Source organism: Carcharhinus amblyrhynchos, unplaced genomic scaffold (assembly GCF_965287045.1).
Source record: "Carcharhinus amblyrhynchos unplaced genomic scaffold, sCarAmb.v2.hapA scaffold_79, whole genome shotgun sequence".
NCBI lineage: Eukaryota > Metazoa > Chordata > Chondrichthyes > Carcharhiniformes > Carcharhinidae > Carcharhinus > Carcharhinus amblyrhynchos.
Genome location: NW_027649819.1, coordinates 257,837 through 329,191, shown reverse-complemented (window position 1 = coordinate 329,191; position 71,355 = coordinate 257,837). Strand labels below are relative to the sequence as shown.

The window sequence follows — 71,355 nt, the reverse complement described above, 5'->3', positions numbered from 1 at the left end:
TTGGATGATCCACTGATTCCCAAATCCCTGAAAATACAAAGGAAACCTCCAATGTTTTTCAATTTTGGAAATCCCTTTGAGTCTGTGAGTTGTGAAGATTTCTGCAGCGTGAGGAATGGAATATTAATGCATGATTGTAAGAGCAGGAAGGTTCCGTTCGAGCTGGACAAAATTTTGGTGAGGCCACCGCTGGAGGACAGTGTGCAGTTCCGGTCAAATCACTACAGTGAGGATTTCATTCCACTGGAGAGGGTGCAGTGTCCATTTACCAGAGATCAGATCGTTGCCTGGGGTGGAGAATTTGAGCTATGAGAGAGTCCATGTAGACAACAACCACTGTCCTATTTTCATCAACCATCTTCGTCAGTTCCATGTGAGACACGACCTCCCCTTTACAAAACCATGTTGTTGCTCACTAATACGTCCACTCATTTCCAAGTGGGAAAATATCCTGTCTCGAAGAATCCTCTCCAATAATTTCCCGACCATTGATGTAAGGCTCACCGGCCTGCCATTACCTTGATTGTTGGTGTTATCCTTCTTAAACAAAGGAACAACATAGGCGATTCTCCAATCATCTGGGACCTCCTCTGTAGCTAGTCAGAATACAAAGATTTCTCTCAAGGCTCCAACAATTTCCTCCCTTGTCTCTCTCAGTATTTGGGGTATATCCCATCAGACCTATCTTGTCGACCTTAGTAGTTCTCAAGGGCACCAATACCTTCTCCGTTTTGATCTCAACATGACTCGAACCACCTGCACATCCTTCCCCAGACTCATCATCATACACGTCGTTTCCGGTCAACACTGACGCAAAATAATCATTTAATACTTCGCCCATTTACTCTAGCTCCACGCATAGATTCTCTCCCTTGCCCTTGAGTGGGCCAACCCTCTCCCTGGCTACCCTCTTGCTCGTTAAGTACGTATAAACAGCCCTGGGATTTTCCTTAATCCTGCTGGCCAGTGTATTTTCGTGACCACTTTTAGTCTATTGTTTCATTATATTTTTCATCTTCCTCATCAGATTAAGGAGCGGCACTCCAAAAGCTCGTGTTACCAAATAAATCTGTTGGACGTTAACCTGGTGTCATAATGCTACTTAATGTGCCTACCCCAGTCCAACGTCGGCAATTCCACGTCTGTCTGTGAGATCATGGAATTAATACTGTATCTGTCATCCATGATCTGCATACAGATTTGCTCCTCTATCTCTTTCTCACCACACTTCCCTTTTTCCTTCTCCATCACTTCTGTTCACATTGTATTGAATCATAATTGCCGGTTGTTCTATGTGACTGATGGAGTCACTCTGTCCGTGGTACTGTTGGGGACTCAATGTGTATTTGCCAGTTAGTGGGAGCTGAGAGTGACTGCGGGGTTCATTCCCTCCCTGCGATGCTCTGCCATTTTGGGATTAATGTTGTAACTGTCCTTCTCGGCCTCTATATGAGGGGACTGGGTTTACTTTTACCTATCAGTCTCTGCAACTGCCTGTGGGATTCATCCTCTAATTGTCAGTCTCTGGCTGTGTAAATCAATGTGTACTCTTTAAATATCAGGGAAGGCAGAAAATTACAGCACAGGAGCAGCCCTTCAGCCCTCTGAGCCTCCGCCGACCATGCTGCCCATGTGAACTAAAACCTCCTTTCAGTCTGTGGCACTGAGCCTGCTTTCTGCTCAATGGGCCGAGTGTTGGCGAGTGGAATTAGTTGGGCAGGCCAGGGCATTTCATGCATCACTGTAGATTCGATGGGCCAAAGGGCCTCTTCGACACTCTCCTATTCTCTGATACATGGCCTTACAACCCAAGCTTGGAAAATTATGTATTCATAGATAATGTATTTTGGGTGGGTGTCAGTATAAACTGCAAAAATTTGGTTCATGTCTTAAAACTCACAGTCTGTTTTCCCCGCATGGAATTGTTGATATTTCAAACAGTTTGTCTGAATTTGTTGTGAACGCTGAAAATGCAGTGACTTTTAGAACACTTCATAGAATCATAGAAACCCTACAGTGCAGAAAGAGGCCATTTGGCCCATCGAGTCTGCACCGACCACAATTCCACCCAAGCCCTACCCCCTTATACCTGCCTATTTGCCCCCAATCCCACGAACCGATAACTCTCAGGACATTTCGAGGCAATTTCAGCATTGATTCCCGTGCCGCCCAATATAATTCACTTTTGAGAGAAAAGGTAAACTGGCCCGTACGGGGATCGAACCCGCGACCTTGGCGTTATTAGCACCACGCTCTAACCAGCTGAGCTAACCGGCCGTGAGTAAGTTTGTGGCCACCGATAGTTATCGGGACCGCACGGTAGCATAATGGTTCGCACTGTTGCTTCACAGCTCCAGGGACTTGGGTTCAATTGCAGACTCAGCTCATTGTCTGTATGGAGCTTGCACATTCTCCTCGTGTCTGCATTCAGATCAAACCGCATGTTCCTTTTTTTGAAATTTTGAAGGAAAGGAGGGTGTCTTGAAGTCTGAACATGCTGGGCAATTTCAGCTGGTCTCTCTCCACAGATGATGTCAGGCCTGCTGAGTTTTTCCAACATTTTCATTTGTTGTTCCAGATTCCAGCATCGGCAGTATTTTGAACAAAGAACAAAGAACAACACAGCCCAGGAAACAGCCCCTTCGGCCCAACGAGCCCACGCCGCCATCTTAACAATGTGTTTTTCCTCCTCCACCCTTGACCCGTGTCTCTGCTTCTGGTACCCCCATTGGAAACCAGATTAAGGGGAGAATAATTTAGGGGCAATTTGTGACACCAATCAGCCTAAGAGCACATCTTTGGTGTGTGGGAGGAAACCTGAGCACCCGGAGGAAACCCACGCAACCACAGGGAGAATGCGCAAACTCCCACGACACAGGTCCAAATCCATGTATCTGCACAGCTAGCAGTGATAGTCACTGAGCTGTTGTGGTGCCCATCTGCTGGTCCAATTTTAAGCATACACAAACGACGCGAAGCACTCGGCCACTCTCGAAACATCCAAGAGCAGCCCATGCACAACCCTCCGTGCGTATGCCCCTCGTTCGACAACAAGGTGGACCGACGCACCTGCGGAGTAAAAGAGAAAGAAGTAAACAGACCAGTACTGGGATCGAACCCGCGAACTTGGCATCATTAGCATCACGCGAACCGGCCACAGGTGAGATATCGGCCACAGGCTATTAGTGGGCCAGCACGGTAGCATAATGGTTCGTACTGCTGCTTCACAGCTCCAGGGACCTGGGTTCAATTGGAGGAGTTTGCACATTCTCCTCGTGTCTGCGTGGGTTTCCTCCGGATGCTCCGGTTTCCTCCCACTGTCCAAAGATATGTGGGTTAGGTCGATTGGCCATGCTAAAATTGCCCCTTTGTGCCCTGAGATGCGAAGACTAGAGGGATTAGCGGGTAAAAAATGTAGGGATATTGGGGTAGGACCTGGGTATGATTGTGGTCCGTGCAGACTCGATGGGCTGAAGGGCCTCTTTCTGCACTGTAGGGTTAAAGAAAAACACTTGTCAGAAACATAGTGTGATTTCTATGTGTGTGTTGCCTCATGTTGTTGTTGCTGTTCTTGTTTTTTTTTCAGACTGTGACTGTGTTTTCACTGCCTGGCAATGGAGATAATTAAATAAATGTCTCACGATCGAATTGAATGGTAGAACAGAGTCAACGTGCCATGTGCAATGTCTGTTCTTAATTGCTGTGTTCTGGTGACTGGAAGAGACGGATCGATGGATACTGAGGGAAATATGGTTGGAAATTGCAATGGCAATGGAGGCAATTTCTAACCCAGCTCGTTATATGGGTGGCGCCAAATGAGTGGAGAATTGCAAACGGTAAAGACACCTCTTCAGAAATGGCTGTAAGAATCAGTCCAATCAGTTTCATTGTTGGGCCGAAGGGCCTGTTTCCTGTGCTGTGTTGTTCTTTGTTGTTCAATGTGTAATATTCTCCAAATAATAACTGGAGGGAAAAAATAACACCCACCTGTGCTAATGCACAATGATTCAGGAAAATCCCTAAGTAATCCCATAGTTAATGAACTTGATCGAGATCTTCATGACGGGAATGGAAAAAGTGAGGATTCAAATCCCAGTCCTGACATTGTTTAGGGGAGGCAGTGACATTGGACAAGTAATCCAGAGATTCTGGGTAATGCTGGGAAGCTGGGTTCAAAACCCAAAAGGACAGATGGTGAAATTTTAATTCAAGACAATCCTGGAACTAATTGTCCATTTTTATAAAACCCCATGCGGTTTACTAATGTCCTTTAGGGACCGAAATCTGCAGGAGGAGGGTATTTGAATCAGCAAGTCCAGAGGTAACAAAAGCATGGATGAGGGTTTCAGGTACAGTTGAGATCAGGTATTATCAACAATGTGTGAAGTTACACAGCTGGAAACAGGTGGCCTTGGTGCAGGAACAGATGTGTGGTCAGAATCTCATTTCCAGGTGTAATGATGTGCCAAGGTTATATGGGTTTGTTTCGGCCTCGACAGTGACCAGGGAGAGTGATGGACTCATTGACTGGGAATGGAATTTATGGTGGGACCTTTGGCCTTCCAGATGTTTCATGGGGAATTATCTGCTTATCCAGTACAAGCTGCTGGATAAGCAATCTAATAATTTAATAAGAGGGATTGGTTCTGAGAGCTGACGGTGAGCTGGAACTGGGTATTATCAGCTTACGTGTGAAAACTAACACTGCTCTTCAGATAATGTCACCGAAAGGTGAGGTCTAGAAATAGGAGGGAGCCAAGGTTAGATCCTTCAAGGGTTCGGGAGGTAACAACACAGGAGGGAGAAGAGTAACCATTGCGGGTGATATTGTGCCACTGACCGGAAAGGTAAGAATAGAACGAGGCGAGTGCAGCCTTCCCCAGCTGGATAAGCATAGGACATAGAACATCACAGCGCAGTGCAGGTCCTTCGGCCCTCGATGTTGCGCCGACCAGTGGAACCAATCTAATGACCCTCCAACCTCAACTATTCCAATATTCTCCATATGCCTATCCACTGACCATTTGAACGCCCTTAAAGTTGGTGAGTCCACAACTGCTGCAGGCAGGGCATTCCACGCCCTTACTACCCTCTGAGTAAAGAACCTACCTCTGACATCCGTCCTATAATTACCACCCCTCAATTTAAAGCTATGTCCCCTCGTGTTAGCCGTCACCATCCGAGGAAAAAGGCTTTCACTGTCCACCCTATCTAATCCTCTGATTGTCTTGTATGCCTCAATTAGGTCACCTCGTAACCTTCTTCTCTCTAATGAAAATAAACTCAAGTCCCTCAGCCTTTCCTCATAAGACCTTCCCACCATACCACGCAACATCCTGGTAAACCTCCTCTGCACCCTTTCCAATGCTTCCACATCTTTCTTATAATGCGGCGACCAGAACTGTACGCAATACTCCAAGTGCGGCCGCACCAGAGTTTTGTACAGTTGTAACATGACCTCACAGCTCCGAAAATCATTCCCTCTACCAATAAAAGCTAACATACCGTACATCTTCTTAACAACCTTATCAACCTGCGTGCCAACTTTCAGGGATCTATGCACATGTACCCCGAGATCTCTCTGCTCGTCGACAAAACCAAGAGTCCTTCCATTAGCCCTATATTCTGTACTCCTGTTACTCTAACCAAAGTGAATCACCTCACACTTTTCCGCTTTGGTCTTCTACACTTTGCTCAATCTGTTCTTCACAACAATCCTTGAACTGATGTGATGGGAATTTCTTTCGCTGAGAGAAGCTACAATCCCAACATTGAACATCCTGTTGAATATTCAGGGTCTAAGACAAAGAGGATCGCATTTCCCCCTGAATCTGCTGTGTTTTTCTTCAATGTTCCATTCTCATGACAGTCTGAAAGGATAGCTAGTTAACAGAAGTTTATTCGGTGAACTGTTACCTCCATGACGGCTCGTTGGTCTAGTGGTATGATTCTCGCTTCGGGAGTTCCACTGTATGAATTAGTGAGAGGTCCCGGGTTCAAATCCCGGACGAGCCCTCAGTTGGTGGTAGTTTTGGTTCCAAATGTTGGTGTTTGCAAAAAGAAACACGTTGCGTTTTAGATGGCGGGATGTACATGTCTCGAGATCAAGTTTGAAATCCAGCAACACATCCCGACAATTTTCTCAATGCTGCAAACCAAATGTTTTCAAGAATGTTCACCCACAGAACCAGACTGTAAACTTATCCCAATGAATCAATCGGGGCTGTCCATAGTTTCTCGCGTCAGGGATTCTTGCATCGTTGTATTTTGGTCAGAAAGAAATTGCAGTCTGAATAGCATTCTAGTCAAACTTTTCTGCACTCTTTCTAGTTTAATAATATCCTTTCTATAATAGGGTGACCAGAACTGTACACAGGATGGTGAGGTGAGTGATCATAATAAATCAGACGGTGCCCTGTGTCTTTTTTTATCAATGGTTTACAAAAGAACAGAAACTATGTTAAACCTGAATTCAAATTGGGTTCAGTTTCAAATGGATATTGGTTCCATTTTCTGCAGAGCAAATTATAAGAACATTATATAAGATTTCAGAAGGTGGCAGAAATGTTTCACCAGAATAGTTCAGTTGATGAAAAATTTTATTTATTGAGAATGGTTTGACACACTGCGACTGATCGACTTGGAGAAGAGAAGGTTCTGAGGAAATTTCGCAAAAATATGCAAATCCTCATGGGTCTGGTCAGATGATTGATAGAAATTTGTTCACATTGTTGGCAGGATCGAGAAGCAGAGGGCAGATATTACAAAGAGCAAAGAACAACACAGCACGGGAAACAGGCCCTTCCGCCCAACGAGCCTGCGCCGCCATTTTAACATTATGAGTCCCCTCTCCACCCATGACCCTTGTATTGGAGGTAATCGCCAAAAGAAGCAACAGCAGCATAAAGGAAATGCTGCCAAAGAGAGGGGTCACGGCAGGTTCACTTGAATTCGATTATTATTCCAAAAAGAAAATATGCAGGTTAATACGCAATGATATATTTTTTGTATTCATTCATGGGCGTCACTAGCTGGCCAGCATTTATTGCCCAACCATAATTGCCCGAGTGCAGTTGAGAGTCAACCACATTGCTCTTGCTCTGAAGTCACACGTTGGCCAAACCGGAAATGATGCCAAATTTCGTTCCACCAAGGGCTTTGGTGAACCAGATGGTTCTGCCGGTAATTGACAATGGATGAAAGCATAAATAGATTCTTCATTCCTGATATTTTGTATCGAATTCAAATTCCACCAGCTGCCGTGTTGGGATTCGAGCGCGGGTCCCCAGAGACCCGTCCTTTGAGGGCAGCTTAGAGTCAACCACATTGCGGTTGATCCGGAATAACATATCGGCCAGACCGGGTAAGAATTCTGTCGATTAAAAAATTCAGTTAATTAGAAATTTTTTTACGACAATCGATTCAAGGGCATTAACTCCAGGCATTTTTATTGATGTTGAATTTCAGCATCTGCCGTGGCGGTGGTTGTGTGGGGATGCATGTGAGTGTGTGTGTAAGAGTCATTTTCAGTCTCTGTGGATTAATCCCTTCTTTTCCCTCACAAACACTATGATCCCCTCGCACTTATGAACTCTACTTGAAAAACACTTGTACCCCTGTGACCCTGGGAGTGGTGGGGTGGGGGGGGGGGGCAGTAGTGGGTGGGTGATGTTTGAAGCCAATGCCTCAGGATGCTGAGTGTGAAACAGTCGATTTTAAAGAATGCGTGTCGGAAACTGAAGAGTGAACTTGTCTGTGAGAAGATCACAGAAAAGCTGTGTCTGGAGCTGGGCCCGAGAGACAAGTTTTGGGTTGTCAGTAAATGGAGTCCTGTAATGAAGACACAAAATCAGAAAGAGGAAATGCTGGAAATATTCAGCAGCTCCGAAAGCAGCTGTGGAGAGATATTCCTGTCGCCAGGATGTAACTCTCCAATTGGATACTTCACGTAGCTCAGGTCTGACACTCTCAACACCTTCCTGTAAGGAACAGGTAGGGCGGGAATTGGGTCTTTGTTGATTCGAGCAAACAGAGCAATGCAGCAATGAGAAACTCCTCACCCCCCGGCGGCTTGGGGAAGGATGGGACTCAGATACAGGCCTCTGGCTGGGGTTCAAAAATGGAAGAAAAACACATCGAGTTTTTATTGTTATGACACTGAAGATGGAATTCAAATCGACTTGTGCAGATTCAGGGCTTCGCTCGGGTAGTCAGGGTGGCCGAGCGGTCTAAGGCGCTGCGTTTAGGTCGCAGTCTCTTCTGGAGGCGTGGGTTTAAATCCCTCTCCTGACATTAATTACTTTCTTTTCCCTTCGCCAGACACCATCCACACCCGCGAAATATCTCCCCCGGAATGACAATGGTTTCAGTGGCTCAGGAACAGCGACCTCCGGCAAGTTCCATTCCGAGACACATCCCATCCTGTCTCTGAAATATATCACCGTTTCTGCGGCTGGCTGACAATCCGGGAACTCCTTCCCGAAAAGCAATGTATCAGTACAGACACCACATGGACTGCAGTGGCTCAGGAATGAATTCCCTGAAAAAAAATTCTCGAACAATAATTAATTTTGGGCAACAAATGTTTTCCGGGCCAGCGACACATAGGAATTCTTTCTCGGGTGCGTCTGTCTGTATTCAGACTGTGTTTTGCATTATCTGCCGTTCAATAAGAATTGGGATCTTTCTGATTCTATCAGTTAAACTGTGCCTGTAGAAATCAACTTCCGGAATTAAAACACAGTTTCAAAATTCATTCTGTATCCGACAATCTTTGGAAATGCAACTGACTTTCTACATCCCCTTACTTGAAATCTGCGATTAATTTTCTTCATTCGTTGCTGGGATGTGGGTGTCGCTGGCTGGGCCCGCAATTATTGTCCATCCTAAATTGTCCTTGAAGTGAGCGGATGACAGGTCACCTCAGAGGGCAGCTTCGAGTCACCAAAGTTGCTGTGTGTTGAGGGCCCCATGTCGGTCCAGACGAGGTAAAACATCACTCCTTACAGGACATTAGTGAACCAGTTGTGTTATTTTAAGACGCTCCATTCATGGTCATTATACTTTTAATTCCAGATTTTTTTTATTGATGAGACATTTCACCATTTGCCGTGATGGTGGTGGCTGTGTGTGTGTGTGTGTGTATGTGTGCGTGTGTGTGTGTGTGTGTGTGTGTGTGAGAGAGAGAGAGAGGGAGACAGAGAGAGAGAGAGATTCTCACATAATCAGTCTCTTTGTGAGTGTGGATTAACCTTTTATATGCCCTCACAAACACTGTAATCTTCTTGCTTTTGTCAATTCCTAAGAAGTACTTGTACCTCTGAGGCCCTGGTGGGCGGTTGAGGGGGTGAGGTTTGAAGGCGATGCCGCAGGGTGCTGAGTGTGAGACCAGCCGATTTTAAAGTATGTGTGTAGGAAAGTGAAGAGTGAACTTGTCCGTTTGAAGATCACAGAAAAGCTGTGTCTGGAGCTGGGCCCGAGAGACAAGTTTTGGGTTGTCAGTAAATGAACTCCTGTAATGAAGACACAAAATCAGAAAGAGGAAATGCTGGAAATATTCAGCAGCTCCGAAAGCAGCTGTGGAGAGATATTCCTGTCGCCAGGATGGAACTCTCCAATTGGATACTTCACGTTGCTCAGATCTGACACTCTCAACACCTTCCTGTAAGGAACAGGAAGGGCGGGAATTGGGTCTTTGTTGATTTGAGCAAACAGAGCAATGCAGCAATGAGAAGCTCCTCACCCCCCGGCGGCTTGGGGAAGGATGGGACTCAGATACAGGCCTCTGGCTGGGGTTCAAAAATGGGGGAAAAACGCATCAGGTTTGAAATGTAAATGCTCCAAAAATGGAATTCAATTCGATTTGTGCACAGATTTTGCACTTTGTCTAATGTAGTCAGGGTAATCGATATGTCAAAGGTGCTGTGTTCAGGTCTCACTCTTCTCTAGAGGCCTAGGTTCAAATCCCACTTCGGCCGCTGATTTTTTTTTTCCTTCGCGAGGCACCATCCAAACCCAAGAAATCTCTCAGCACAAGGGCAGCAGAGACAGAGAAACAACCACCACCTGTAAGTTCCACTCGGAGACACACATCATCCTGACTTGGAAACATATCACCGTTCCCATGGCTGGCTCACAATCCTGGAACTCACTCCCTAACAGCAGTCTATGTGTACATACACCACATGGACTGCAGTGTCTCCAGAATGAATTCATTGCCAATTACTCAAAGAAAATTAATTTGGACAATAAATGCTTCCCGGGCCAGTGACACACATACCCCGTATGAATAAAGTATTTTCTTTTTTAAATCACTTCGTGTGACAGAAGGAGAACAGCTGCCTTCAGAGCAGAAAACTGTGTGTGTGAATCACATCTCTATTTTTACACCAAATGTGTATCTGAAAACAGTTAGTGGACCCAGTTCACGTTAAACCGTTAAATATTTAGTTGGGTAGTTCACAGGTACGTTCCAATCCTGGCAGTATCTCCTTTTTCACAAATTCCACCAGATCTGGAATGTATTTCCAGCATTCCGCTGAACCCATTGCGTAGTCGGGCCGGGCTCTGTGGCTTAGTTGGTTAAAGCGCCTGCCTAGTGAGCAGAATAATCCTGTGTTCAAGTCCTAGCGGAGCCTTGATTCTTTTCCAATGATATTTGCAATTGTGCCAGTCACAAAACCTATTTTTCCTTGTCAGTTTTGTCTTTCCCTTCACAGTGGATAATCTCCAACGATGGAAACATTTCGGAACTCCCCACAAATATCTCGGCTATTTGTTGAGATGATCCGGGTATTTTCATCATCTTGCAGTAAAAAATCATTAAATATACTCAGTGTTCTACCAACACAGGTTTCCATTATTTTCTCAGGGAATTCCGAACACAGTCAAATGGCCTGAGAAACACACAATCCCGACAGTGCTGAAGGAGACCATTCCGCCCATCGAGTCTGTACTGACCCTCCGACAGAGAATTGCACATAGGATCTATCCCCGCAGTGCCACACACCCACTCCCCTAATCTTCTGATATAAATACCTTGGGGACGAAGGGACAATCTAACATGGCCAAATCCATTCAACCTGCTCATCTTTGGAATGTGGGAGGAAATCGAATCACCTTGTTTCCTGAGATCATTTGTCTGGGTGAATTCAACTTGAACAGAACTACAGACGTTTGGTACCATCCAGGACAGAGCATCCCGCTTCATTCGCTTCCCATGTATTAAAATTCACTCCCTCCACTACCGACACACAATGGCAGCAGTGTGCACCATCGACACGATGCACTGCAGCAACTCCGTCAAGCTCCTTTGCCAGCACCTTCCAAACCCACGACCACAAGGACCGAGAAGGACAAGCGCAGCAGAAACATCAGAATAACATTAAAAAAGAGACAAGGCTCCGCTGGGATTTGAAGCCAGGGTCGCCTGTTTACTAGGCAGGCGCTTTAACCAACTAAGCCACAGAGCCAGTCACGGCTCTGTGGCTTATTTATCTTCCAAAAGAAATGAAACATCTAATTGAGAAAAAGATGTCACTATTTCTCACCCAACCAGCCAACGTTGTGTCAAACTTTAAGAAAGGTTTGTGATTTCTTCTCGAGTCAGTGGTTTCCCTGGGAGCCGGGTTAACAGAAACAGCATGGAGAGATGGCAGAGCAGGAAATGCCGGTGCTGAAGGTGAATCACATCAATGAAGCAGCGACTGGTTTGTGACTAACTTGATCCATAATCCGATTGTGGTGGGACTCAAACTCATAACCTTTAAGTGACTGAATTACCATCATTTGGAAGTCCAACGCGCCACAGAAACACATGCTAAAATTTTGCTTTACTTGTCCTTAGGTGGATTTTTGACAATGTGGGAACTATTGATAAATTCAGTAATCTCCTAGTTAAAAGGTTAAGGACTGTTAAGAGGGATTTCATTGATTGCAAGTCATGTTGCGACACGTGATGTCTGTTAAAACAGTTGTGGAAATACAGACCTTTTCGTTCTCTATACAGGAAATCTGTCCATCACAGAATGATGCTCCCTCTCTCTCTTCCTCACTTCCCTGTACAGCTTGAAGTCTCATCTCGCAAGCCTGATCGTTGGGAGATACATTCTACTCTATGGGCCACGGGGCTGATCAGAAGCTGTTCCCTATTCCAGTTAAACACCTGCACAGAACACAACGCAAAGCTGGAAGCTGGAAATCTGACAAAAAAAAACAAAAAATGCTGGAAATGCTCAGCAACATCTAATTAACGGAGATTTGTGTAAAACCAGCTCCTGAAGCACAGCACAGCTGCACAGTTTAAAGTTTCCTTTCATCCACAATGGATGCTCCATTCTATGATTTTGAACAATTCAAATTGAGAATGTGCATTGTTTTTCGAGTCGCCACAGCCTGGAAACCACTTCAGGCATTGATGTCACCCTTTGAATTTTAAATTTGTAAATCCATTCTCTATCTTTTTAAAGCTACTGTTGAAACTGTATCCAACACACACTCAGTTCTTTGTGAAAGACAAGGAGAATTGAAGATATATTTGTATAATTTTCCTTTGACTAAATTTGTACAGAAGCAGAAAGGCGGGAATCACACTCAGCTCTTCATGAAACTCACCCGCTAAACATTGAAAGGTGGCAGTGTTTATTCAAGGGATGATTCTTGAACATAGAACATAAAACAGTACAGGCCCTTCGGCCCTCAATGTTGTGCCGAGTTATGTTCAAACCCAAGATCAAGCTATCCCACTCCCTATCATTCTGGAGTGCTCCATGTGCCTATCAATAACCGCTTGAAAGTTCCTAAAGTGTCCGACTCCACTATCACAGCAGCAGTGTATTCCACACCCCAACCACTCTCTGAGTGAAGAATCTACCTCGGACGTCCCTCCTATATCTCCCATCATCAACCTCATAGTTCTGCCCCAAGGGAAAAAAATCTCGGCTTGTGTATCTTTGCAACATTTACAGCTTGTGAGTAAATGACATTTCAGCCACTTGTTACTCATTCAGATGTGAACGAGTAACGAGAAGCGGAAGAAAATAACTGCACCCTGGACGGAAATGTCAAATCATTTTGAAGGAGCCGCCATGTAATTCTTTTTGCTGTTGCTAAAAGCGTACTAGCAGAGAATGGTTTCGATCCATTCTGGGTTACGGGCCCAGAACGCTTCCGCTGCGCCACTCTGCTACTCCAACAGTGTGCTTTCATTTATTATTAATGGAGAATAGAAATGTTGGAACAGTATGCAATCTGGGCAATACAATTGAGCAAGGTGAAACACGATGGGGACTGGGCAGGATAATCCTACCATGGGCAGTGCACTAAGTGAAGATGCGACATTGACTGAGTTGTCAGATGGAGCAGGGAATCCTTGCAGAAGATGTTAAGGAAAGTTGGAGTGCCAAATGTTTAATGATCACTGTACAAGTAGACGGTGAAATGCAGACTTCGGGCTGGATATGGTGTGCCGCAGGGCTCGGTACTAGGACCTCTTCTATTTGTGGTATATATTAATGACTTGGAAGAGGGGGTAGGTGGTGTGATCAGCAAATTTGCTGATGACACTAAGATGGTTGGATTGGCGGGTACTGAGGAGCAGTGCCTGGCAATGCAACAGGACATAGACAGGCTGGTAGATTGGGCAGATAGATGGCAAATGGAATTTAATCCGGAGAAATGCGAGGTGATGCACTTTGGCCGGAATAATGTGGAGGGGAGTTATACGATAAAAGGTAGAACTATCCGGAGTATAGATACGCAGAGAGACCTGGGGGTGCAAGTGCACAAGTCCTTGAAGGTGTCGGCGCAGGTGCAGAATGTGATGAGGAAAGCGTATGGTATGTTAGCCTTCATAGGAAGAGGTATAGAATATAAGAGTAGGAGTCTGATGTTGCAGTTGTATAGAACGTTGGTTAGGCCTCACTTGGAGTACTGCGTCCAGTTCTGGTCGCCGTACTACCGGAAGGATGTAGAGATCCTGGAGAGAGTGCAGAGGAGATTTACCAGGATGCTGCCTGGTATGGAAGGGCTGTCTTACGAGGAAAGATTGAATGAACTTGGGCTGTTTTCCCTTGAGAGACGTCGGCTGAGGGGGGATCTAATAGAGGTTTATAAGATTATGAAGGGGATAGATAGAGTAAATGGTGGTAAGCTTTTTCCGCTATTAGAAATGGATAGAACGAGGGGTCACGGGCTTAGGGTGAGGGGGGCTAGGTATAGGACAAATATTAGAGGGCAGTTTCTCACGCAAAGTGGGTGTGGAATGCACTGCCGAGTAAGGTGGTGGAAGCAGGCACGCTAGGGTTGTTTAAGAGTCACTTAGACAGCCACATGAACGGGCTACATATAGGGGGATATAGTAGGCCTTACTAAACACTGTAGGCTTGGGAATATGTTTTGCCTCAGGGATGTTAGTCTTTGCCTGTTTAATAATGAATTTTTTGTCTCCACAGGCATTTAAGTCCAGCAAGGGGCATGCATGCGGCAGGTTGTAGTGGGCTGCTCTTGGACGTTGCTTCAGGAGTTGCCTATTGTTTCATGTCGTTAGTGTGCTTAAACTGGACCATCTCGAGGGCAACATGACAGCTCAGAGACTATCTCTGTTACTGTGCGGACACATGGATTTGGGCCTGTGTCTGTGGGAGTTTGCACGTTCTCCCCGTGGTTGCGTGGGTTTCCTCCGGGTGCTCCGGTTTCCTCCCACATCCCCAAAGATGTGCTTTTAGGCTGATTGATTGGGTACTAAATTGTCCCTAAATTGGACCTCCCTGATCCTCGCACATTAGGCGTAGACTAAAATCATGAATAGGTCACTGAGACAGTGGGACGGCGGCGCGGGCTCGTTGGGCCGAAGGGCCTGTTTCCCATGCTGTATTGTTCTTTGTTCTTTGTTCTTTGATATTCATGAGTTCTGAGATGGGTGAAGAGACTGTGGCATCTCAGCGTAGTAAAGGTGCAATGGGGATTAGGAAGGGTAAAGGTGTACGCTTTATTTTGTATCGTCTCTCCTCGACCTTCGGACCAAAATGTCTCACTTCACACTTCCTTACATTAATTAAGTTGCATCTGTCACGTGTCTGTCCATTCCACCAGACTGTCTCCATCTTCTTGAAGATTATCAATATCCTTCTTATTAAAGTTCAGAATATTTTCAAGTTTTGCACCACTGGCTAATTTTGAGATTGAAACCTGTGCACCCAGATATAGGTCAGTAATATATAATCAAGAAAAGTAAGTTTCTCTCTATACATCATTCCCAATCAGAAGTAAGTAAAACTTTGTGTAATGTGTGTTTTAATAGGCCTGTACTAATAATTAAACTGTTATATAATGAAATTCTAACTGTGCCAAGCAACAATGATTCAAAATATCACTTAGTTCTAAATGAAATCCCCAACGTCACTAATACTTGAAGTTAAAACGCATAGCCATGCTGATTTATCGGTGTTTAAATGATGAATACAGAGGAAAGCAGAGTCCTGGTGGATTTCGAATTGATATGGCCCACACATTTAGTATTTCGAAATTTCTCCGTCCCAGCTTCAATATAATGTGAACATTGCCTCTCTGTTTTGCCTCTCCCTGATATCTAAACTTTCGTCTATCGGCGTGTGCTGACATCTACTGGCCGCAATAGAGAACTGCAGCAGAGCGGAAGAAAATTCACATTAACTCTCGCTGCTGCAGAGACAGATCAACAGGAATTAATGACTGGAATCAGCATCAAATCCCATGGAGAATTCAATATTAATGTACTTTCCCATGTCGTCAATATAAATTGGAATGTGATCTGACCTGCAGCAGTTGAGTCGATGTATCGGTGTACTAAAGAGAATTCTAGTTAATAAGACGACAGAGAATGAATTTCAGAGATAAGCAGATGCTGTTACATTCAACATTTTGAGTAGAGGGTCGTGTGGAATCATGTACTAATTAAAACAAAATGCCCGTTTCAATTAGGTATCTTCCGGGTAGAATGCGTGCAGATTAGCGTAGGGAAAATTGTGCAAAAGATGTTCTTTCAGGAAGTTGTTGCAGACTCGATGGGCCAAATGGCTTCCTTCTGCAACGCAGAGATTCTGTGCAGAAACATTGTCTCCACTTATGAAGCCAAAGATCCAATCCGCTTTCCGAACGACATGTTCAAAATGTCATCTCACTGTCAAAGGTCTCTCTGAACCTCAGGCCCCTCTGAGCTTGCACCCCGTTTGGAACTGGGCCATTGAGATTCTGTTGCATCTCCCCATCTCGTCCGTCAAAATGCAGCACTGTTTCTGAATGTGGAATTAATAATGTGTCTCTGCTGCAATATCAGTGAGAGTTAGATGAATATATCAAGAGTCGCAGATGACACAGAGATGGGTGGAAGAGCAAAGCGTGCAGAGAACGCTGAAAGTCTACAAAGGGACATTGAATGGGCGAGGGTCTGGCAGATGGAGTACAATGTTGTAAATGTGATGTCATCCATTTTGGTAGGTATAACAGCAAAATGGACTATTATTTGAATGGGAAAAATTGCAGCATTCTGCTCTGCAGAGGGAGCTGGGTATCCTTGTGCAGGAATCTCAAGGAGTTGGTTTGCAGGTGCTGTGGAGTACTGTGTACAGTTTTGGTCCCCTTACTTGAGAAAGGATGAATTTGCATTGGAGGGGTACAGAGGAGATTCATTAGGCTGATTCCGGAGATGAGAGAGTTGGCATATTAGGAGAAACTGAGTAGAATGGAGCTACACTCATTGGCATTCAGAAGAATGAGGGGAGATCTTATCGGACTATGTAAAATTATGAAGGAAATAGATAAGGTAGAAGCAGGGTAATTATTTCCACTGGCGGGTGAAACTAGAACTGGTGGGGTGGGGGGGGCGCGTGGGGGGTGGTGGGGGTTGGGGGTGGTGCGGGATAGCCTCAAACTAAGGGGAAGCGGATTTAGAACTCAGTTGAGGAGGAACTTCTTCACACAAAGTGTTCTGAATCAGAGGAATTCTTTGCCCAGTGAAGCGGTTGAGGCTACCTCATTAAATGTTTTTAAGGCAAGGATAGATCAATTTTTGAACAATAAAGGAATTAAAGGCTATGGTGAGCGGGCGGGTAAGTGGAGCTGAGTCCACGAAAAGATCAGCCATGATGGGTTTGAATGGCGGAGCAGGCTCGAGGGGGCAGATGGCCTACTCCTGCTCCTTGTTCTTATGTTCTTATGAGAGCTGAGACTGCAGCTTCTGTTTCTCCAAAAGAATCTCTCTGGATAAAGCCGGAATTTACAAGGATTTCTGTCACTGAGGCATTGTCTGGCGGTCTGTGTCTCACTGCTCTAACTCACTCTATCCCTCCACCCCCTCTCACCAACTCTATATGAAGGTGGGATCTTGTTGTTTAGTGACTGAGTGCACACAGTCTGTACCTACATCTGATCAAATAGAATTCAGCTTGTGAACAATATCATCGTTTCAACCAGCTCTGGGTTAACCCAGGCACAGCTCTGATTGGCTGCAGCCCCCTGAATCTGGAAAACCGACACTGTGAGCATCGCCGGCCTCAGAGGCTTTCACAGTTACTGAGCTGGGAAACTCCAACTCATCCCCGAGAATCCACATCACAGAGCGTGAGGAGAGGAAAACCTGTCCTGGGAGCTGTCAATCTGAGACACAGTTTGACCTGTCAATGTGCAGATGTGAAGCTGCTCCTTCCATTCCCAATCTGCTATAACCAGGAGTTCCTAACGCCCAATAATGACCAGCTTGCAGCAATGTGTTTGAATGAACACGATGTCATATCATCCAAGCAGCATTTTGAAATGATCATTCAGTGTATTCTGATGAAATTTATTTCTTATGTTCTGTGTGTCATTCCATAAGAATCTTCCCCTGAAATGAGACCTTGTTTTGTCCTTGCGCTCCTGATGCTGTTTTTTTTTTCAATCTGCTCACATTGTGATTTCCCTTGTGGAACCAGAGAAAGGGAACAGCACTGAATCATTCGGCTTATCTTGTCCATGCCAGCCCGAGGGCACCCAGGTGTCCTCTTCAAGCTCACCTTCCTGCACTCGGCCCGGAGCCATGGAGCTGAAAGCATGATGGTGATCCACAGACTTGGCACCAAAATAGCAAAGGAGTTCCGGGTCAGCGGCTGCCGGAAGAAAACGCTTTTAACGATAATATCTGCGAGCAGGACTCGAACCTGCGCGGGGAAACCCCATTGGGTTTCAAATCCAATGACTTAACCACTCGGCCATCGCAGCTCCGCAATCAACGCCCCTAATATAATCACCTCAGTAGCGTTCATGCTAACTTCATCAGGCACCGTTATTGCACAAAGCACGGTGTGTGAGCTGAAATTTGTTCCTCTCCTTTTACTTTGTCTTTTTGTCTCTGACGGAGATCTCATTGATGAGGTCAGAGACTTGTTTTTGTAGGTCAATAATTTTTCAGTAGAAATGAATTAGGTCCGAATAAACACAGGAAGAAGAGAAATCTCTGTTGTATTTCATTATAGTCAAATGTTGTGTTCGCCCTGTTTCGATCCATTCTGTTGAAAACACAGGAGGAAGTGGAAAAGGTTGTACATAAATTGCCAATGCGATGGCGGGGAAACGAACCCGGGTCAACTGCTTGGAAAGCAGCTATGCTCACCACTACACCACCATCGCATGCTCCACGCCGTGGACCCTTATTTGCAATGGTTTTAATTACGGAACTTCCTCAGTTGCTGATTCCATCAGGCACCAGGAGAGCCCGGAGCGCAGTTTGGAAACTGAATTTGCCTTGTCTGGTTGAAGCCACCTTTTTACAATTGTTCCTTACCGGGAACTCATTGATCAATTCTGAGGCCTGTTCTTTCATTTCACAAAGTTTCCACTCAAAGCAAATTGAAGCTGAATTTTCCATTACAAAGATCGTGATGGTGAGGATTTTTAGTGAATTCCATTTTAAGAGCGTCCACCTACTGTTATGACCTGCGATAACTCATTAAAGAAATCAGAACAGTGATGGTCAGGAACTGAGCCTTGGTCAAATGCTCTCACAGTCACCACTCCATCACCATCGCTCACCTGGCTCTGTCACCCACTCTGTAAGAAAGTCCAGCTCTGACAGTGAATCTGGTTCCCTCCAGGTCCAATCGGAGGATGGTCAGAAACTGTCACTGTCAGAAACTCCATTATCAGCGAGTGTGGGATGGTTATTTAACTGGCTGTCACTGGTTGGTGAGGTTGTGATTTACTGTTACCTGTCAGTGCAACAGAAACAAATAAAACTATACAAACACTTAGTTGGGGAAAGGGTTTCTCTTGAGGCACTGGGAGTATTTGTATAATGGATATCTGTTTCTGTTCAGTTTGACGGCTGTGACTTCTGATACACTTTTTTCTTGTATTTTTACCCACGATGTCCTTTCCCATCGCGACCATACTTTTTGTGTTGGCAAAATCCTTCTAACTGTCCTGACTTGAGACAATCCACACCTCTTTAACTTGTGACTATCTCTCTCTCCACCCTTACTGTCTGTATTTTTAACGGCTTGATTACCCGAAAAGATGCGCATTCTAACCATTCTTCTCACTCCAATCTGTAATTATCATACTATTGTGCTCCTGTCTATTTGTCAACCTCCCTCAACTCATCTAAAGAAGGAACAGCGCTCCAAAGCTCGTGATTCCAAAGTTAACCCGGTGTTGTGAGACTTTTTTATTGTGCCCACCTCAGTCCAACTCCGGCACCTCTACATCAACACTAGTGCGAGCAAATCATCTGTTGAGGAAATAGGAAAATGGATCAGAATTGTTGACGTTCCAGTATCCGTCCTCACTGTTCAGAACCTTAACCACGCATTCCAGGTGGAACATTAGTTTCTATATTTCTAATTTCTAGGTGTTATTAAGTTGATAAAGCTGACTGGCATATTGGGCAGACTGAGTGTCTGCGTTACGAAGCATCTCTGTTCAGTCAAGAAACATCACTCGGATTTCAGTCTCCAGTCATTTTAATTCTTGATCTTGATTTATGCTGATTCTTCTTTTCCATCTCAGCCTCCTATAATGTTCCAATAAAGACCAGTGTAAACTCCAGAAACAGAAAGTCATTCCTCAATGAAACATTTTATAGCCTTCCAGATACAATTTCAGACATTAAACTCAGCTCAATTTTGCTTCAAAATTTCTTTGCAGGTTTCTATCTTATTCTCATGTTTACTCTTGCTTTCCTTTCGGGAGGCACCTGTTTACCATTCTGCCAACATCAACACATTTTAGACACATATCTGGTTTCTGCACCTTTTCCTTTAGACTTACACCAACATCTCTTCTGTTATTGAATCATTCCTGCTCTTCACCTTGTTTCGAAACGGCAGGGAAGAGTTCATTCTCGATTCAGTGATGAGTGATGAATGACAATATATTAACGTTCTGACAGATAATGAGCATTTCCGCCTTTTCCCTGGAACTCTGCACATTCTTCCTTTTTTAAACAACAGTCTAATTCCTTTTGGAATGCTTCAGTTGAACTATCCTCCACTCTCCAGCAGTACAGTCCATACATTAAGCACTCGATGTGTGAAAAACATTTTCCTCGTGTTTTTATTCCCCTCTTTGATAATGACTTTAAATCTCATCTCTTTTATTCCAAGCGTAGGAACAGTTTGTTCCTTTCCATTCTGCCCAGGTGTGTCTTGAGATTTAGTACCTCGATTAAATCTCCTTTCAACATTCAATTCTCCAAGGAAAACAGTGCCGAAGTCTTTAATCCTTTCTCATTAGTGAAGTTTCTCAGTCCTACAAACAATATCATGAACCTTTTCTGCAGTCTCTCAAATGCCTTCACATCCTTCCGATTGTGTGACTTCCGGAATTGGGCACAATACTTCAGCTGTGGATGTTTTAGCGTCTTACATCATCTTAACATAACCTCCTTGTTCATGCACTGGAAGCCCCTGTTAATAAAGAGTACAATTCAATATGCTTTATTAAACTATCTCTCAGTGTATGCTGGTGTCCTATCACTTCATCTGTCGTTACATGTTTCCAGACAATGAATCTTGCTACTTTTGTGTCTGTCTTTCTCCTTTCATAAATGACCTGGATCAGGAAGTGGAGGGATGGGTTAGTAAGTTCGCTGATGACACGAAGGTCGGTGGTGTTGTGGATGGTCTGGAAGTCCTTTTTAGAATGAAGTCTTTTAGAATCCCTACAGTGCAGAAGGAGGCCATTCGGCCCATTGAGTCTGCGCTGACCACCCTGGCCTATCCCCGTAACCCCACGTATTTACCCTAGCTAGTCCCCCAGACACTATGGGGCGATTCAGCACGACCAATCCACCTAACCCATACATCGTAGAGCTAATACTATCTCTAATTTCTCTTGTAAGCCATGGTTTGGCCACCATTCCAGTTTTAGTTTTGGCAACAGATAGGAATAAACAGTTGCTGGAGGTCATGCTTGTGCTCCTTGAATGTTTGCCAATGCCTATCCACCGTCACCACTTTAAGTGACATTTCCCAATCTATCAGGAGAGGGGGTGGGGGTGAGGAAATGGTGGGGGTGATGGAACCAAGGGGTTGAGGGTGACAGAGGGGTGAGGATAACTCAAGGAGGAAGGTTAATGAGGGAAGAGGGTGAGGGAGTGGAAGGCTTGAGGGTCTGAGGGAGGTGATAGTTTGAAGGAGTGAGGATTGGGTTCTAAGGGTGACAGTTTGAGGCTGAGTGAGTGGAGGGTCTGAGGCAGTGGAGGGTTACAGTTTGAGGCTCAGGGACTGGAGGTTGATGGTTTGAGGTTGATTGTTTGAGAGTCTGAAGGAGTTGAGGATTTGAGGGAGGTGAAGGTGACAGTTTGACGGTGAGGGAGTGGAGGGTCAGAGGGAGGAGGGTGAGGGGGTGATAGTTGGAGGGTGATGGTTGGAGGAGGTGGAGGCTGAGGGAGTGACGGTTGGAGGGTGACAGTTGGAGGGTAACGGGGTGGAGGGTCTGAGGGAATGACAGTTGAAGGGTGATGGTTGGGGAGTTGGGGGGTGAGGGGGTGGAGGGTGGGAAGTGGAGGAGTTGAGGGGGTGGGGGTAGGGGTGACAGGGGAGGAGCTGAGGGGGTGGGGGTAGGGTGGGGCAGTGACAGTTGGAGGGGTGGAGGGTGAGGGAGTGACAGTTGAGGGGATGGAGGGTGAGAGGGTGGAGGGTCTGAGGCAGTGACGGTTGGAGGGTGACAGTTGGAGGGGTTGGAGGGTGAGAGGGTGGAGGGTCTGAGGCAGTGACGGTTGGAGGGGGTGGAGAATGGGGGGAGGGTGAGGGAGTGATGGTTGCAGGGGGTGGAGAATGAGGGGGGAGGGTGAGGGAGTGACGGTTGGAGGATGTCAGAAGTTGCAGCAGGACATAAATAGGATGCAGGACTGGGCGGAGAAGTGGCAGATGGACTTCAACGCGGATAAATGTGTAGTCGTCCATTTTGGAAGACCAATGGGATGAACGAGTACACTATCAAGGGCAGGAGTCTTCGTAGTGTTGAAGAGCAGAAGGATCTTGGGGTCCGGGTCCACAAGACTCTTAAATCGGCCTCGCAGGTGGAGGATGTGGTCAAGAAGGCGTATGGTGTACTGGCCTTCATTAATCGGGGGATTGAGTTTAGGAATCGGGAGGTAATGCTGCAACTTTATAAGACCCTTGTCAGGCCTCATTTGGAGTACTGTGCGCAGTTCTAGTCGCCTCACTATAGGAAAGACGTAGAAGCTATTGAAAGGGTACAGAGGAGATTTACAAGGATGTTGCCTGGACTGGGAGGCATGCCTTATGAAGTTAGGTTGAGGGAGCTGGGACTCTTCTCCCTGGAGAGACGAAGGTTGAGAGGCGACCTGATAGAAGTTTATAAAATGTTGAGAGGAATAGATAGGGTGGATTCTCAGAGGCTATTTCCCCGGGTTGAAATGGTCGCTACGAGAGGACACAGATTGAAGGTGCGAGGGGACAAGTACAGAAGTGATGTTAGGGGTAAGTTTTTCACTCAGAGGGTGGTGAGTGAGTGGAATCGGCTGCTGTCAGTGGTGGTGGAGGCGAACTCGCTGGGGTCTTTTAAAAGACTTCTGGATGAGTATATGGGATTTAATGGGATTGGGGGTTATAGATAGGCCTATGGATTGGTAGGTGTTGATGTGATCGGCGCAACTCGTGGGCCGAAGGGCCTGTTTGTGCTGTAGTGTTCTATGTTCTATGTTCTATGTTCAATGCATTCTTGGTGTTATGTAGTGGAATGATGTGATGAAGTGTCAGGACACCAGCATACACGGAGAGATAGTTTAATGATCTGTCCAATGACTGATACACACACACAACCAGCTCCGTCTGCTCCTTTACTTTTGGCTGTCTCCCTATAATCTTCCAAGGAGAATGAATCACTTTACAATCCTCTGCTTTGGATTTGATCTGCAACTTGTCCACTCGTTCCGACAACTTGTTTATCTCCTTTTTGAAGTTTTGCACGATTCTCCTCGCAGTTAACAATGTTTCCAAATTTCACATTGTCCACAAATTCTGAAGTTGTGCCCTGACACCATTAGCTTCTTCACTAATATGTACTGCTGTATTTTCAAAGGCTTTGCAGCTTGTGTGGATATAAAAGTGTTTAACTGCAGATTGAAGCATTTCACGGAAAAGACAACCAATGTAATTACCTGTCTATAATCTTCACGTAAAAATCACAAATATTGCACATTTGCAGTGAAGTGGTTTTATCATTATTGTTTATAGAAATACCAGAAGAATATTTCGATTGCCAAACCTCAGGCCTTTAGGCCCAGCACGCTTCCGCTACACTACTCTACCAGGGAGCGATAAAGCCCTGCTGTCTATAAATGTAGCCAGTCAGGTTTTCAATTCTAGATTGTTTCACACCAGCAGCAGCGTCAGGAGGCTAAGTCTGGCCACATACATCCACGACACAACACCAAGAATGCATTGAAAAGAGAAAGACAGACACAAAAGTAGCAAAATACATTGTCTGGAAACATGTAACGACAGATTAGGTGATAGGAAACCATACACGGAATTGGACAATCAGTCACTGATGTAAAGGAATATTGTGTTGAAAATATATGTTTGCAAATATATTTCCTGCTCTGTAACTGTGCTCTCTGCTGTTTAGTGGTGTTCGCTGTTATTGTGTAACGTGTTTTCCTGTTCGTAAATATATTTCCTGTTTTGTATCTGTTCGCTCTGTTGTTGAGAGGTGTTTTCTGCTGTTGTGTAAAATGCTTCCCTGTTGTTGTACATGTGTGTCTGGCTGTGTAAATATAACCCATTGCGTGTCAATATATTTATCAGTTCTGCTGATAAGTCGCCTGCTCTGTAAACGTTTTCCCTGTTATGTAAAAGTATTCTCCGTGAAGGTGTTTTTTGTTCGGCAAAAAAAATCTTCCCATTCTCTGATGTTCGGTGTCGGGTTAACATGTTGCATTTTGTGTTAAGATATTCGCTGTTCTTGTGTAAAACTCTGGTTAAACTGCAACTGGATAACTATCGCTTCATCTTGACTTCACGTCACCCTCTGTTAGTGAGTGCGATTGGCGAATTCATTGTGTATCCAACACATGTATGTGAGCGAGGTTGATTCTGTATCTGTCAGTCTCAGGTTGTGGTTGCGAGTTTTTACTTGTTTTATTTATTTATGTAAGGTGAGCTCACTGGCTCGGCCAACATTCATTTCCCATCTCCAATTGATCATGACAATGAGGTGATGGACTTTTTTCTTGAACCGCTGATTCCCTGAGGTGCAGGTACATCCACAGTGCTGTTAGCTTAACGGTTAGGGAGGGAGTGGCAGGATTTTACTCCAGCGACCGTGAAGGAGCAGCAATACATTTCCGAGTCAGGATGGGGTGTGGCTTGGAGGGAGGCTTCCAGGTACTGGTGTCCCCATGTATGAGCTGCCACTGACATTCTAGATGGTAACTGTTGTAGGTTTGTAAATGCTACCTAAGAAGAGCAGTTGAAGAGATACTGTTCCCATTGGCAGGGAAATGAAGGATAGTTTTTAGTGTGCTGAGTGTTTAGGACCTGGACTGTCTGAGAGTGTGGCAGAGGCAACATCAAATCAGGGTTGTCAAAGGGGAATGGGAAAGGCATCTGAAGACAAAGGATCTGATGGATTCTAAGTCAATGACAGGGAAAGAAACGAGATGAACAGAGCTTGTACAGGGCAGCTCACAGACAAAGGCCGAATATTCTCTCTCTTTGGATTCTTGGAATAGAATAGAATCTATTCTAAGATTCTATATGTATGAGAGTTGGACTCATTTTCTATCGCTCTGTCTCTCGTATGATATTTGAGTGTTTGACTGAGTTTTTCTGAGTGAGTGAGTGAGCGGATCTAAGTGAGTGAAATAGTGAGGCAGTGAATGAGTGAGTAACAGAGGCCGAGTAAGTGATTTCCTCTGAGTGATAGAGTGAGTCTGTGAGTGAATGTATCAGAGTAAGTGATTCAGCATGTTTGAAACTCTGAAATAATGACTATCGCTGCACCTGGGTGTGTGAGTGAGTTTTTGTGCCTGAGCGAGTCTGAGTGAGTGAGTGAGTCGTTGTTTATGAGTGAGTCGGCAGAAGTGATTGAGACTGGGTGTGTGACTGAGTCTGGTTTAGTGAGTGATTGAGCCTGAGTGTGTGTAAATCTGCTTGAGTGAGTGAGTCTGCATGTGTGAGTGAGCCTGGATATGTAAGTGAGTCTGGGTGAGGGTGTGAGTCTGGTTATGTGAGTGAGTCTGGTTGAGTGAGTGAGTATGGGTGTTTGAGTGAGCTTGTGTGAGTGAGTGAGTCTGGGTGTGTGAGTGAGTTAGGGTGAAGTAGTGAATCTGAGTGAGTGAGTGAGTCTGAGTGTGTCAGTGAGTCAGGATGAGTGAGTGAGTCTGGGTGAGTGAGTCTGAGTGTGTGATCCAATCAGAGCCTTTGAGTGAGCCTGAATGAATAAGTAAGTTTAAATGTGTGTGTGAGTCAGGGTGAGTAAGTATGTGTAAATAAATTATGGGATAAGAACCAGGACACTGCTAAAGGGAGTGAGTGTGGAAAGACACAGATGCCTTTCTCCTCCATGCACAGAAACCAATGCACAAAACAGATCAGGATATGAGGAATTCCGAAATTCTAATGCAACCCATTCCCAACAGAACTATTGCATGAACCCAGCCGAGCCAGCACGGAGAGTGTGCAACCAGAGATGAATGCAAGTACATTGTCAGTTAAACCTAGCTTCTTAGCTCAGTCCCGCTCCCCCTCACACCCACAACCACCGCCTCCACCTCCTCCCCACCACCCACCCCGCTACCCCCTCCCCACTCCTCACTTTTAATCCTCACTCCCTGGTTTTTGGGTCTGGTCTCTCTCTCTCTGCTTCTGCTTCGTAAGCAAAAATGCAAAAAAAAATTCTATCAGTTAATATTGCTTCTTGGCGCATCTTAATGCTCTTGTTTTATTCGTTGTATTACTAAATGACCCATTTATTTGGTTGAAATTGATATTTTTAACATATACCATTTTTGTCTTTTACACCCTTATCCTGCTTAAACGCCTCAATGGAACATTGAGTGAAAAACAAATGGAATATTGTCCTCACAAAAAAATGGTTGGATGAGTCTGCGCGAGATTGAACTGTTTGTTCAGTAACTGTAACTAATCACCGTCTCCATGGACGTCAAATATAAAATTCGAGGGTTCAGTTCTTCTATTGATAAGGAGCTGCTTTCGCTCTGACACCCACAGCATTACCATCGGAATTAGCTTTTCCAAAGAGAAAGGGAGGATGGATGATAATCTTCTTTCAGAGTTCAGAATATTATTTCTGTTCTTTGGTATTGAACGGATTTATTATCCCGTCCTTTCCGCTGTCGTTGTCCCTGGTAGGTTTTTGCATTGGTCTTTATTTTTTAGATATTTTGTCCTTAATTGTAACTGTTCTCTTCCTATTTACTCCTTCCGGTTGTTGAAGTCACTCTATGGAACTATCCATTTGTTCTCGCTTTTTTGTGAAATACGTGTGTCAGACTCACAAGCTAGATCAATAAGATTCCTATTCAGCGGTTGCCTTTGAAAAGGTGAAAGTGAACCAGCATTGCGAAGCTTTTCGCCGTATAGGATGCTGGTACACCTGCAGTGCTGATAGGAAATAAGTCCCAGGACTTTGATCCAGCAGCAACGAAAGGACAATCAAACAGGTTAAAGTCAGGATGAGGTGTGACTTGAGAAAAAAAAACCTTGTTTGTGTCTTAAAATAAACGATTTTGCAGCACGGAGAGAGGCAGTTCAGCCCGTCGTGTGTGCAGCGACTATCAAACACCTATCTATTATTTTATACGTCAATTGGTCCACTGCCTTGTATGATATTGCGTATAACTTGCTCATCTACCTATTTATTAAATGTAATGTTTCCCGCCTCGACCAATCTTTCAGGTGGCAAAACTCAGATTCCCACCTCGTTCTTGTTTTCCGCAAATCCCCTCTAAATTTGCCGTCCCTTACCTGAATAATAAGCTCCGGATTCCTGCAAGCGAATAAGATCCTTCCCAACCATCAATCATCCATGGCATGTTTTGCACCTATTCCTCTAGAGGGCAGAGCTCGGGAGTTTGGGAGGTTCTGTTGAAGGAGCCTTGGTGAGTTGCTGCAGTGTCGATGTCACACACTGCAATCACTGTGCGTCGCTAATGGAGAAAGCTGATGCTAAATGTGATGGATGGGGTTCCAATCACGCGTTTTTTTTTGTCCTAATTTTGTCGAACTTCTTGAATGTTGCCGGAGATTGCACCATCCAAGTTTTGGAGGGTGTTCCATCACACCCTGACCCGTGGATTGCCAGTGTTGAAAAGGATTTATGGAGTCAGGAGGGGAATTACGCTGCACAGAATTCCCAGTCTCTGATCTGCTCTTGGAGCCAAAGTAATTAGATCGCAGACCCCGTTTACATTTTTGGAAATTGTTACCAAGAGGATATTGACAGGGCCGCTTTCAGAGATGACAATTCATTCTATATCAAGTGGAGATCATTGGATTCTATGTTACTGCAGATAGGTGCGTGTGTGCTGAGAATGTTACCTGTCATATTTCAGTCTAAGCCTGAATGTTGCTGGTCCTGCTGCCTATAAACTCAGAATGCTTCAATATCAGTGGAGTTGTGAATGAGTCTGGCATTCTGCATTGATCAGTGGAAAACTCTATTTTCAATATTTTGATAGGAAAACGGTCATAGTTGAAGCAGCTTCTGATGATTGCGCCTCTGGCACTAGCCTGAGGAAGGCGGGCAGCAATGACCTTGGGGTCGGATGTTTCAACTAAAAAAAAGCCACAGTCATTTTCCACTGTGCCAGGTCTTACTCCTACTAATAGAATGTTACCCGCCTGTTTCCCTTTGCCTCCAGTTTTATTAGAGCTAGCTGATGCCACAGTCCAAACAGCTTCTACAAATACATGAAGGGTAAAAGAGAAACTAGGAAAGGGATAGGATCTCTTAAGGATCAAAAAGGTTACCTATGGGCAGATTCACAAGAAATGGGTGAGATCCTAAATGAATGTTTCTTATTAGTATTCACTGTTGAGAAAAGTATTGATGCTAGGGAACTTGGGGAAATAAATAGTGATATCTTGAGCTGTGTGCGTATAACAGAAATGGAGGTGCTGAAAGTCATCATGCACATCAAGATAGATAAATCCCCGGGACCAGATTAAATGTATCCAGGGACATTGTGGGATGCTAGGGACGAAATTGCAGATCCACTGTTATTTGCCACTTATATGAATGCTTTGGATGATAATTTAAGAGGCATTATTAGTAAGTTGCAGATGACATCAAGATTGGTAGTATAGTGGACAGTGAAAAAGTTTGTCTAAGATTACGAGGATCTTGATCGATTAGGCCAGTGGGCTGACGAATGACAGATGGAGTTTAATTTCACTAAATGTGAGGTAATGCATTTTGGGAGATTGAACCAGGGCAGGATTTACTCAGCTAATGTCGGGCGTTGAGGGTTATCATCGAACAAAGAATTGTAGAGGTACAGGTTCATAGCTCCTTGAAGGTGCAGTCACAGGTGTACAGCGAGGTGAGTAAGGCATTTGTCATTCTTGGTTTCATTGGTCAGAACATTAAATACAGGAGTTGGGATGTCTTGTTGAAGTTGTGCTAGACAATGGTAAGGCCACGCTTGGAATACTGTGTACAGTTCGGGTCACCCTATTATGCAAAGTATATTATTAAACTAGAAAGAGTGCAAAAAAAATACGCGGATACTCCCGGGATTGTTGGTTTGTATCATACCGAGAGGCTGGATAGACTGCGACTTTTTTCTCTGGAGCGTCGGAGACTTAGGAGTGATCTTATAGATGACTATAAATGAATGGAGAGCATTGATCAGCTCGATAGTCAAAACATTTTCCCAAATGAAGCGGAGTCCAAAATAGAGGACAAAAGTTTAAGTTGAGGGGGGAGAGATTCAAAAGGGTTCACAGGGGCAAAATATTTCATCGGGGGTGGGGGGGAGAGGTGGAGATTGGCTGGAGTGAGCTGCTGCCAGAGATAGAACTGGATACAATTTTGTCTTTTAAAAAGTGTTTAGACAATTACGTGGTTAAGATGGGTAGAGAAGTATATGGGCCAAACACGTGTAAATGAGACTACCTTACTGGTTAAAAAAAAGTGACATAAAGTTGGATCAAAAGGCGAGATTCCCATGCTGTAAACCTTTCTGATTCTACGACTCTGTGTGCTGCCTTGTTGCCCAGTGGAATTTGATAGCACAAAAGTTTGGAGCACCGCTTCTTTATTACCTGATGAAGGAACGGTGCTCTGAAACCCCGTGCTACCAAATAAACCTGTTCGACTTTAACGTGACGTTATGACACTACTTACTGTGCGTACCCGAGTCCAATGCTGGCAACTCCACATCATATCTCCCCAGAATGTATTTTCCTTGCTGGTTTGCAGTTCCAACAGGAGCACAGGGACATCACGGTGCTCGCAAGGTGCATCATCAGTTGTTTTGGTTTCCATGCACATTACAGCAGAAAATACGAATGCATGGGATTGAAGGTGATTTAGCAATTTAGATCAGGAATTGGCTCGCTGATAGAAGACAGAGTGTGGTGGTTGATGGGAAATATTCAACCTGGAGTTCAGTTACTAGTGGTGTACCGCAGGGATCTGTTTTGGAGCTACTGCTGTTTGTCCTTTCTATAAATGACCTAGATGAGGGTGTAGAAGGATGGGTTAGTAAATTTGCTGACGACACTAAAGTCGTCACTAAAGAGTTGTCGACAGTAGGGATGGATGTTACAGTTTGCAGAGGGACATAGATAAGCCGCAGAGCTGGGCTGAGAGGTGGCAAATGGAGATTAATGTGGAAAAGTGTGAGGTGATTCAATTTGGAAAGAGTAACAGGATTACAGAATATATCGCTAATGGAAGGTAGTGTGGATCAACAGAGAGATCTCGGTGTACATGTGCATAGATCCCTGAAAGTTGGTACCCACATTGATAAGGTTGTTCAGAAGGTGTACGGTGTGTTAGCTTTTATTGGTAGAGGGATTGAATTTCAGAGCCGTGAGGTCATGTCGCAGTTGTACAAAACTCTGGTGCGGCCGCACTTGGAGTATTGTGTACAGTTCTGGTCGCTGCATTATAAGAAAGATGTGGAGGCATTGGAAAGGGTGCAGAGGAGGTTTATCAGGATGCTGCCTGGTATGGTGGGAAGGTCTTATGAGGAAAGGCTGAGGGACTTGAGGTTATTTTCGTTCGAGAGAAGAAGGTTAAGAGGGGACCTAATCGAGGCATACAAGGTGATCAGAGGGTTAGATAGGGTTGGACAGTGAGAGCCTTTTTCCTCGGATGGTTACGGATAACACGAGGAGACATAACTTTAAAGTGAGGGCTGATAATTATAGGACGGATGTCAGAGGTAGGTTCATTACTCAGAGGGTAGTAAGGGCGTGGAATGCCCTGTCTGCAGCAGTTGTGGACTCGCCAACTTTAAGGGCGTTCAAATGGTCAGTGGACAGGTATATGGATAACATTGGAATAGTTTAGGTTAGAGGGTCATTAGATTCGTTCCACAGGTCGGCGCAGCATCGAGGGCCGAAGGGCCTGTACTGCGCTGGAATGTTCTATGTTCTATGTGATTCATTCTGCAGCTCAGCTTCCACTTACTGGTGTGGATAATTGTCATGTGAGGTGTGATATACAGGCAGAATCGCATTTAACACCTGTATTACGCTTACTTTCTTCATAGAAATCATAGAAAGAAACCTACAGTGCAGAAGGAAGCCATTCGGCCCTTGGAGCCTGCAGTAACAACTCACACCCAGGCCCTATCCCCGTAATCCTACATATTTAACAAGTTAACCCCCCAACACTAACAGACAAATTACCATGGTCAATCCACCTTAGCTGAACACGTATAGAGAGTGGAGGAAACCAGAGAACCCAAAGGAAAACCACGCAGACACAGGGAAAATATGCAAACTCCACACTGCCTGTCATCCAAGGCCAGAATTGAACCCGGGGCCTTGGCGTTGTGCTGCAGCAGTGCTGAGAACTGTGCCACCGTTCGGCCACTGCTGGTATTGCATGATGTCCTTTCAGAAACACCACAGTCGAAACGACATTCCCCAATCAAACTTGCACAGATTTTTTTTAAATTAATAAATCACAAAAACAGTGATTGAAAACTCAACATGCATCGACTTGTGAATATCCCATTTGAAGTGTTGAACTTAAGGCCTTCCCTTTAGTTTCATTGGGCATCAGCACAAGGAAGTCACTCCGGCTCCCTGCTTCCCTACTTTGCTTTCCGAAATCCTTACTGCGTTCTTTTTGACCAGGGTATTGCTGATCTGATATAATATTCACTGCGCTGCCCTATTTTGTACTCTGAAGCTCACCTGAATCGGATTAAATGGTTAATTTATGCTAAATCATCGTTCACTTCATTTGAGCATGAAATAAACTGTCGGCAGAACAGCGACCATTATCATCCCATTGATGTGTTGGTCCAACTTGCGAACTATTTGATCAGAAACATTGATTTTCATTTAACGGTTCATCGTACAATACTAACGACTCATCCCAGTATATCCACGTCTCCCGGATGTAATCACTTCAATACATCATCATATAAAGTAATGCATTTGTTCATCGCAATAAATACTCTCCATTGTAATTTGATTCAGAAGTTCATGTGATGTTTTCTTTGTGTTTTTTTTCCTTCCTCACAGTTAACATGTTGACGATTCTGACCCTCTCTCGGAGAAACTGTGGCCTTTCCAAATGTGTAACTCGTTACCTGGTGGCCATGGCAGCGGCGGATCTGCTTGTCATTATTATAGACCTGATTTTGAGGCATATCCCAACTGCTTATCCACGTGAATTTCGATTCATGCAGTACATCCAAATGTGTAACATCCACGCTGTCCTGCTTTTCGCAGTTACTGACTGTTCTGTCTGGTTCACTGTTGCTTTCACTTTTGATCGCTTTCTGGCAATTTGTTGCCAGAAGATCAAAACTAAATATTGCACAGATAAAATGGCGGCTATGATTCTCGGATCATTGACTGCACTGAGCTGTTTGAAGAATATCTTCTGGTATTTTATGTTTACAGGTCAATATCGAGGTACAAACGTTCCTTGGTTTTGTGATGTATCAACAGGCGTTCTGTTTTCAACTGTCTGGTCAGCAATTGAACTCCTTCATTATATTCTAACACCGTGTGTCCCATTTGTCCTGGTTCTGCTCTTCAATGTGTTAACCGTCAGACACATTTTATTGAGTAGCAAGGCACGGAAGAGACTCCGGGCTCAGAAGGATGTGCAGAATTCCGGAGACGCAGAGATGCAGAGTCGAAAGAAAAGCATAATTTTACTGCTTGCTATCTCTGGGAACTTCATTCTCTTATGGTCAGTGTTCATGATGTATTCTACATGGAGCCGCATGTGGAATATTGGGTATCGATCTGTATATATTCATAGTTATATACGAGAGGCGGGATTTATGCTTCAACTTCTGAGTTGTTGCACAAACACATGTATTTATGCTGTGACTCAAACAAAGTTCAGGGCACAATTCAAAGATGTATTGAGGTATCCTATCGCTATAATTGTAAAAAGCATCAAATTATGTTAAAAATAGATGTTACTGGAATGAACTCCCAAACCAAATTGCAGCTAAACATCTCTCCCCTGCAGATCATCACCCAAATATCAACAGTGGGGTCGATCAATTCTCCCCACAGGAGTACTATGATACTGAGAGAATTCTTTAATTATACTCGTTACAAGAAGATGTGATATAGAATCTCCGTGGTCAATCTGGATTCCAAAGGTGTTTGACAGGCACAGGGGAGGTAGTCAGATTGGCACAAGTACAATTGATCTCATCTTAATTCGTACTTTGTCGGCAATAAAGAAACGAGGGATCACATTAGTTTGCCAAGTTGGATTTGTGATGGAGTCATAGTTGGCTTTGTTTTCGTTTGCTGTGTCATCAAATTGGTTAAATGAATTCCAAAATGTCATCCGTGATTGTTGCGTCCAGATGGAGGCTCGGGGGGGAGGGTTTCAGGAGACCACGACCTTAGTTTCCGTTTTTGGGAATTCTCAATAAAATCATAATCAACATTTCCTGTGTCCACCTGTTCCTCTCAGTCACTGCCAATCTGTCTAACTGCAATGTATCTTCAAACACTTATTCCAACCCAGATCAATATTGTGAAGCTAAACCTGGTCCAAAACAGGACTTAACAGGCTACATTTCGATTATTTAACGAGTCTCTGAGAAGAATGATCCTGAAGAGAGTATAGAAACCTTGCGCACATTTGTTCTTAGACATATTACCACACATCCACTGTGAAACTTGTGCAGTTTTGTTTATATCATATTCCTTCATTCTTGCTTTTTGAATGCATACACTTGAAACAATTCTCAGCGTCAGTGCCATCTGCAATATACCTTTGCGTTAAACGAGTTTTGTTTTCTGTCTTCCTTGAATGCCTTGTTATCCTTCACATCCTTTAGATCATTCGATCGCTTCAGACACAAGTACATTTAGTACATATCTTCCCAGAATAGATCTATCACTAATACTGATTCTTAGGGAACACCACTGTTTAATTTCTTTGGCCTTGGAAAACAATTGTTCACTGACAATTTTGTATATACAAGCCCCTAAATTCCATTAAATTCCATTTACAATCGATTAATCACTTTACCAAACGTCACTTGAAAGTCAATATGCATCGATTGACGAACCACAATAACCCACACATAATCAGCCTGTTTTATTCCTTGAGTAAGGAACACATTTGATGTGTACACAGAATTTTGAATATATAAATCAAGTCTAGTTTCATGACTACAAGTTTGAATGAGGTAGATGCCAGATATGGATAGGGAATTGCAAAAGGTAATGTTTACTGATTGAACCAGCCACGCAGCCTCGCAGTTGAGAAACTTGCACGCTAGAGCACCAATATTCACACAGTTGCTCACATGTGTCCAGTTGGAAAGCTCTCTAAAGGTACATGAAGTTTGATAGAGCGCCTGTGAGCACCCTTCACTGTCTGATTTCACGCTGAACAGGGAACTGCTCAGTGAAGCTGCATTCACTACGTGGAAAAATATGATAGAGTTGATATTCAAGAGTGCAGTTGCATTTGGCCTTCACAACGTTTCTGTTGCACAAACTCTGTCAAAGCAATATGGAAATATGGAAAACTTTAAAATATATATAGTTTATGGGATGTAGACGTCGCTGGTTCTGTTTTCCAGCATTCATTCTATCTGGGGTTTTAATAAAGTTCTGCGCAGTTGTTTCTACTGCACAGTAAACAACGTCTGAACAGCGTTGTGATAGAGTCGATTGTGCCTTGCGAATATCAAACCTGCGAGATCGGATTCCAATGTCTACAGGAGAATAAGGAAAGTGAGTGTGTGGCTTTTCTGCATTGAAAAGAATTTCTGCCTAAAGATACAAAATTTGCCAGCCTTGTTCACAATTACAAGAAGTCACAACGAGTTTTACATTGTATATTGTATTTGATGGGAGGGGCCTGATAGACACTTACAAGATAATGAAGGGGATGGATAGGGTAGAGGTAGAGAGATTCTTCCCGCTGACAAAGGATAGCAGGACTAGAGGGCACAGCCTCAAGATAAGCTGGGGGGCGGGTAGTTTAGATCGGAGTTGAGGAGGAACTTCTTCACTCAAAGGGTAGTGAATCTCTGGAATTCTCTGCATTTATTGCCCATCCAAAATGGCTTTTGCCAAGATAATGTTGAGCTGCTTCAGAACCTACTGCCATCCGCGTAACACGGTGCAATCTCACTACAAATGTTATTTACCACATGACAAGACTAATTTTATTTACCACATGTCACAGACCAGGACTGCGCGGTTATCCAGTTCTTGCTGCATTTGGAAATAGTCTGAAGAGTCCTCTGAATAGTCCTGAGCAGTGTGCAGTCATCAGTGAACATCCCCACTTCTGCCCTGACCATGGAAGAAAAGTCATTTCTGAAGCAGCTGAGAATCATTTCACTCAGGGCGTTGCCGTGAGAAAAAAACGCCGAGATTTCCTGAAGATGAGCCGAACAACATCCAAAAACGGCAGCCATCTTCCTTTGTACCAGGTGCGGTTGCTGGAAGACAATCAGCGAATTCAGATTCAATTCAAGACTTGGGTCACCGTTTTTATGGAGTTTGCATTTTCTCCGCGTGACTGTGTGGGTTTCCTCCGGGTGTTCTCGTTTCGTCCCACAGTCCAAAGATGTGCGGGTTAGGTTGATTGGCCATACTAAATTGACCATACTGTCAGGTGGATGAGTAAACGAGGGTTTCGGGGAAAGGGGCTGGGTTGAATTATATAGAGCATAGAACATAGAACATTGAACATTACAGCGCAGAACAGGCCCTTCGGCCCACGATGTTGCGCCGACCAGTTAAAAAACAATGACCCTCTAACCTAAACCAATCCCTTTTCATCCATAAACCTATCCACGGATCTCTTAAACGCCCCCAAACTAGGCGCATTTACAACTGCAGCAGACAGGGCATTCCAATCCCTCACCACCCTCTGGATAAAGAGCCTACCCCTGACATCCGTCCTATAACTACCCCCCCTTAATTTAAAGCCATGCCCCCTCGTGCTAGCTTTCTCCATCCGAGGAAAAAGGCTATCACTATCCACCCTATCTAAACCTCTAATCATCTTATATGTTTCAATAAGATCCCCTCTTAGCCGCCTTCTTTCTCGCGAAAACAACCCCAAATCCCTCAGTCTCTCCTCATAGGACCTCCCCTCCATACCAGGCAACATCCTGGTAAACCTCCTCTGCACACTCTCCAAAGCCTCCACATCCTTCCTATAATGTGGGGACCAGAACTGCACGCAATACCCCAAGTGCGGCCGCACCAGAGTTGTGTACAGATGGCCTACTCCTGCTCCTATTTCTTATGTTCTTATGTTCTTGCATCTCTGGTTCTGAGCCAGCATACAGGGCACAGTCATCGGCAAAGCGGAAATCTCTCAGAACAGTCACCTTCACATTAGTAATAGCTTGAAGTCTCCTCAGGTTGGAAAGCTTCCCACCCACTCGGTACTTGAGGCTGATTCCAGCAACACTGTCCTGGAAGGCATCATTCAGCGTGGCAGTAAACATCATGCTGAACAGTGTGGGTGCGAGCACACAGCCCTGTTTCACTCCATTGGTGACTGGGAATGCCTCAGAGGATTCTCCGCCATCCAGTACTCTGGACATGACGCCATCATGGAACTGGCGTACCATCTGAATGAATTGGGGTGGGGGGCGGGCAGCCGAACTTTGACATGATCCTCCACAGGCCTTGTCGGCTTCCAGTGTCGGAGGCTTTCGTGAGGTCACCAAAGATTGTGTAGAGCTCGCGATTCTGCTCCTGACACTTCTCAGGGTAATATTCCACGTGTTGACTACGTGGCATCGCCAGATCAAAGGTGAGCCAAAATGCTGATGAATTGAACGAACGATGATCTCAGGTCACGAAAAGTGTCGGTACAAATGTAAGGATTTGCATTTTTGAAAGTTTCATTTCTTGACAGTCTTTGTTTCTGTTTTCAAAGTTAGAAAACAACACAAGTACAATTTGACGTAATAAGATTATGATAAACTCCCCGTCGGGGAATTGAACCCCGGTCTCCCGCGTGATAGGCGAGGATACTAACCACTATACTAACGAGGAACTGACAGTTGCAGCAACCATACACATTGTACACTTGTCATTTTCACTTCCGGAGCGACAACTCAGTTCTGACGAGATCAGTTGTTTTCCCCAATACGGAGAACCATTTCATGCAGCAAACAGCGGCTTTAACTAACTCATTAAGACTTTTGGATTAGCAGGAAAGAGAATGAGATGGATGCATGAAGAAAAAACACAAATCAGGTGGAGACAGAAAGGAGCGTTTGCCGTTCATATCAAACCGCATGTTCTTTTTAATTTTGGAGGAAAGACGGGGTGTATTGAAGTCTGAAATGCTGGACAATCTCAGCTGGTCTCTCTCCACAGATGATGTCAGACCTGCTGAGTTTTTCCAGCATTTTCACTTGTTGTTTCAGATTCCAGCATCGGCAGGATTTTGCTTTTACCTTGTCAAGAAATGCATTTTTTTCTCTCCAAACCGCTGGAAGTTTCAAAGTGCTTTACAGCTGAGATGCTTTTCTTTAATGATATTGTCTTTTTATTGCCCAAGGTACAGGTGCAGATTGAGCAAATACATAAAATATAGTATCTATCATAGTTTGGAGATTTGTTATTTCGGCAACAATCAACTTTATCCGGATCTAAAATCCAAAGACTGATGAGTAAGAGTTGCTTGAGCCTGACGTGATTTGAATACACAATCTTCTGATCTGGAGTCAGACGCGCTACCGCTGCGCAACAAGCTCATAACTTTTGCAGTTCTTCTACATCTGTGTTATTTTTGGTGAATTCAAAACTCAAACAGGGAATTGTCTCCCTCTTTACTTCCTCGGGATTGAAATCGAATGGAAGAGGAACAGCGAACCAAAATTAACGAGAAAGCAGAAACACAACTTATCCGACAGGAGAAATGTGCTCTTTGTTCAAGAGGTGATTCGAAAGCTTGTCACTCTGTGATGAGGTGGTCGAGTGGGTAAGGCGATGGATTGCTAATCTATTGTGCTCTGCACGCGTGGGTTCGAATCCCATTCTCGTCGATGTTGTATCTTTTATGCTTCTTCATTGAAGTTGAACTCAATCTGGGGATGCGGCATGCCAGGGAAATGCTGATGAAGTATTCGAGAGCACTTCAGATATTCTCAGCCTTGCCCCTCGGCTGAGGTGTGGTCATCCTGAGACGACATCCTCAGCAGTAAACCCTCCCTGTTAAGATTAGGGCTCAGTGGAAGGTAATTTGGGAATATGCTGACTTCGCCATTATTTTCATTCAGACTGTGTTTCTTGTTTTCATTATCTGCTGCTGTGTGAGGATTGGGATCTTTCTGATTCTGTCTGTGGAACTGTGCGTGCACAAGCGATTTGTTCTGACAGTTCCCGGAACTGTAAATTAGCTTGGAATCCATTCTGTATTTGCAATCTCTGGGATTGTAAACGAGTTGATTGATCTCCTCATTTTGAATCTCCGATGTACTTTTCTCAGCGTCGCTGACTAGGCCATTGGACAGTGATTACATTTCAAAAATACTTCATTGTCATTAACATATTTTGGGGCGTCCAGTGGTTCTGAAAGAGCTACAGAAATTTCAGTAGAACTCCAATAGGACACAGACACTTTTTTATTCATTCATGGAACCTGGGTGTCACTGGCTGGGCAGCATTTATTGCCCAAAACTCGCAGCCCGAGGACAGTTTAGAGTCAACTACATTGCTGTGGATCTGGAGTCACATGTGGGCCAGACCGGGCAAGGACGGTAGGTTTTGTTCCCTAAGGGGCATTAGAACATAGAACATAGAACATTACAGCGCGGAACAGGCCCTTCGGCCCACAATGTTGCGCCGACCAGTCTTATTTTTAAAAAAAAACATTGACCCACTAATCTAAACCACTCCTTTTTCGTCCATAAACCTATCCACCAATCTCTTAAACGCCCCCAAACTAGGCGCATTTACAACTGCAGCAGGCAGGGCATTCCAGTCCCTCACCACCCTCTGGGTAAAGAACCAACCCCTGACATCCGTCCTATAACTACCCCCCATTAATTTAAAGCCATGCCCCCTCGTGCTAGATTTCTCCATCCGAGGAAACAGGCTATCACCATCCACCCTATCTAAACCTCTAATCATCTTATATGTTTCTATAAGATCCCCTCTTAGCCGCCTTCTTTCCAGTGAAAACAACCCCAAATCCCTCAGTCTCTCCTCATAGGACCTCCCCTGCATACCAGGCAACATCCTGGTAAACCTCCTCTGCACCCTCTCCAAAGCCTCCACATCCTTCCTGTAATGTGGGGACCAGAACTGCACACAGTACTCCAAGTGCGGCCGCACCAGAGTTGTGTACAGTTGCAACATGACGCTGCGACTCCTAAATTCAATCCCCCTACCAATAAACGCCAAGACACCGTATGCCTTCTTAACAACCTTATCTACTTGATTCCCAACTTTCAGGGATCTATGTACACATACACCTAGATCCCTCTGCTCCTCCACTCTATTCAAAGTCCTCCCGTTAGCCCTATACTCAACACATCTGTTATTCCTACCGAAATGGATTACCTCACACTTCTCCGCATTAAACTCCATCCGCCACCTCGCGGCCCAGCTCTGCAACCTGTCCAAGTCACCCTGCAAACTTCGACACCCTTCCTCACAATCTACCACACCTCCGACTTTGGTGTCATCAGCAAACTTACTAATCCACCCAACTATACCCTCATCCAGATCATTAATAAAGATTACGAACAGCAGTGGCCCCAAAACAGATCCCTGAGGCACACGACTCGTAACCGAACTCCATGATGAATAATTACCATCAACCACCACCCTCTGTCTCCTATCTGCTAACCAATTCCTGATCCAAGTACCTAAATTACCACCAATCCCATACATCTGCATTTTCTGCAGAAGCATACCATGGTGAACCTTATCAAACGCCTTACTAAAATCCATATATACCACATCTACTGCCTTACCCCTATCCACCTCTTTGGTCACCTTCTCAAAGAACTCAATATGGTTAGTAAGGCACGACCTTCCCGCTACAAAACCATGCTGACTATCTCTAATCAATTCATTAATCTCCAAATAACTATAAATCCTATCCCTAATAATTCTTTCTAAAACCTTGCCCACTACAGAAGTAAGACTCACTGGTCTATAATTCCCAGGGAAGTCTCTGCTCCCCTTCTTAAACAACGGGACAACATTAGTTTATCATATAAGTTTTTCCGATGATGGTCAGTCATTTCATGGTCAGCAGTAGATTATTGATTACAGATTTTTTTTATTAAATTCAAATTTCACCAACTGAAATGGCAAGATGCGAGATCTAGAGTATTAGCTGAGTTTCTGGATTAATATTCCAGTGATAATACCACAAAACCTAATTGTTTATAAAGTTTGTGTTCTCAGCACCTCTTCAGAATCATAGAATCATACGGTGTGGAAGGAGGTCATTTGGCCCATAGCCTCCAAAATTCCCTCAAACCGACCGCTTTCATAGCTGACAGTCTTTGTGGCTTAGTTAGTTAAGGCACCTGTTCAGTAAGCAGGAGTCATCCTGGGTTCAAGTGATATTTGGCTTCCATTTTCCCCGGAAAACCTCGATCTGTACTAAATGGATTTTATATGCAACCAGAGTATTACACAAGAAGGGAGAATCCCAGCGGAGCCTCGATTCGTTCCCAATGATATTTGCAATTGTGCCAGTCACAAAATCCATTTCTGCTTGTCAGTTTTGTCTTTCCTTTCACAGTGGATAATCTCCAACGATGGAAAAATCTTGAGACTCTCCACCAAAACTTCCACTATTTGTTGAGATGATCCAGGTATTTTCATCACCTTGCAGTTAAAAAAAATTTCACCTGCAATAAACCCAATGCTGTAAGTTCTACCAACGCATATTTCCATTATTTTCTCAGGGAATTCCGAACGCAGTCAAATGGCCTGAGAAACACACAATCCCGACAGTGCTCAAGGAGACCGTTCTGCCCATCGAGTCTGTACTGACCCTCCGACAGAGAATTGCACATAGGATCTATCCTCGCAGTGGCACACACCCACTCCGCTAACCTACTGATGGAAATACCTTGGGGGCGAAGGGACAATCTAACATGGCCAAATCCATTCAACCTGCTCATCTTTGGAATGTGGCAGGAAATCGAATCACCTTGTTTCCTGAGATCATTTGTCTGGGTGAATTCAACTGGAACAGAACTATAGAAGTTTGGCACCATCCAGGACAGAGCATCCCGCTTCACTCACTCCACTACCGACACACAATGGCAGCAGTGTGCACCATCGAAACGATGCACTGCAGCAACTCAGTCAAGCTCCTTTGCCAGCACCTTCCAGACCCACGACCACAAGGACCGAGAAGGACAAGCGCAACAGAAACATCGGAATAAGATTGAAAAAGAGCCAAGGCGCTGCTGGGATTTGAACCCAGGATCTCCTACTTACTAGGCAGGCGCTTTAACCAACTAAGCCACAGAGCCTGTCGCTGCTGTTGGTGGGTTCAGCGGAATGCTGGAAATACGTTCCAGATCAGGTGGTATTTGTGAAAAAGGACATACTGCCAGGTTGTAGGACACTGATATTTATTTATTGATTGTAGCTATTTATAAGTTGTTGTTGCGTGTGTGCGTTCCTTAATCTTATTTATCTTCCAAAAGAAATGAAATATCTAATTGAAAAAAGATGTTACTGTAAGGGGAAGTTGATGCAATTTTTGAGAAAGCGGGCTGACAGAGCGGAAAATCGAGAAGTGAAATATGCTGTATAAACGCTTTGCAGGGGCAGGTGCTTAAAAACAAGTATGAAATCAGTTGCTCGCAGTCAAAGTAGTCATGGGTTGGGTATGATAAAGAAGCGGTTACTGCGAACCATAAAAAGGAGGAATAGGCGCCAAAGATAGAACAAGGGAAGGGAGATGTAGGAGGGTGAAGCTAGCTGAGCAGTTCACGATAAGGGAGCGTGGAAACCAAGGACAAAACTAGCTGAGCAGTTCACGATAAGGAAGCGCGGCGCGGGAGCCAATTAACAAGGGAAGGGAGATGTATGATAAACTGCATAGGCATGTAAGGCAGAATCATGTATTGTGTGTGTGTGTGTACCTGCGGGACTGCACCCTTTCTTGCAAGATTGAATAAACTGACGTAGAATGACTCCGCCGTGTCTTTGATTTCAAGAGCAGGGGGGGAAAGGGAAGTGGGATCGGTGTCCCCAGAGGTGTCTCTTTGGATGGGCTCGACGGTTGAAACCTAACGGTGACAACTAAGCCGATCGAGTTCCCCCCCCTCAAAGATTGAGTCAGTTGGTCGGGTGTAATCCATACAAACTGACTGGCCTCGGGTTGGGTACCTCCTACTTCTCACACAAATTGGGGGCTCGTCCGGGATCCTGAATTATAACGGGGACCTCTCGCGGGGGGACCAACTCGGTGGAATAAGACGCGTCTGGTATATATTTATGCCTAGGAACGCCGTTTTGGTCCCCGGGTGGAGAGATCTGAAACCACTCGATTGAGATAATTCTGGACCCTAGGAAGGAAATCACACGGATGAGTAGGGGAGAAGGACTGTGACGGGGACCTGTAAAAAGGAAAGGGGGTACACACACAGGCAGAAGTCAGACAACTCCGTGCACGGATCAAGGTAAGAAATTTCTCTCGGAATTTGGATTCGGGCTAGTGAGAGTTATTATCTACCTTGTTGACTTCATGGTTATGACAGTATGATCTGAGAGTGTGGGTGATTCATACTCAAGACGACTACTGGAGACTAACCATGGGAAATAGGTCGTCCCGAAGACGGGACGGGGAACCTAGGAGGAAGGATAAGAAGGAGGAAATACCCCCAGATAGCCCATTAGGTATGAAGTTACAAAATTGGGACTATGGGACGAAGACGAAAAATCTGGACAAAACGGTTATGATAAAATATTGTTGTTTTACATGGACAGCAGAACCAATCCGGGCACCGTCAGTATTCTGGCCAAAATACGGATCGGACGAGGATTGGGTCTGCCAACTCTTAAATTTATATGTAAATGGTAAACCATCACCCAGCCCGGAGGAAATCAAATACGCGGCTTGCTGGGTGGGAGCGATACCTGGGTGGCCCCTGTCTGTCCCACTATATCCTGTGATCCAGCAAACACAGGGTAAACCGAGACCCTGGGAGGTTATGTGATGAGGGAGCAGAGGAAAGTAGAATAAGGGAAGTGTCCCTGGAGGCACTGGAGTTTGTGGATGGGTCACGAAGTATATAGATGGATCAGCGTGAATGGGATGGACCTACAATTGGTCTGAGCAGAAAGAGTAGAGAGAAGTATGTCAGTGGAACTGCGAACCCTGACATAGGCTTTTACTGAGATGCGGGGAGAACATTAATAGCGGTTATGTATTTGGAATTGTGCATGACTATATGACTGTTTGAGAGAGAAAGGGATTTGTCATGACATGAGGCACCCGAATCAAACATGGTCAAATTTATTAGAGGCCAGTGAGCTCCCATCAGTAAAGGGTTAAAAAGAGACAAGCAGGCTGACTCTGTATGGTACAGAGAGAGAGAGAGAGGGAGAGTGTAACTGTGTAATCGAGACCCTCATGTGATGTAATAGGTATAGCCAATCAAAGTGAATTGCTTTAAGTTTAATAAATTATGTAGGGATCGGACAGAGATTTGAATTCTGCCAAGTGGGAAAGGTGGCATTACATTGCATCTTAAAGTTGTAAGGAGAGTTAACCATTTAGGCACACAGTAGATTTGATTTTGTACTTGCCTGTGTTGGTTACAAAGGCAGAGCTGCAGAAATAATTAAACATGTAGATTGCACATTAGAATGCTTTCAGTATTTCTTCGTGCGTCTGTGCTCCAAGTGATGTTTTGTTTTATTGTACCAGAATTGTAAGAATGTGCAAGGGTCTTGATTTAGTGAGGATATTTAAAGGTGATAAAAATAAATCTTATTTTGGATTTTCTGAATCAGGCTTTGTTAAATAAACTGCTGTACTTTGACTCACAATTAGTCTCAGAGGAATCTTTACCTACAAGAATTGGTGCGGCCACAACCGGAGCTCCGGAATAGATTACGAAATTTAAGGGAGTGAATCAAAGTGCAGTAGGGGCTCACCTGTGATGAAAAAGTGTGAGTGTGTGTGAGAGGTCTGAGCTGAGCACGTACAGACAAGGAGGCATCTGTCTTTACACCCAGCCTTAGACCAGTTGTTAAGAGGGGTAGCCCCCTACGCGAAGTTCAGGAGTTTGAAGTGAGTGTAAAGGCTAGAGAAGGATGCCTGGGATGTGATGTTCAGACGTGAGTAAGAAAGAATCTGTCTGAGAGATCGCCGGAGTAGAAGGGAAAGCCGGCTTAATAGTGTGAGCTTAAGGGTGTAAGCTCACGAGTGTAAGTGGTGGTACGGAGGGCACTAAACACCCCTAACAGGTATCACCAGACTCTGAGAAGAGCGACCTAGGGGTGGGATCCATTTCACCCACTAGATCAACAATGGAAATGATTGGAAAAAGGACAGAACTAAGATAATTGGAATTCTCTTAGTTTGAATTAATTAAACAGGTTTAAACCGGATTAATTGAACAGGTCTCAGTCTTGGGTAAAAAAAAAATTGGGCTGACGACAAGGGGAAAATTAAAACAACAGAATCACAGATTAGAGAGTTAGAAAAGAGAAACCAAACAAAGAAAATAGCAGTATTGTTAATACATTAGTTAACTGGACTAATTGAACAAGTAGACACTTCCACTAAGAAGTGGAGTGGGGATAAAAAGATTAAGGAATTAGAATTCAGAGTAAGGGAACTGGAGAAACAAAACTAAGTGTTAGAAGACTACTGCGGGGGGACATTACCTCCCTCCCCCGGCAGTATGACCATGAAACTTACAGCACCTGGGGGCGACTTTAATACTGAGGAGAAGGTCTGTAACCTTGCTCCGGTAACGAGGGGAGGAACAGTGAATAATCCATTGACCAATTTAAATATTTCACACCAGGGAAAGACATCAGATCCTGGTGTCACTGAGAAAACTCCAGCCCTGGAGTTCAAATGCCAAATTTTGGTATTATCATTGTCCCACAAAGTACTTATAGTATTAGATATAGCTAACGAGTTCTCGTCCATCCCCTTGAACTTGAACTCACAGGATAAGTTTTTCTTTATAGTAGACGATAAGCACGGATGTTATATTTGGGACATTTTAATATCCCAAGGGATCAAGGAGAGGCCTGTGGACAAGCTAGCCGATGAAATAGCAAAAAGAAAGCAGCCCTAAACCCACAACCAATTAGGATGCAGGCCCTTATTTCCCTAATGCCCCGGGGAGCGAATCCAATCTTTACAGAAAAGGAAAAAGAGGAGCTGACTGAGATGGGAGCTAGGGAAACTGGGGAAGGAAAATGGGTACTGCCAGATGGAAGAGAAATGATAAATAAACAAGTAATGGGGGAAATCATGGCCCACTTACATCAGGGAAGAACTCGAACAAATAGTGCCTAGATATGGTTTGGTAGAGAATGTAGATTCTCATCAGGGAAGACATTTTACATCAAAACTGCTACAAGGGATAATGAAAGGATTAGGAATATCATGGGACTTCCACACCCCCTGGCATCCCCCGTCCTCGGGCAAGGTCGAGCGGATGAACCAGACCCTTAAAAAAACAGCTCACGAAACTCACTACTGAAACTGGGCTGCCCTGGACTAAGTGCCTTCCCCTAGCTCTCCTACAAATACGAACGCAACCGCGGCGCGATTTAGGTGACTCCCCGTATGAAATGTTGTTCGGTCTCCCCTTTAATGGACCGAGGGGGGAGTTACCCCTCTTCGAGTCTAGAGACGTATTTATACGAAAATATGTTGAGGCCTTGGAATCTGTCCTGTCTCGTTTACGTCAACAGGGACTCCTGGCACAGACGCCGCCTCTAGAATTCGCGGTTCACACTATCAAGGCGGGACAGTGGGTCCTAATTAAGAACTGGAAACTACGAACATTGGAGCCGATCTGGGACGGCCCCTTCTTGGTACTACTGATTACAGAGACTGCTATACGGACGGCTGAGAGAGGCTGGACGCATTACACCAGAGTTAAGGGACCGGTACCGGCTCCAGCGGAGGAGACGTCAACTCTTAGCGATCACTTTACAGAGGCGGAGCATATTACAGAGCACTAAGTGGACAATATTCTGAAATGAACTCTGATCACAATACTGAAATGCTACTAATATTGCTAATAATGTGGATAAAGTTTCTGGGGAGGGGCTTGGGAGCTATGGCGCGGGAAAATCAGGAAGCGGTTGATAGGTGGTATGAGGAAGAAGCGGCCCTCGCAGGCAAAATATATTCGCTCACCATAAACGAAGCACCCCAGGTGCAGGTAATAGAGATTTATCTCTGCCGGATGGTGCCATGCGAGACCGTGGGGGAACGTGACCAGACTGCAGTAAACCTTGAAAGGCAGAAGGGATACCAGGGAAAGAGGATGGAATTGTATTTCCTGGGAAAAGGGCTAGGTGAGGGTATATCACTCGGGGTTAGGGAACGTGTCTCGTTAATTCCACGGGCCATCCTCCCTAGGAATTGCGGGCTGAACCAGTGTAATCCGTTATACCTCACCGTGAGGCAGACGGAATGGATGGTGGGAAATAGGTATGGGAACCTGGACAATGAAGTACGAGGGGTAAGAGTTAGGGGGGATAGATTGTGCTGCGTACGGATCACGGTCCAGAAGGCGGTAGCTGGCAGTTCCCCGGTTCTATGGAAGGAGACATCCGTCTCGGAAAGTTCCGAAGGGGTCAGGGTGATAAAGATAAAAGATCTCAAGGAGACTATTGAAATAGAAACGGGGTTCGGAGAAACGAATGCCTGGATTGAATGGGTCAGGTATACGGTCAAAAGCCTCGAAAAAGGCAACTGTTATGCCTGCACGGGCAGTAGGCCGACTCCACAGGTAGTTCCCTTCCCGTTGGGATGGGATAGGGAGCCACAACAGATGGAATGCCTGGTGAGATTATATCAACACCGGACGGCCTGGGATGATCCCACCTGCCAATCCCTGGGCCTGACGTTTCCCCCTGTGAGATCCAACAGGGAATCGCAGCCCCCAGTGTTCTCTGGGGTATTAGGGACACATCACACTTGTGTTTCCCGGACTGGGAACAGACTGGACAGGCAGGTGGGCACCTTTGACAGATGCGGTACGATCAAAAAGGTCAGTGACGACACGGGGGAAGGGAATTATTCCCAAATCCAGGTCCCCCGAGCTGACCTCTGGTGGTACTGTGGAGGAAGGACTTTGCGACCAACGTTACCCCGGAGATGGACAGGGACCTGCGCGATAGTCCAATTAGTTGTCCCATTCACCCTGGCATTCGAACACCAGGAACCCCGTAGGGATCGGCGAACAGAGAGGAGCTTACCCACCTCTTTTGACGACCGGGTCTATTTAGACAATATAGGAGTCCCCAGGGGGGTTCCCGATGAATATAAGGCTAGCAACCAGATAGCGGCGGGGTTTGAGTCTCTGTTCTGATGGGTGACCATCAATAAGAATGTGGATTGGATCAACTACATCTACTATAACTAGCAGCGATTTATTAATTACACCCGCGATGCAGTGAAGGGAATCGCGGCGCAGCTTGATGCCACCAGCAGAATGGCATGGGAAAACAGGCTAGCCTTAGACATGATCCTGGCAGAGAAAGGCGGGGTCTGTGTCATGATAGGGGCACAGTGTGGTACCTTCATCCTGAACAACACCGCCCCTGATGGGTCAATCACTAGGGCTTTAGAAGGACTAACGACTCTGGCTGAGGAGATGGCTGAAAATTCAGGAGTGGATACTGACCTTGCTGGGTGGTGGGAGACATGGTTCGGGAAATGAAAAGGAGTCGTAGTATCCGTCCTCATCTCCTTTATAGTGGTAGCAGGGGTGTTGACCGCCTTAGGGTGCTGTGTTATCCCTTGCATACGGGGTCTGACACAGAGGCTCATTGAAACAGCTCTGACTAAACGCGATATCCTGGATGGACGGGTAATAGGCATACACTTAGAAACAGAGGAGGGACAGGGCCTCCTAGACACCAAAGGTGGAGATGGCACCTGGGACGAACGAGCCCACATAATGCTTGAGGGATGGAAACAGGAGGTGGAAGTCAAAAATTGCAGCGCGTAAGGAAAAGCAGGGGGGATTGTAAGGGGAAGCTGATGCAATTTTTGAGAAAGCGGGCTGACAGAGCGGGAAATCGAGAAGTGAAATATGCTGTATAAACGCTTTGCAGGGGCAGGTGCTTAAAAACAAGTATGAAATCAGTTGCTCGCAGTCAAAGTAGTCATGGGTTGGGTATGATAAAGAAGCGGTTACTGCGAACCATAAAAAGGAGGAATAGGCGCCAAAGATAGAACAAGGGAAGAGAGATGTAGGAGGGTGAAGCTAGCTGAGCAGTTCACGATAAGGAAGCGCGGCGCGGGAGCCAATTAACAAGGGAAGGGAGATGTATGATAAACTGCATAGGCATATAAGGCAGAATCATGTATTGTGTGTGTGTGTGTACCTGCGGGACTGCACCCTTTCTTGCAAGATTGAATAAACTGACGTAGAATGACTCCGCCGTGTCTTTGATTTCAAGAGCAGGGGGAGAAAGGGAAGTGGGATCGGTGTCCCCAGAGGTGTCTCTTTGGATGGGCTCGACGGTTGAAACCTAACGGTGACAACTAAGCCGATCGAGTTCCCCCCCCCCCCCCCCAAAGATTGAGTCAGTTGCTCGGGTGTAATCCATACAAACTGACTGGCCTCGGGCTGGGTACCTCCTACTTCTCACACATTACTATTTCCAACCCAACCAGCGAGCGTTGTGTCAAACTTTAAGAAAGGTTTGTGATTTATTCTCGAGTCAGTGGTTTCCCTGGGAGCCGGGTTAACAGAAACAGCATGGAGAGATGGCAGAGCAGGAAATGTCGGTGCCGAAGGTGAATCACATCAATGAAGCAGCAACTGGTTTGTAACTAACCTGATCCATAATCCGATTGTGGTGGGACTCAAACTTTGAATGGCTGAAGTGCCATTATTGAGCAGTCCAACGCGCCACAGAGACACATGGATTTCCCGGTATAGTCAGTATAACTTGGAATTTGCTATTACCTTGAGCAGTTGAGTCGACCAGCATCGATGTCCAAAAGGGAAATCTAGTTGATGAGACGATGGAGAATGAATTTCAGAGATAAGCAGTTGCTGTTACATTGAAGATTTTGAGTAGAGGATCGTGTGGAATCATGTACTAATTAGAACAAAAGGCCCGGTTTCAATCCGGTATTTTCTGGGTAGAACGTGTACAGATTTGCAAAGTCTCTCAGATAGATTTATAATGAATATCACACACATATGTCACACCAGAGACAGATCGATACAGAATGAGTCCAACACTCATACATCTAGAATCTTAGAATGGATACAACAAAGAGAGGGAGACCATTCGGCCCTTATTTTGTGTGCTGGTCTTTACAAGAACAACTCGGCTCATCCCTTTCCCAGTTCTTGTCTCATAACCCTGTAAATCCCTTCAATTCAGGTGTTGATCCCATTCCTCCTTGTCAGTCCTGATTTGATGCTGCCTCTGCCACACCCTCAGGCAGTGCATTCCAGGTCCTAAACACTCAGCGCATTAAAACCCATCCTTCTCTCCTCTGCAATGGGAACAATATTTCTTCATCTTCTCTTCTTAGACTGCACCCACTAACCCATCACCTCTACCATCTCGAAGGACAATGGCAGCAGACACATGGGAGCACCAGCAACGCAAGCTCCACGCCCCCCCCCTCTCTCCCACCCACTCGGCCTCGAACCCACTCACCGTCCCGACTTGGAAATCCATCCCAGCGTCTTCACTGTCGCAGCGGCAAAACACTGAAACACTGTGAGGCTGACAGCACCGTGGCTGTTCCCTCACCTCAGGGACTGCAGCAGTTTAAGAAAGCAGCAAACCACCACCTACTTAAGGCCAGTTAGGGATTGGTAATGAATGCTGGCCTAGTCAGTGATACCCACCTCTCGAAATGAATAAAGCAAATAAAAACTCGCAACTACAACCGGAGACAGAGAGACACAGAACAAATCTCACTCACACGCATGTGTTGGATACGATATGAATCACCCAATCACATTCCCTAACAGAGGGTAAAAGGCAGTCGAAATTGGGCGATCGTTATCCACTTGCAGTTTAACCAGAGTTTTGTACAAGAACAGAGAAGATCTTGACACAACATTTTAACCCAACATGGAACATCATGAGATCAGATAATTAACATTTTGCTGAACAGAAAACACCTTCACGGAGAATATTTTGACACAACAGGGAACACGTTTACAGTGGTGATGGAACAGTTTAACGGTAACTGTGAAGCAGTTGTGACTTTTACCTGGAGAACACCAATTGATATTTGGCTTCCCTTTTCAGCGAAAAACCTCGATCTGTACTAAATGGATTTTATATGCAACCAGAGTATTACACAAGAAGGGAGAACATCTTAACACAACATGCAACAATTTACTGACAAAAAAAAATCCTCACGGAGAATCTTCTTCACACAACAGGGAACACGTTTGTCAGAGAAGGGGACAATAAACAGAACAGAAGGAAAAAATATTTACAGAGCCAGAAACACAACAACAGGGAAGCATTTTACACAACAGCAGAAAAAAACACTCAACAACATTTGAGACAGTTACCTGGGTAAGACTGGTCTGGAGAGATATTGGCAAAACACCGATAATTGGGAATAACTCCGAGGGAAAAAAAACTGGGCGGCATGGACACTTTGGGCCGAAGGGCCTGTTTCCATGCTGTAACCCTCTATATCATAGAGCACAGCAGGAAATATATTTACAAACAGTGAAACACTTTGCACAACAACAGTGAACATCTTTGAACAATAGTTCAAAGCAGGACAGCTGCGCAGCAGGAAATATCCTTACAAGAATATATTTGCAACAGAAAACTAATTTAACATGTGAGTGGTCAATTCCGGGTCCTGCCGGTTTCTCGGAACCTTTATCTGTCGCCACACGTGTACAAACAGTCTCTTTCGCTGCTTTTGTGCGTGTCTTTCTCTGTCCATTGCATTCTTGGTGTTCTGCAGTGGAATTGTGTGGCCTGACTGAAGCTCCCTCACACTCGTGCTGGAGTTAAACAACAATGTGAAAGTGAATATCTGAATGGCTACATTGATAGGCAGCAGAGGGGAGCTGGATTTACCAGAGCAAAGTGACGCAGCGGAAGTGTGCTGGACTGATAATTCAGAGGTTGATGCATCAAAGCCATTCTCTGCTATTTTCTGTTAACGATGATAACAAAACCACTTGACAACAATTCTGCAACATTTCCGTGGGATATACAAGCATTTGCATTGGCTCCGCTTTTCTGTTTTCACCCTCAAACTGCAGTAAATCACATTGATCTGCGCACAAGCTGTAGATACTGTGAACATGCACCAGGATATATTAGTGACCGAGGTCATGGTGTGCAGGGCACAATTTCAGAATTTGTGGATGATGTGAAAGTTGGGAGCATTGTGAACTCTGAGGAGGATAGTGTAAAACTGCAAAAAGGACAGAGACAAGTTGACGGAATGAGTGGACAAGTTACAGATGAAATTCAAAGCTGAGAATTGTGAAGTGATTCATTCTGGTAGGAAGATTATAGACAGACAATGAAAAGTAAAAGGACCTGGATTTAATTCTGGCCTTCGGTGACTGTACGTATTTTCCACATTTTCTCTGTGCCCACTTGGCTTTCATAGAACATAGAACATAGAACATTACAGCGCAGAACAGGCCCTTCGGCCCACGATGTTGCGCCGACCAGTTACAAAAACAATGACCCACTTTCTTCCGGGTGCTCTGGTTCCCCCCACACTCCATTGATAGGGTAAATGGACTTACCATGCTAAATTTCCCCTCATGTCTCCCAGTATGTTTAGATTAGGAGGATTAACAGGGTAAATATGTCCGGTTGTGTGGATAGGTCAGAGAATCAGTGCACACTCAATGGGCCGAATGGCCACCTTCTGCACTGTAGGGATTTAATGATAGAGATTTTCATATTCCAGTCAAGAGTTCATCAAGAACCCGATTCAGTGCCTAATGTACATATCTTTGGAAACAAAAGCAACATTTAACACGGCCAATCCACCTAAACTGCACCTCGTTGAACTACGGAGCAAACCAGAGCACCCAGAGGAAACCCACGGGGGAGAATGTGGAAAATTAGCAAAGGGTCAGAACCAAAGTCAGGTGTCGGAGCGATGAGGCGGGGGAGTGGGATTGGATAGAATGTTGTTTCAATAATGCCAAATGGCGACACATTACAGCGGGTAGCTCGTTGGTCTAGGGGTATGATTCTCGCTTTGGGTGTAGTATTAAAATGCGAGAGGTCCCGGGTTCAAATCCCGGACGAGCCCTGCAATTTTTTTATTAAAGATAATTCTTTGCAATGAAAGTGGCGACAATAAGTGAAAGCCAAAGCAGTGTTTACCTCCAGAGAACTCATTGCAGAGAAAATATCTCTGCAGAACTCGAAAAGCAACCATACGGCCTGACAGAACTGGGAATCCCAGTCAGATTTTAATTTTTCCATGTTTTAGTTTGATTCCTGTGCTCCAAGTGAACCGTGAGTATTGGTGAGTTTCAGCAGTCCTGTTGAGGGTAAATTTGGAATCAGACGACGGACACACGGACAGAGGAAATAAGGGCAGAAGAAGGCCATTCGGCCTAACAAAACTGTCCCGCCATTCACTAAGATCATGGCTGATCTGTTTGTGTTTCGATTTCCACATTTCCATCATTCAGCTCGTTATTAAACCTCTTCCTGAGGAGATTAGATTTTCCCCCACAGAATTGTATTAATCTATTTGCTACAAAGCCTGTTCCTCCATTCGGGAGCATCAATAATTTATTAAGATCACACAAAAAAAGATTGATTTCTTGAGGGGAGAGTAATATAATGAGATGAGAAAATTTAATGAACAAAACAACAAGGAAATACATTCTGAGAAAGCGCCCTGCAATGTTTGCAAGAAAATGCAGAGCTTTCAGCTGAAGAAGGAAATCTCAGTTTGCTGGAATTTCGACCAGATTTCTGCATAAAACGACCGCGACAGGACTCGAACCCGTAATCTTCTGATATCATCGTTGCCATGATTACCGAAGTCAGACGCCTTATCCGTTAGGCCACGCGGTCAACAGACACAATACAGCCCCAAATATTAGCGCCATGTGAATAACTGCCGTGATTATATTTATTTTCAGTTCTGTTTTTAGTTATATCTCTGATTCCTAAATGCCAAAAACATTGAAGCGGATTACCCAGAGTTTGTCAACAGCAGAAATCTAAACTCCACTTCTAACATTCTTGGCTGCCTGTCTGTAGAGTTTGCACGCTCTCCCCGTGTCTGTGTGGGTTTCCTTCCAGTGCGCCGGTTTCCTCCCATCCCCAACTATGTGCAAATTAGGTGGATTGGCCAGGCTAAATTGACCCTTTATTGTTAGGGGGAATTAGCAGAGTAATTACGTGGGGAGACAGGGAGGGATTCTCTGTCGGAGAGTCGGTGGAGAATATCTGGGCCGAATGGCCTCCTTCCGCACTATCGGGATGCTATGCCTCCTGCACTTCCTGTCTTCAATCTTCAATGCCTGTCCCCGAATCCTTCTGCTAGCAGCTAATGCAGCAACTTCCCCCTGTGTACCTTAGTTCAATATGTTCTACTCTTTTACACCTCTCTTCCAGCGCCACTCAATCCCTTTTGCTGCAAAGAGAGAAACTCCGAGTTATCCAGCCATACCTTGGAGTTAAAATCCCTCACCACTGGATCCAAAACAGTAAATCTCCTTTCCCCCTTCAGAAGGACTCTCACACACTTTGTAAAGTGTGGTTACCGGGTCTGGGAGCAATCCTAAAACAGCTCAGTTAATCAGAGCTTCATAAAGATTGAGCAGGGCTTCCCAGTTTTTATACTCAGTATCTCCAGTTATGAAGCCAAACATCCAATCCGCCTTCCTGACGGCTGTGCACAATTTTGGTCCCCTTATTTGCGAAAGGATATGATGGTCCCGATGGGAGTACAGAGAAGGTTCACCAGGTTGATACCGGAGATAAGGGGGTTAGCATATGAGGAGAGATTGAGTAGATTGGGCCTGTGCTCGTTGGAGTTTAGAAGGCTGAGGGGTGATCTTATAGAGACATATAAAATAATGAAGGGGCTAGATAGGATCGAGGTAGAGAGATTCTTTCCACTTAGAAAGGAAACCAGAAGTAGAGGGCGCAGCCCCAAAATAAAGGCGGGAGGGGGAGGGGGGGTCAGTTTAAAACAGAGTTGAGGAGGAACTTCTTCTCTCAGAGGGTGGCGAAACTCTGGAATTCTCTTCCCATTAAAGTGGTGGAGGCTGCCTCGTTGAATATGTTTAAGTCACGGGTAGGTAGATTTCTGATCGATAAGGGAATTAAGGGTTATGGGGAGAAGGCGGTTAAGTGGAACTGATCCACTTCAGATCAGCCATGATCTTATTGAATGGTGGGGCAGGCTCGAGGGGCTAGATGGCCTAATCCTCCTCCGAGTTCTTATGTTCTTATGAGAGCCGAGAATGCAGCTTTTGTTTCTCCAAGTAAATCTCTCTGGATAAAGCTGGAATTTATAGGGATTTCTGTCACTGACGGATTTCTGGCGGTTTGTGTCTCACTGCTCTAACTCACTCTATCCCTCCATACCTTCTCATTAACTCTATATGAAGGCGGGATCTTGTTGTTTAGTGACTGAGTGCACACAATCTGTATCTACATCTGATCAAATAGAATTCAGCTTGTGAACAATATCATCGTTTTAACCAGCTCTGGGTGAACCCAGGCACAGCTCTGATTGGCTGCAGCCCCCTGAATCTGGGGAACAGACACTGTGAGCATCCCCGGCCTCAGAGGCTTTCACAGTTACTGAGCTGGGAAACTCCAACTCATCCCCGAGAATCCACAGCACAGAGCGAGAGGAGAGGAAAACCTGTCCTGGGAGCTGTCAATCTGAGACCTGTCAATGTGCAGATGTGAAGCTGCTCCTTCCATTCCCAATCTGCTATAACCAGGAGTTCCTGACGCCCAATAATGACCAGCTTGCAGCAATGTGTTTGAATGAACACGATGTCATATCATCCAAGCAGCATTTTGAAATGATCATTCAGTGTATTCTGATGAAATTTATGTCTTATGTTCTGTGTGTCATTCCATAAGAATCTTCCTCTGACATCAGACCTTGTTTTGTCCTTGCGCTCCTGATGCAGTTTTTTTCCAATCTGCTCACATTGTGATTTCCCTCATGGAACCAGAGAAAGGGAACAGCACTGAATCATTCGGCTTATCTTGTCCATGCCAGCCCGAGGGCACCCAGGGGTCCTCTTCAAGCTCACCTTCCTGCACTCGGCCCGGAGCTATGGAGCTGAAAGCATGATGGCCATCCAAATACTTGGCACCAAAATACTAGAAGAGTTCTGGCTCTGCGGCTGACGGAAGAAAACACTTTTTAATGATAATCGCTGCGAGCGAGGACTCGAACCTACGCGGGGAAACCCCATTGCATTTACTAATCCAACGCCTTAACCACTCGGCCACCGCAGCTCCGCAAGTCACACTCGGAATATAATCACCTCAGTACCGTTCATACTAACTTCATCAGGCACCGTTATTGGACAAAGCACAGTGCGTGAGCTGAAATTTGTTCCTCTACTTTTACTTTGTCTTTTTGTCTCTGACGGCGAACTCATTGATTAGGTCAGAGACTTGTGTTTGTAGCTCAATAATTTTGCAGTAGAAATGAGTTAGGTCCGAATAAACACAGGAAAAAGAGAAATCTCTATTGTATTTCATTGTTGTCAAATGTTGCGTCCGCCCTGTTTCGATCCACTCTGTTGAAAATGGAAGGAAAAGACGTAATTGAATTGCTAATGCGATGGCCGGGAATCGAACGCGCCACAACTGCTTGGAAGGCAGCTATGCTCACCACCATACCACCAGCGCCCGCCGTGCAGAAGCGGTTCTTATTTGCAATAGTTTTAATTATGGAACTTCCTCAGTTGCTGATTCCATCAGGCACCAGGAGAGCCCGGAGCGCAGTTTGGAAACTGAACTTGGCTTGTCTGGTTGAAGCCACCTTTTTACAATTGTTCCTGACTGGGAACTCATTGATCAATTCTGAGGCCTGTTCTTTCATTTCACAAAGTTTCCACTCAAAGCAAATTGAAGCTGAATTTTCCATTACAAAGATCCTGATGGTGAGGATTTTTAGTGAATTTCATTTTAAGAGTGTCCACCTACTGTTATGACCTGCGATAACTAATTAAATAAATCAGAACAGTGATGGTCAGGAACTGACCCTTGGTCAAATGCTCGCACAGTCACCACTCCATCACCATCGCTCACCTGGCTCTGTCACCCACTCTGTAAGAAAGTCCAGCTCTGACAGTGAATCTGGTTCCCTCCAGGTCCAATCGGAGGATGGTCAGAAACTGTCACTGTCAGAAACTCCATTATCAGCGAGTGCGGGGTGATTATTTAACTGGCTGTCACTGGTTGGTGAGGTTGTGATTTACTGTTACCTGTCAGTTCAGGAGAAACAAATAAAACTATACAAACACTTAGTTGGGGAAAGGGCTTCTCTTGAGGCACTGGGAGTGTTTGCATAATGGATATCTGGTTCTGTTCAGTTTGACGGCTGTGACTTCTGATCCACTTTTTCTTGTATTTTTCCCCCACGATGTCCTTTCCCATCGCGACCATACTTTTTGAGTTGGCAAAATCTTTCTAACTGTCCTGACTTGAGACAATCCACACCTCTTTAACTTGTGACTATCTCTCTCTCCACCCTTACTGTCTGTATTTTTAACGGCTTGATTACCCGAAAAGATGCGCATTCTAACCATTGTTCTCACTCCAATCTGTAATTATCATTCTATTGTGCTCATATCGATTTGTCAACCTCCCTCAACTCATCTAAAGAAGGAACAGCGCTCCAAAGCTCGTGATTCCAAAGGTAACCCGGTGTTGTGAGACTTTTTTATTGTGCCCACCTCATTCCAACGCCGGCACCTCTACATCAACACCAGTGCGAGGAAATCATCTGTTGAGGAAATAGGAAAATGGATCAGAATTGATGACGTTCCATTATCCGTCCTCACTGTTCAGAGCCTTAACCACGCATTCCAGGTGGAACATTAGTTTCCATATTTCTAATTTCAAGGTGTTATTATGTTGATAAAACTGTCTGTCATATTGGGCAGACTGAGTAACTGCGTTATGAAGCATCTCTGTTCAGTCAAGAAACTTCACTCGGATTTCAGTCTCCAGTCATTTTAATTCCTGATCTTGATTTATGCTGATTTTTTTTTCCATCTCAGCCTCCTATAATGTTCCAATAAAGCCCAGTGTCAACTCCAGAAACAGAAAGCCATTCCTCAATAAAACATTTTATCGCCTTCCAGATACAATTTCAGACATTAAACTCAGCTCCATTTTGCTTCGAATTTTCTTTGCAGGTTTCTATTTTATTCTCATGTTTACTCTTGCTTTCCTTTCGGGAGGCACCTGTTTATCATTCTGCCAACATCAACACATTTTAGACACATATCTGTTTTCTTCACCTTTTCCTTTAGTCTTACACCATCTCCTCTGTTATTGAATCATTCCTGCTCTTCACCTTGTTTCGAAACGGCAGGGAGCAGTTCATTCTCGATTCAGTGATGAGTGATGAATAACAATATATTAACGTTCTGACAGATAATGAGCATTTCCGCCTTTTCCCTGGAACTCTGCACATTCTTCCCTTTTTTAAATAACAGTCCAATTCCCTTTGGAATGCTTCAGTTGAACTATCCTCCACTCTCCAGCAGTACATTCCATACATTAAGCACTCGAAGTGTGAAAAACATTTTCCTCGTGTTTCTATTCCCCCCTTTGATAATGACTTTAAATCTCATCTCTTTTATTCCAGGCGTAGGAACAGTTTATTCCTATCCATTCTGCCCAGGTGTGTCTTGAGATTTAGTACCTCGATTAAATCTCCTTTCAACATTCAATTCTCCAAGGAAAACAGTGCCAAACTCTCTAATCCTTTCTCATTAGTGAAGTTTCTCAGTCCTACAAACAATACCATGAACCTTTTCTGCAGTCTCTCAAATGCCTTCACATCCTTCCGATTGTGTGACTTCCGGAATTGGACACAATACTTCAGCTGTGGATGTTTTAGTGTTTTAGATCATTTGAATATAACCTCCTTGTTCATGCACTCAAAGCCTCTGTTAATAAAGGGTACAATTCAAAATGCTTTATTAAACTATCCCTCCACCTGTCTTGGTCTGTCCAATGACTGATACACATACACAACTAGTTCCGTCTGCTCCTTTACTTTTTGTTATCTCCCTATAATCTTCCAAGGAGAATGAATCACTTTACAATCCTCTGCTTTGGATTTCATCTGCAACTTGTCCACTCGTTCCGACAACTTGTTTATCTCCTTTTTGAAGTTTTGCACGATTTTCCTCGCAGGTAACAATGTTTCCAAATTTCACATTGTCCACAAATTCTGAAGTTGTGCCCTTACACCATTAGCTTCTTCACTAATATGTACTGGTGCATTTTCAAAGGCTTTGCAGCTTGTGTGGATATAAAAGTGTTTTACTGCAGATTGAAGCATTTCACGGAAAAGACAACCAGTGTAATTACCTGTCTATAATCTTCACGTAAAATTCACAAATATTGCACATTTGCAGTGAAGTGGTTTTATCATTATTGTTTATAGAAATACCAGAAGAATATTTCGATTGACAAACCTCAGGCCTTTAGGCCCAGCACGCTTCCGCTACACGGCTCTACGACGGAGCGATAAAGCCCTGCTGTCTATAAATGCAGCCAGTCAGGTATTCAATTCTAGATTGTTTCACACCAGCAGCAGCGTCAGGAGATTAAGTCTGGATACATAATTCCACTACACAACACCAAGAATGCATTGAAAAGAGAAAGACAGACACAAAAGTAGCAAGATACATTGTCTGCAAACATGTAACGACAGATGAAGTGATAGGAAACCAGCAGACACGGAATTGGACAATCAGTCACTGATGTAAAGGAATTTTGTGTTGAAAATATATGTTTGTAAATATATTTCCTGCTCTGTAACTGTGCTCTCTGCTATTTAGTGATGTTCACTGTTATTGTGTAACGTGTTTTCCTGTTTGTAAATATATTTCCTGTTTTGTATCTGTTCTATCTGTTGTTGAGAAGTGTTTTATGCTGTTGTGTAAAATTCTTCCCTGTTGTTGTAAATGTGTGACCGGCTGTGTAAATATGACCCATTGCGTGTCAATATATTTCTCAGTTCGGCTGACATGTCGCCTGCTCTGTAAACGTTTTCCCTGTTATGTCGAAATATTCTCCGTGAAGGTGTTTTCTGTTCGGCAAAAAAATACTCTGATGTTCGGTGTCGGGTTAACATGTTGCATTTTGTGTTGAGATGTTCGCTGTTCGTGTGTAAAACTCTGGTTAAACTGCAACTGGATAACTATCGCTTCATCTTGACTTCATGTCACCCTCTGTTAGTGAGTGTGATTGGCGAATTCATTGTGTATCCAACATATGTATGTGAGCGAGGTTGATTCTGTATCTGTTAGTCTCAGGTTGTGGTTGCGAGTTTTTACTTGTTTTATTTATTTATGTGAGGTGAGCTCACTGGCTCGGCAAACATTCATTCCCCATCTCCAATTGATCATGACAATGAGGTGATAAACTTTTTTCTTGAACCGCTGCATTCCCCGAGGTGCAGGTACATCCACAGTGCTGTTAGCTTAACGGTTAGGGAGGGAGTGGCAGGATTTTACCCCAGCGACCGTGAAGGAGCAGCAATACATTTCCGAGTCAGGATGGGGTGTGGCTTGGAGGGAGGCTTCCAGGTACTGGTGTCCCCATGTATGAGCTGCCACTGACATTCTAGATGGTAACTGTTATAGGTTTGTAAATGCTACCTAAGAAGAGCAGTTGAAGAAATACCGTTCCCATTGGCAGGGAAATGAAGGATAGTTTTTAATGTGCTGAGTCTTTAGGACCTGGACTGTCTGAGGGTGTGGCAGAGGCAACATCAAATCAGGGTTGTCAAAGGGGAATGGGAAAGGCATCTGAAGAGAAAGGATCTGATGGATTATAAGTCAATGACTGGGAAAGAAACGAGATGAACAGAGCTTGTACAGGGCAACACACAGACAAAGGCCGAATATTCCCTCTCTTTGGATTCTTGGAATAGAATAGAATCTGTTCTAAGATTCTATATGTATGGGAGTTGGACTCATTTTCTATCGCTCTGTCTCTCGTATGATATATGAGTGTTTGACTGAGTTTTTCTGAGTAAGTGAGTGAGCGGATCCAAGTGAGTGAAATAGTGAGGCAGTGAATGAGTGAGTAACAGAGGCCGAGTAAGTGATTTCCTCTGAGTGATAGAGTGAGTCTGTGAGTGAATGTATCAGAGTAAGTGATTCAGCATGTTTGAAACTCTGAAATAATGACTATCGCTGCACCTGGGTGTGTGAGTGAGTTTTTGTGCCTGAGCGAGTCTGTGTGAGTGAGTGAGTCCTTGTTTATGAGTGCGTCGGCAGAAGTTCTAGAGACTGGGTGTGTCACTGAGTCTGGTTGAGTGAGTGATTGAGCCTGAGTGTGTGTAAATCTGCTTGAGTGAGTGAGCCTGCATGTGTGAGTGAGTCTGGATGTGTAAGTGAGTCTGGGTGAGGGGGTGAGTCTGGTTATGCGAGTGAGTCTGGTTGAGTGAGTGACTGAGCCTGAGTGTGTGTAAATCTGCTTGAGTGAGTGAGTCTGCATGTGTGAGTGAGTCTGGATATGTAAGTGAGTCTGGGTGAAGGTGTGAGTCTGATTATGTGAGTGAGTCTGGGTGAGTGAGTGAGTATGGGTGTTTGAGTGAGCTTGTGCGAGTGAGTCTGGGTGTGTGAGTGAGTTCGGGTGAAGTAGTGATTCTGAGTGAGTGAGTGAGTCTGGGTGAGTGAGTGAGTATGGGTGTTTGAGTGAGCTTGTGCGAGTGAGTCTGGGTGTGTGAGTGAGTTAGGGTGAAGTAGTGATTCTGAGTGAGTGAGTGAGTCTGAGTGTGTAAGTTAGACAGGATGAGTGAGTGAGTCTGGGTGAGTGAGTCTGAGTGTGTGATCCAATCAGAGCCTTTGAGTGAGCCTGAATGAATAAGTAAGTTGAAATGTGTGTGTGAGTCAGGGTGAGTAAGTATGTGTAAATAAATTATGGGATAAGAACCAGGACACTGCTAAAGGGAGTGAGTGTGGAAAGACACAGATGCCCTTCTCCTCCATGCACAGAAACCAATGCACAAAACAGGTCAGGATATGAGGAATTCCGAAATTCTAATGCAACCCATTTCCAACAGAACTATTATGAACCTAGTTGAGCCAGCATGGAGAGTTTGCAACCAGAGATGAATGCAAGTACATTGTCAGTTAAACCTAGCTTCTTAGCTCAGTCCCGCTCCCCCTCACACCCACACCCACCGCCCCCACCCCCTCCCCCCACACACCCCGCTACCCCCTCCCCACTCCTCACTTTTAATCCTCACTCCCTGGTTTTTGGGCCTGGTCTCTCTCTCTCTCTGCTTCTGCTTCATAAGCAAAAATGCAAAAAAAAATTCTATCAGATAATATTGCTTCTTGGCGCATCTTAATGCTCTTGTTTTCTTCGTTGTATTACTAAATGACCCATTTATTTGGTTGAAATTGATATTTTTAACATATACCATTTTTGTCTTTTACACCCTTATCCTGCTTAAACGACTCAATGGAACATTGAGTGAAAAACAAATGGAATATTGTCCTCACAAAAAAATGGTTGGATGAGTCTGCGCGAGATTGAACTGTTTGTTCAGTAACTGTAACTAATCACCGTCTCCATGGACGTCAAATATAACACTGGAGAGTTCAGTTCTTCTATTGATAAGGAGCTGCTTTCGCTCTGACACCCACAGCATTACCATCGGAATTAGCTTTTCCAAAGAGAAAGGGAGGATGGATGATAATCTTCTTTCAGAATTCAAAATACTATTTCTGTTCTTTGGTATTGAACGGATTTATTATCCCGTCCTTTCCGCTGTCGTTGTCCCTGGTAGGTTTTTGTATTGGTCTTTTTTTTAGATATTTTGTCCTCAATTGTAACTGTTCTCTTCCTATTTACTCCTTCCGGTTGTTGAAGCCACTCTATGGAACTATCCATTTGTTCTCGCTTTTTTGTGAAATACGTGTGTCAGACTCACAAGCTAGATCAATGAGATTCCCATTCACCGGTTGCCTTTGGAAAGGTGAAAGTGAACCAGCATTGCGAAGCTTTTCGCCGTATAGGATGCTGGTAACCTGCAGTGCTGATAGGAAATAAGTCCCAGGACTTTGATCCAGCAGCAATGAAAGGACGATCAAACAGGTTAAAGTCAGGATGAGGTGTGACTTGACAAAAGAAAAGCTTGTTTCTGTCTTAAAGTAAAAGATTTTGCAACACAGAAGGAGGCAGTTCAGCCCATCGTGTCTGCAGCGACTATCAAACACCTGTCTATTATTTTATACGTCAATTGGTCCACTGCCTTGTATGATATTGTGTATAACTTGCTCATCTACCTATTTATTAAATGTAATGTTTCCCGCCTCGACCAATCTTTCAGGTGGCGAAACTCAGATTCCCACCTCGTTCGTGTTTTCCGCAAATCCCCTCTAAATTTGCTGTCCCTTACCTTAATAATAAGCTCCCAGATTACTGCAAGCGAATAAGTTACTTCCTAACCATGAATCATCCAGGGCATGTTTTGAACCTGCTCCTTCAGAGGGCAGAGTTCGGGGGTTTGGGAGGTTCTGTTGAAGGAGCCTTGGTGAGTTGCTGCAGTGTCGATGTCACACACTGCTATCACTGTGCGTCGCTAATGGAGAAAGCTGATGCTAAATGTGATGGATGGGATTCCAATCACGCGTTTATTTTTGTCCTAATTTTGTCGAACTTCTTGAACGTTGCCGGAGATTACAGCATCCAAGTTTTGGAGAGTATTCCATCACACCCTGACCCGTGGATTGCCAGTGTTGAAAAGGATTTATGGATTCAGGAGGGGAATTACGCTGCACAGAATTCACAGTCTCTGATCTGCTCTTGGAACCAAAGTAATTAGATCGCAGACCCCGTTTACATTTTTGGAAATTGTTACCAAGAGGATATTGACAGCGCCGCTTTCAGAGATGACAATTCATTCTACATCAAGTGGAGATCATTGGATTCTATGTGACTGCAGATAGGTGCGTGTGTGGTGAGAATGTTACCTGTCATATTTCAGTCTAAGCCTGAATGTTGCTGGTCCTGCTGCCTATAAACTCGGAATGCTTCAATATCAGTGGAGTTGTGAATGAGTCTGGCATTCTGCATTGATCAGCGGAAAACTCCGTTTTCAATATTTCCATAGGAAAGCGGTCATACTTGAAGCAGCTTCTGATGATTGCGCCTCTGGCACTAGCGTGAGGAAGGCGGGCAGCAATGACCTTGGGGTCGAATGTTTCAACTCAAAGAAAAAGCCACAACCATTTTCCATTGTGCCAGGTCTGACTCCTACTAATAGAATGTTATCCGCCTGTTTCCCTTTGCCTCCAGTTGTATTAGAGCTAGCTGATGCCACAGTCCAAACAGCTTCTACAAATACATGAAGAGGGAAAGAGAAACTAGGAAGAGGATAGGATCTCTTAAGGATCAAAAATGTCACCTATGGGCAGATTCACAAGAAATGGGCGAGATCCTAAATGAATGTTTCTTGTTAGTATTCACCGTTGAGAAAAGTATTGATGTTAGGGAACTTGGGGAAATAAATAGTGATATCTTGAGCAGTGTACATATAACAGAAATGGAGGTGCTGAAAGTCATCATGCGCATCAAGATAGATAAATCACCGGGACCAGATTAAATGTATCCCAGGACATTGTGGGATGCCAGGGACGAAATTGCAGGTCCACTGTTATTTGCCACATATATGAATGCTTTGGATGATAATATAGGAGGCATGACTCATTGTTCCGTGGGAGCATTGAAGAGAGGCTGAGATTTGAGAGTGGAGAGCTGTGGGTGAGTAAAAGTGACTTTTTCTTTTAGAAACTAACTTTATGTTTTAGTGGGTTTTTTTGATTGTTTTTTTTTAAGTTTGACCCCGGTTTGACCCCGGAAGTAGTTGCGAGGGCACTCGGGTCGCGTTTTTTTTTTACACCTTTAAAAGTTTACTCACCTCGGGGGTCCAGCCTCATTGTTCCGTGGGAGCATTGCAGAGAGGCTGCGATTTGAGAGTGGAGAGCTGTGGGTGAGTAAAAGTGACTTTTTCTTTTAGAAACTAACTTTATTTTTTAGTGGGTTTTTTTTGATTGTTTTTTTTAAAGTTTGACCCCGGTTTGACCCCGGAAGTAGTTGCGAGGGCACTCGGGTCGCGTTTTTTTTTTACCCGACTATAAATTAGACCGGAGGGGTTTCCCGATACTCTACACGGGTAGAGTATCCCAGCCCTCCCCCCTCCCCTAACCTAAAAAAAAGAGAGAGAGAGAGAGAGGGGCTCTGTCTGAGAGCTGGTAAGACTGCTTTTGTATTTGTGTGTGCTGTAAGTGCATTGGCTCACAGGGCCAAAGAGATAAGGTAAGTTGTAAGTTTTTTTTTCCTTTTTCCCTTTGGGTTGCTATAAGGGGTAAATATGAGTGTGAGACCTGTATGTTGTTGCCAATGCAACATGTGGGAGGTCTTGGAGGCTCCTGGCCTGCCAGACATCCACACCTGTGCTCGGTGTGTGGAGTTGCAGGCCCTACGAAACCAGGTTAAGGAGCTGCAAATGCAGCTCGAGGACCTTCGGCTAGTTAGGGAGAGTGAGGACGTTATAGAAAGGAGCTACCAGCAGGTAGTCACACCAGGGCAACGGGATGAGGGCACTTGGGTTACCATTAGGAAGGGGAAAACACGGGTGATGGGGAGCACTCCGGTGGATGTCCCCCTTCAAAATAAGTACTCTGGCCTGAGTACTACTGGGGGGGACAGCTCATCTGAGGGAGGAAGCGATGGCCAGCTCTCTGGAGCTGAGCCAGTGAGCCAAAAAATCAAAAAGGGAAGCAGAAAGGTAGTATTAATAGGGGACTCCACAGTGAGGGGCGCAGACAGGCGTTTTTGTGGACGTAGAAGGGAGTCGCGGATGGTGGTTTGTCTCCCTGGGGCTGGGATCCAGGATGTCTCTGGGCGGGTCCCAGACATCCTGAAAGGGGAGGGTGAGGAACCGGAGGTAGTAGTACATATAGGTACTACTGATGTAGGTAAGAAGAGGGAGGCACTTGTGAAAAAGGACTATAGGGAACTGGGTAGGCAGCTGAGGAAGAGAAAAGCGAAGGTAGTAATCTCAGGATTGCTGCCTGTGCCAAGGGAGAATGAGGGAAGAAATGAAATGAGGTGGAGGGTGAATGCGTGGCTGAGGGACTGGTGTAGAGGGCAGGGATTTCGGTTCCTAGATCACTGGGACCTCTTTAGGGGTAGGTGGGACCTCTATAGTAGGGACGGGTGGCACTTAAATACCAGGGGGACTAGTATCTTGGCGGGAAGACTGGCTAAGGCTACCGGGGGGACTTTAAACTAGAAAGGATGGGGGGAGGGAACTGTGTTGGGGAAACTGGGACGGAGGAGGTTCGCTCCCAGGTAGGGGAGGACCGCAGGCAGTATGCGAGGGAGGTTAGACAGGTGGTGGAGATGGGAAATGCCCAGACTGAGGGGCTGAAGTGTATATATTTTAATGCAAGGAGTATAGTGAATAAGGTAGATGAGCTTAGGGCGTGGATAGCTGTTTGGGATTGTGATGTGGTGGCCATTACGGAGACTTGGATGTCTCAGGGACAGGACTGGGTACTTCAGGTGCCAGGCTTCAGGTGCTTCAGGAAGGACAGGGAGGGTGGCAGAAGGGGTGGTGGCGTGGCACTGTTGATCAGGGATAGTGTCATGGCTACAGAGAAAGAGGATGTCGTGGAGGGATTGTCTACAGAATCTCTGTGGGTGGAAGTTAGGAACAGCAAAGGGTCAAAAACTTTGCTGGGTGTAATCTATAGGCCGCCCAATAGTGACAGGGAAGTTGAAGTGCAAATAGGGAAACAGATTCTGGAGAGATGTTTTAATAACAGAGTTGTCGTGATGGGAGACTTCAATTTCCCAAACATCGACTGGAATATCCCTAGGGTAAGGGGTTTGGATGGGGAGGAGTTTGTTAGGTGTGTTCAGGAGGGTTTCCTGACGCAGTATGTGGACAAGCCTACGAGGGGAGAGGCTGTACTTGACCTGGTACTGGCGAATGAACCAGGGCAGGTGACAGATCTTTCGGTAGGAGAGCATCTTGGATATGGTGACCATAATTCTATCTCCTTCACAATTGCGTTGGAACGAGATAGGATCAGGCAGGCTAGGAAGGTGTTTGTCTGGGGTAAGGGGAGATACGAAGAAGTCAGGAAGTTACTTGGACAAATAAACTGGAAGGAGGCGTTCTTAGGGAAAAGTACCGAAGGAAGGTGGCAGATATTCAAGGAATGTGTGTCTGGAGCTCTGAATGACAACGTTCCGATGAGACGAGGGGGTTTTGGTGGGTCGAGGGAACCGTGGTGCACAAAGGATGTGTTGAACCTAGTCAGGAAGAAAAGGAAGGTGTACAAGAGGTTCAGGGAATTAGGAGATGTTAAAGATCTTGAGGAGTATAAGGACTGTAGGAGGGAACTTAAAAGGGAAATTAGGAGAGCCAGAAGGGGTCATGAGAAGACCTTGGCGAGTAAGATTAAGGAGAATCCCAAGGCCTTCTATAAATATGTGAAAGGTAAAAGGATAAGAAGAGAAGGGATAGGACCGATAAAAGGTGAGGGGGGAAAGGTTTGTGTGGAACCAGAAGAAATGGCGGAGGTGCTTAACGAGTACTTCGCCTCAGTATTCACGGTGGAAGCCGATCTGGGAGATTTTGTTATGGATTTGCAGCAGATGGAAAGGATTGAGTACGTGAATATTAAGGAGGAGGATGTGTTGGAACTTTTGAATTCTATCAAGGTAGATAAGTCGCCGGGACCAGATGGGATGTACCCCAGGATACTGTGGGAGGCGAGGGAAGAGATTGCAGAACCCCTGGCGATGATCTTTGCGTCGTCAATGGAGACGGGAGAGGTTCCAGAGGATTGGAGGATTGCGGATGTAGTTCCTATTTTTAAGAAAGGGAACAGAGATAGCCCGGGAAATTACCGACCGGTGAGTCTGACCTCAGTGGTTGGTAAGCTGATGGAGAGGCTTCTGAGGGACAAGATTTACGAACATTTGGAGAGGTTTGACATGATCAGGAATAGTCAGCATGGATTTGTCAAGGGCAGGTCGTGCCTTACAAGCCTAGTTGAGTTCTTCGATAATGTGACTGAACACATTGACGAAGGAAGTGCCGTGGACGTAGTGTACATGGACTTCAGCAAGGCGTTTGATAAGGTCCCCCATGCAAGACTTCTTGAGAAGGTGAGAGGGCATGGGATCCAAGGGCCTTTGGCCTTGTGGATCCAGAACTGGCTTGCCTGCAGAAGGCAGAGAGTGGTTGTGGATGGGGCTTTTTCTGAACGGAGGTCAGTCACCAGCGGAGTGCCTCAAGGATCTGTTCTGGGACCCTTGTTGTTTGTCATTTTCATAAATGACCTGGATGAGGAAGTGGAGGGATGGGTAAGTAAGTTCGCTGATGACACGAAGGTCGGTGGTGTTGTGGATGATCTGGAAGGATGGCAAAAGTTGCAGCAGGACATAGATAGGATGCAGGACTGGGCGGAGAAGTGGCAGATGGACTTCAACGCGGATAAATGTGTTGTCGTCCATTTTGGCAGAACCAACGGGATGAACGAGTACACTATTAAGGGCAGAAGTCTGAGTAGTGTTGAGGAGCAGAAGGATCTTGGGGTCCGGGTCCACAGGACTCTTAAATCGGCCTCGCAGGTGGAGGAGGTGGTCAAGAAGGCGTATGGTGTACTGGCCTTCATTAATCGAGGGATTGAGTTTAGGAGTCGGGAGGTAATGCTGGAACTTTATAAGACCCTTGTCAGGCCTCATTTGGAGTATTGTGCGCAGTTCTGGTCGCCTCACTATAGGAAAGATGTAGAAGCTATTGAAAGGGTGCAGAGGAGATTTACAAGGATGTTGCCTGGACTGGGAGGCATGCCTTATGAAGTTAGGTTGAGGGAGCTGGGACTCTTTTCCCTGGAGAGACGAAGGTTGAGAGGCGACCTGATAGAAGTTTACAAAATGTTGAGAGGAATAGATAGGGTGGACTCTCAGAGGCTATTTCCCCGGTTTGAAATGGTCGCTACGAGAGGACACAGATTTAAGGTGCGGGGAGGGAGGTTCAGAAGTGATGTTAGGGGTAAGTTTTTCACTCAGAGGGTGGTGAGTGAATGGAATCGGCTGCCGTCAGTGGTGGTGGAGGCGAACTCGCTGGGGTCTTTTAAAAGACTTCTGGATGAGTAAATGGGGTTTAATGAGATTGAGGGTTATAGATAGGTCTGTAGGTTGGTAGGTGATGTGGTCGGCGCAACTTGTGGGCCGAAGGGCCTGTTTGTGCTGTAGTGTTCTATGTTCTATGTCCTATGACTAGTAAGTTTGCAGATGACATCAAGATTGGTGGTTTCATGGACAGTGAAAAATTTTGTCTAAGATTACAAGGATCTTGATCGATGAGGCAAGTGGGCTGATGAATGACAGATGGAGTTTAATTTCACTAAATGTGAGGTACTGCATTTTGGGAGATTGAACCAGGGCAGGATTTACTCAGCTAATGTCGGGCGTTGAGGGTTATTATCGAACAAAGAATTGTAGAGGTACAGGTTCATAGCTCCTTGAAGGTGCAGTCACAGGTGTACAGCGAGGTGAATAAGGCATTTGTCATTCTTGGTTTCATTGGTCAGAACATTAAATACAGGAGTTTGGACGTCTTGTTGAAGTTGTGCTAGACAATGGTAAGGCCACACTTGGAATACTGTGTACAGTTCGGGTCACCCTATTATGCAAAGTATATTATTAAACTAGAAAGAGTGCAAAAAAAAGGAGGGTAGAACATAGAACATAGAACATAGAACATTACAGCGCAGAACAGGCCCTTCGGCCCACGATGTTGCGCCGACCAGTTACAAAAACAATGACCCACTAGCCTATACCAATCCCTTTTCGTCCATAAACCTATACTCCCGGGATTGTTGGTTTGCATCATACCGAGAGGCTGGATAGACTGGGACTTTTTTTTCTGGAGCGTCGGAGACTTCGGAGTGATCTTATAGATGACTATAAATGAATGGAGAGCATTGATCAGCTCGAGAGTCAAAACATTTTCCCAAATGAAGGGGAGTCCAAAATAGAGGACAAAGGTTTAAGTTGAGAGGGGAGAGATTCGAAAGGGTTCACAGGGGCAAAATATTTCATGGGGGGGGTAGGGGGAGGTGGTGATTGGCTGGAGTGAGCTGCTGCCAGAGACAGAACTGGATACAATTTTGTCTTTTAAAAAGTGTTTAGACAATTACGTGGTTCAGATGGGTCGAGAAGCATAAGGGCCAAATGCATGTAAATGAGACGACTTTACTGGTTAAAAAGAAGTGACATAAAGTTGGGTCAAAAGGCGAGATTCCCATGCTGTAAATCTCTCTGATTCTACGACTCTGTGTGCTGCCTTGTTGTCAAGTGGTATTTGATAGCACAAGCTTTTGGAGCACCGCTTCTTTATCACCTGATGAAGGAACGGTGTTCTGAAACCCCGTGCTACCAAATAAACCTGTTCGACTTTAACGTGATGTTCTGACACTACTTACTGTGCCTACCCCAGTCCAATGCTGGCAACTCCACATCATATCTCCCCAGGATGCATTCTCCTTGCTGGATTGCAGTTCCAACAGGAGCACACGGACATCACGATGCTCACAAGGTGCATCATCAGTTGTTTTGGTTTCCATGCACATTACTGCAGAAAATACGGTTGCATGGGATGGAAGGTGATTTAGCAATTTGGATCAGGAATTGGCTAGCTGATAGAAGACAGAGTGTGGTGGTTGATGGGAAATATTCAACCTGGAGTTCAGTTACTAGTGGTGTACCGCAGGGATCTGTTTTGGAGCTACTGCTGTTTGTCCTTTCTATAAATGACCTAGATGAGGGTGTAGAAGGATGGGTTAGTAAATTTGCTGATGACACTAAAGTCGGAGGAGTTGTAAACATTGAGGATTGATATTACGGTTTGTAGAGGGACACAGATAAGCTGCAGAGCTGGGCTGAGAGGTGGCAAATGGAGATTAATGCGGAAAAGTGTGAGGTGATTCACTTTGGAAAGAGTAACAGGAGTACAGAATATAGGGCAAACAGAAGGACTCTTGGTAGTGTGGATCAGCGGAGAGATCTCGGTGTACATGTGCATAGATCCCTGAAAGTTGGCGCTCAGGTTGATGAGGTTGTTAAGAAGGCGGACGGTGTGTTAGCTTTTATTGGTAGAGGGATTGAATTTCAGAGCCGTGAGGTCATGTCGCAGTTGTAAAAAAACTCTGGTGCGGCTGCACTTGGAGTATTGCGTACAGTTCTGGTCGCCGCATTATAAGGAAGATCTGGAGACATTGGAAAGGGTGCAGAGGAGGTTTATCAGGATGTTGCCTGGTATGGTGGGAAGGTCTTGTGAGGAAAGGCTGAGGGACTTGAGGTTGTTTTCGTTCGAGAGAAGAAGGTTAAGAGGTGACCTAATCGAGGCATACACGGTGATCAGAGGGTTAGATAGGGTGGACAGTGAGAGCCTTTTTCCTCGGGTGGTGACGGATAACACGAGGAGACATAACTTTAAATTGAGGGCTGATAATTATAGGAGGGATGTCAGAGATAGGTTCTTTATTCAGAGGGTAGTAAGGGCGTGGAATGCCCTGTCTGCAGCAGTTGTGGACTCGCCAACTTTAAGGGCATTCAAATGGTCAGTGGATAGGCATATGGATAACATTGGAATGGTTTAGGTTAGAGGGTCATTAGATTGGTTCCACTGGTCGGCGCAACATCGAGGGCCGAAGGGCCTGTACTGCGCTGTAATGTTCTATGTTCT

General features: G+C 44.9%; 12 non-coding genes across 12 annotated transcripts; 4 read left to right on the top strand and 8 right to left on the bottom strand.

The window, feature by feature from the left end:
• Window positions 1-2,203: 2,203 nt before the first annotated feature.
• trnai-aau (transfer RNA isoleucine (anticodon AAU)) lies at window positions 2,204-2,277 on the bottom strand. Its single transcript has one exon. It is a non-coding gene; the product is annotated as a tRNA-Ile (tRNA).
• A 3,648-nt stretch (window positions 2,278-5,925) lies between these two features.
• On the top strand, window positions 5,926-6,015 carry trnap-cgg (transfer RNA proline (anticodon CGG)). The gene is given in 2 exon segments: window positions 5,926-5,961; window positions 5,980-6,015. It is a non-coding gene; the product is annotated as a tRNA-Pro (tRNA).
• Window positions 6,016-8,209: 2,194 nt separating this feature from the next.
• trnal-uag (transfer RNA leucine (anticodon UAG)) lies at window positions 8,210-8,292 on the top strand. Its single transcript has one exon. It is a non-coding gene; the product is annotated as a tRNA-Leu (tRNA).
• Window positions 8,293-11,397: 3,105 nt separating this feature from the next.
• Window positions 11,398-11,471, bottom strand: trnat-agu (transfer RNA threonine (anticodon AGU)). Its single transcript has one exon. It is a non-coding gene; the product is annotated as a tRNA-Thr (tRNA).
• A 6,678-nt stretch (window positions 11,472-18,149) lies between these two features.
• Window positions 18,150-18,231, bottom strand: trnas-uga (transfer RNA serine (anticodon UGA)). The gene has a single exon. It is a non-coding gene; the product is annotated as a tRNA-Ser (tRNA).
• A 336-nt stretch (window positions 18,232-18,567) lies between these two features.
• trnag-ucc (transfer RNA glycine (anticodon UCC)) lies at window positions 18,568-18,639 on the bottom strand. Its single transcript has one exon. It is a non-coding gene; the product is annotated as a tRNA-Gly (tRNA).
• Window positions 18,640-37,133: 18,494 nt separating this feature from the next.
• On the bottom strand, window positions 37,134-37,205 carry trnad-auc (transfer RNA aspartic acid (anticodon AUC)). The gene has a single exon. It is a non-coding gene; the product is annotated as a tRNA-Asp (tRNA).
• A 916-nt stretch (window positions 37,206-38,121) lies between these two features.
• Window positions 38,122-38,203, top strand: trnas-gcu (transfer RNA serine (anticodon GCU)). Its single transcript has one exon. It is a non-coding gene; the product is annotated as a tRNA-Ser (tRNA).
• Window positions 38,204-41,588: 3,385 nt separating this feature from the next.
• On the bottom strand, window positions 41,589-41,662 carry trnat-agu (transfer RNA threonine (anticodon AGU)). The gene has a single exon. It is a non-coding gene; the product is annotated as a tRNA-Thr (tRNA).
• Window positions 41,663-52,550: 10,888 nt separating this feature from the next.
• trnap-ugg (transfer RNA proline (anticodon UGG)) lies at window positions 52,551-52,635 on the top strand. Its single transcript is given in 2 exon segments — window positions 52,551-52,586; window positions 52,600-52,635. It is a non-coding gene; the product is annotated as a tRNA-Pro (tRNA).
• A 687-nt stretch (window positions 52,636-53,322) lies between these two features.
• On the bottom strand, window positions 53,323-53,414 carry trnar-ucg (transfer RNA arginine (anticodon UCG)). Its single transcript is given in 2 exon segments — window positions 53,323-53,358; window positions 53,378-53,414. It is a non-coding gene; the product is annotated as a tRNA-Arg (tRNA).
• A 2,334-nt stretch (window positions 53,415-55,748) lies between these two features.
• Window positions 55,749-55,832, bottom strand: trnat-agu (transfer RNA threonine (anticodon AGU)). Its single transcript has one exon. It is a non-coding gene; the product is annotated as a tRNA-Thr (tRNA).
• Window positions 55,833-71,355: the final 15,523 nt, after the last annotated feature.